At 47.4% G+C, this 70,524-nt stretch overlaps 2 protein-coding genes across 3 annotated transcripts in view; both read left to right on the top strand.

The window, feature by feature from the left end:
• MMP13 (matrix metallopeptidase 13) overlaps positions 1-12,146 on the top strand; it is a 13,609-nt gene extending 1,463 nt beyond the window's left edge. The window contains exons 1-10 of the mRNA XM_045486605.1: positions 1-121; positions 209-450; positions 1,378-1,526; positions 1,687-1,812; positions 3,730-3,891; positions 5,644-5,761; positions 6,779-6,912; positions 7,827-7,986; positions 10,050-10,153; positions 10,818-12,146. The exon at positions 1-121 is cut by the window's left edge and continues 1,463 nt beyond it. Coding sequence (XP_045342561.1) covers positions 5-121; positions 209-450; positions 1,378-1,526; positions 1,687-1,812; positions 3,730-3,891; positions 5,644-5,761; positions 6,779-6,912; positions 7,827-7,986; positions 10,050-10,153; positions 10,818-10,918 — 1,413 coding nt within the window. The 5' untranslated portion in view covers positions 1-4 and the 3' untranslated portion in view covers positions 10,919-12,146. The remainder of the gene's footprint in view (positions 122-208; positions 451-1,377; positions 1,527-1,686; positions 1,813-3,729; positions 3,892-5,643; positions 5,762-6,778; positions 6,913-7,826; positions 7,987-10,049; positions 10,154-10,817) is intronic.
• A 13,062-nt stretch (positions 12,147-25,208) lies between these two features.
• On the top strand, positions 25,209-70,067 carry MMP12 (matrix metallopeptidase 12). 2 transcript variants are annotated; one of them, XM_045486604.1, is made up of 10 exons: positions 25,209-25,390; positions 58,485-58,732; positions 59,346-59,494; positions 59,582-59,707; positions 61,986-62,147; positions 62,665-62,788; positions 67,021-67,154; positions 67,516-67,675; positions 68,412-68,515; positions 69,423-70,067. In XM_045486604.1, the coding sequence occupies exons 2-10, from the start codon at positions 58,515-58,517 to the stop codon at positions 69,521-69,523; spliced, it is 1,278 nt and encodes a 425-aa protein (XP_045342560.1). In that variant the 5' UTR covers positions 25,209-25,390; positions 58,485-58,514; the 3' UTR covers positions 69,524-70,067. The 2 variants fall into 2 exon arrangements, with proteins under 2 accessions (XP_045342560.1, XP_045342558.1); XM_045486602.1 differs by lacking the exon at positions 25,209-25,390 and adding an exon at positions 57,188-57,331 and having other exon boundaries at positions 69,423-70,066.
• The last annotated feature ends 457 nt before the right edge of the window (positions 70,068-70,524 follow it).

Below are 70,524 nucleotides of genomic sequence, written 5' to 3'. Positions count from 1 at the left end.
CAGGATGCACCGGGCCTTCCTCGCCGCCCTCCTCCTCTGGAGCTGGGCTCGCTGTCGGTCCCTGCCCCTTCCCAGCGAGGGTGACGACGACCTGTCCGAGGAAGACTTCCAGTTGGCAGAGGTACAGTGTCCGGCCGGTCCCAGCGGTGCGCCCCGTCTCCCCGGCGCCCCTCCCTTTTCCAGCAGGTGCTTCTGTTCTCTCTTCCAGCGCTACCTGAAATCCTACTACTACCCGATGAATCCCGCCGGAATCCTGAAGAAAGCGGCCACGAGCTCCGTGGCCGACAGGCTCCGAGAAATGCAAGCCTTTTTTGGCTTAGAGGTCACCGGCAAGCTCGATGACAGCACCTTAGACATCATGAAGAAACCGAGATGTGGGGTCCCCGATGTGGGCGAGTACAACGTGTTCCCCCGAACGCTCAAGTGGTCCAAGACGAACTTGACCTACAGGTACGTCAGAGGTTATCTTGCTTTAAGATTTGCTACTTTAGAAAACAGTATGAAATGCCTAATTTTCAGCACAGGCTGTAGAGGGCAGAGCATGTTTGGTCCCGTTTTTTAAAGATAGGCTTTAAATATTTAACTAGAAGTTACAGAATTCCACTGATGACGTTAATACTATTGGTGAGAACGTCCCCTAACATCTATTATTGTTTCGTTAACCCAGCATTACTGTATGTTAAAAACCTCAAAGTACTTTTTTTTTTAGAAAAGAGATCAAATTAGAAGTAAAAGTAGGTTTAATAAAATTTGCAAATGTACTACATCAGGCATATTTACTAATAGTGCTTAAAAGTGGAGAGTCCTGCTGTCTCTAGGAACTTCACAGAGCTATTGCATTTTTGGGGTATAGCGATACAATTGCAAACTTGTATCATTCAGTATAAGTTTTATTAAGTATATGAATACTTTGGGACGCCTGGGGGCTCAATCAGTTGAGCGTCCGACTTCAACTCAGGTTATGATCTCACAGTTCGTGAGCTCGAGTCCCGCCTCGGGCTCTGTGCTGACAGCTGGGAGCCTGGAGCCTGCTGAGATTCTGTCTCCCTCTCTCTCTGCCCCTCCCCTGCTCATGCTCTGTCTCTCTCTCTTAAAAATAAGTAAACATTAAAAAAAAAATTTTAATTAAATATGTGAATACTTTAAATGCAAGATTCCAAGTGGTCAGATATTTGGAGATAGTCAAATGTCTGACTGAATTCATTTTGTTACCTTTGTATGGGCTCATAATTGCTAAGTTCTTTGAAATGATGGGCCTCTACCAGAACTTTCAGAGAAGGCATGGCATGAGAGTCAAAAAGCAGTATTCCAAGAAAATATGTTCTCAAATACCCTTTGCCTTCCAGAAATGTAATCGAAACTTTCTCTGTTAAATAGGATTGTGAATTATACCCCTGATCTGACTCATTCTGAAGTCGAAAAGGCATTCAAAAAAGCCCTCAAAGTTTGGTCTGATGTGACACCACTGAACTTCACCAGACTCCATGACGGCACTGCCGACATCATGATCTCTTTTGGAACTAAAGGTGATGACATTGTGGAGACATTTTCACACGCTGCTCCTTACTTGTCTCCATTCTTTTTTCCCTCCTTTCGGTCATTCATCACTTTTTACAGAATCCACCCAGCATTGTGCCGGGCACTAGTGGGTATAATTAGATTCCGAACTCTTGCTTTTGTGTGTAGAGCATGGCGACTTCTACCCATTTGATGGACCCTCTGGTCTGCTGGCTCATGCTTTTCCTCCTGGGCCAAATTATGGAGGCGACGCCCATTTTGATGATGACGAAACATGGACGAGTACTTCCAAAGGTAATATTTCTGATGAAGATAGGTCACGATTACGATTGGATGAGACAGTGACCCATTGACAAGAAATTACGGAGCGCACCGTAAATTATATTTGATAGTTGCTTCTCTTTTTCAAAACAATTACGAATGTGTCTTATGTTTATTAGTCTCTATAAGCGACATTTCTACAAACCTGTGTGAAATATTAGAAGTGAGCGGTTTGGTTTAGTGGCCTGAGGGATACTAGTAACTTGAAATTAGGACCAACATGTCTTTCTGTCAGCCAAGGTGGTGTTACTACAGATTACCTTTCAGCATGTTAAGGAGGTACAGTTTGTTGCAAACACGTACCTAAAAACTCTTAGGGCTGGATAGGCAAGTCATAGATGAGTTGGATGTGAGTCGAAATCGTTTTTTTTTTCCTTGACAGAAATAGCACAAGTGAAGTCAACTTTCTGTCTTCTGTTATATGCGTTACTTGTTTGAGACATGTGTTTGTCACTGATTTTACAAACACCCTTACAACAGATCGAGATATGTCTTACTCGAAACGGCATGAAACAGATACATATACAGAGCACGTAAGAGGAAAGTGAAACCCATTGTTGAATGAATTCAGTCGGTCGTTGAATCTTCAAAACTGAAAAGAATTCAAAATATTAATTTAGGAAGAAAAGCCAGATTGTTCCAACTAGGACTTAAGTATGGAGCTGTATTGACTGTTGGTTGTGATAATTAGAGGTAGTCCTCATAGAGGCTAAAGTTCTTCACTTAAATCAGATGGATTGTTTTTCCAAAGAGTAAAACTGGGCCTTGCCCGACCAATGCCTGAGCTCCAATGCCTCCAAGCTATCTTTGGAAGGCAAGGTGAGACTTTGCATATTTGTGTTCTGAATTATTACACAGGTAAGAAGGATTTTAGGCAGAAAGAATGACATCTAGTGCTGTTAAGATAGAACCACACTGAACCCGAGTTTTGGGTTCCTGCATAAATCCTGGGTTTGAAATATTTAGCTGAAATGAAGGAAAATATTCACACACAAACCACGATTAATGTTTCATGGGAAGGCCAGGAATGGCTCTACCGCTGGTCGTTTCAGTGAAGAATTTCTTGTCACTCGGATCACGTGAGCTTTCATTGCTCCTACGGTCTGCACGTGTTACTGAGTTGGTTGTACCTTTTCTTCGAGTACAGGCTCTGATGGCAAGTGGTGTTCAAGGTCAAACTGAAACCACCGACTCCAGCTTCCGTGTGTTTTTTCCAACCTTTTATATATATTTTCCAGTTTAAAATACTAGTACGAAGAGGCTCAGGTATTGGCAGAAAGAATGACTAGAGGAAGTCACGTAGAAACCATGACACAGTGGCCTGCTAAAATAGGGGACAGCGGACCGATCGTCTCCAGGGCCTGTATTTCTTAAATTGTAGCGTCTACAGACATTCTGGAAAGGATCGTTTGGTTGGGATTTGTTCCCAAGTAGATTCCCAGAGACGCTATTTAGTGCATCCGCCATACTTGGCCGTCATCCCTTGCCATGGTGCCTCTTGTTCTGATGATGTTCTAGAAACACCCTTGATCTGTACCGCCCTATGTGACTTCCTGTGACTCCTCCTTTAAGGCCACCACTGTCCCCTTTCCTCACCTGGCCTGAGAGAACAATGATTTTTAGTGTCTTCGCAGTAAATCCTCACCGATGACTACTTATTCGAGAGCAATCTGTTGATACTCTAATTATGTAGGCGGCGATAATCAAAGAAAACACTCAAATCTTTATAAGGATTAAATCCATATTTTGAATCTTCCTTCAACCAACTGAATATTAATGTTAAAAAGACGGTAAAATTACCAAGAAAGAGAAATACATGAAGAAAATAGCATTCTGTCCACTGGTCATCAGACGACCTGGTTTTCTCATCGTTTCCTTGTTTCCTTACAGGTTACAACTTGTTTCTTGTCGCTGCCCACGAGTTTGGCCACTCCTTAGGTCTCGACCACTCCAAGGACCCAGGAGCGCTCATGTTTCCCATCTACACCTACACTGGCCAAAGCCACTTCATGCTTCCTGATGACGACGTACAAGGGATCCAGTCTCTCTATGGTAACTCTTAATTTATCAGTTTAGAAACAGAATAGGTATAGGCACTTATTTTCAAAATCACTAGTGAATTTCTCATGACCAATATTACTGTCCTGGTTCTGTTTTTTTTTTTTTTAACGTTTATTCATTTCTGGGAGAGAAAGGGGGTGCAGAGGACGCGCAGGGGAGGGACAGAGAGAGAGGGAGACACAGAATCTGAAGCAGGCTCCGGGCTCTGAGCTGTCAGCACGGAGCCAGAACCCACAAACCGTGAGATCATGGCCGGAGCCAGAGTCGGATGCTTAACTGACTGAGCTACCCAGGCACCTCCTGGTTGTTATTAGAACCTGGAAAAACATACCCTTTTTTTCTTTTTTTTTCTGAATCAGACTACCTGTTCAAGTAGAAAGTGTTCTAGTCTCCAAAGATTTTGCAGATTCTTACTTGTATTTTGTATTTTGATACCCTTAAGACACCTCTGACATAAGGAAGGAAAATATTTAATTAATTCCCCATTTGGCCAATGAAGCAACTAAGCCCCGGAGCTTAAGTAGAGAATCTGCAGGACAGGGGCCAAGAGTGACAGTGAGGTCTTGACCAGCTTCCGTAAATCTTGGGCGTTCCTTCAGCCCCTTCAGTTTGCCACCATAGAAACCATTCAAGTGGCCTGTGGTGACTTAACCAACATCTACAGCGACTGTCGTAAGAATCTCCTCTTTCTTCCTTCCAAATTTTCAGCCACGTTTACCAAGTAATTAAACCTCTCCCGAAACAAGCACACTTCCCTACTGTAAAGAGGGCTAAAGCGGGGCACCTGGGTGGCTCGGTCGGTTGAGCATCCGACTTCGGCTCAGGTCATGATCTCACGGTCTGTGGGTTCGAGCCCCGCGTCGGGCTCTGTGCTGACAGCTCAGAGCCTGGAGCCTGCTTCCGATTCTGTGTCTCCCTCTCTCTCTGCCCCTCCCCTGTTCATGCTCTGTCTCTCTCTGTCTCAAAAATAAATAAACGTTAAAAAAAAAATTAAAAAAAAAAAAAAAAAAGAGGGCTAAAGCCGCAGTGGAGGGTCGTCGGTGTAAACGCTTCTGAGCACAGAGCTCGGGACACTTCCTGTTTCCCCCTGTGCGCTCAAGTCTGCAGGGGCAGCCAGCGTGGGCGTGGGCCAGCCTTTCTCCTTACTTCTCCAGGGTTGGGAGTGAGGCGCTTGATGGGGCAAAGGATGAACTCAGTGGGGAGAAGGCAGCTCAGAGTTGTCACTGTGCCCGGCACGCGCGTCAGCCGGGGGGTGCGGGGGCCACACGCTCGTGGCACGCGAGTGTGGCCGGGGAGCCTGGCTGGGCATGCAGAGCGGTGCTGGGGTGCACTGGGGAGGCAGCCAGCGCGTTCGGGACGCTGTCAGCAGGTGACAGCTGGGGCGAGGCTCCCTCGGGGATGACGAGCCACCAGGAGTGGCTCGAATGTGTCTCTCGGCAGCAGCCCGTCTGCCGCTGGGGCAAAGGCCGCGGAGGGTGCCCTCCCGCAGCCCACCCATCCCTCACACCAGCCTCAAACCTGAACTTGTACTTGAGAAGGGTGTCCAGGGGTCTGGAAGGACGAGAGCAGGGGGAGCCGCAAGAGTGGGGGCAGGGAGCAGGGTCACATCGTGTGTGCATCATGACGCAGAGGCTGAGGACCTGTCGCCCTCCCTGGAGGGGACCCGCCTGCTGTGTGTTAGCGGGGTTGGGTCATCCGAGAGGCCATCCTCGTCAGCTTCTGCCCTTTGTGTCACGACTGCAGGCCCGGGAGATGAGGACCCCAACCCGAAACATCCCAAAACGCCCGACAAATGTGACCCGTCCCTGACCCTCGACGCCATCACCAGTCTCCGAGGAGAGACCATGATCTTTAAAGACAGGTGCTTGTGATTCTAGTTTGCACAACTTGCGGGTCACAGACGTTCATCAGCTAGACCCGTGCATTGCCACACACCCAGGCAGATTTCCACACGTGAAGTTGACAGCGAAAATACGACATCTTTGGGCAGTTTGGTTTTCTTCTTTTTCGGTTTTTGGTGTTTTTTTTTACGTGTTTCGGATGAAATGAACGACTGATAGATACACACCTTACTTTTCAAGGGGGATTCTTGGCCTAACGCAGCCTCTCTTTATGACTTTGGTTACCTTCGTTCCTGAAAAGATAACCAAGTAAATGTAGAAAGCCAGGTTGTTTATCTTAAAAACACGCATTTTGAAATCAATCCCTGTATTAGTAAGTGGTTACAGTGTCCACGTGAATTCCTTTTGGTTTGGGAAGACTTTTTTTTCTGGTAACGTATGTGGGAATTTGGGAGAGCGAGTTATTTAAGACCTAGACCTCCCTGTGGGGAGCGAACAATGAATTTTTAACTTCACCTGAGAACATTGTTCTCATATGCTGATTTGTTAACTTGTTCATTTATTCATCCATCAATTAACCGATCCCTTATCCAATAAGGGGTCCAATAGCCTTCCTACCTCCCCTAGTAGAGCTCTGGTTACACTGTGGCCCAGGCATTTTCTCAGGCATCTGTGTCTAGGCCACAAAATCTTGGAAGACATAGTTTTTGTAACCCCGGGTTTCTTTCCAGAGCCTAACACCGCGCCTGGCGCATTCGCTCACCACTTGCACCATTTGCCAAACTGAGCAAAGCGTGGCCGTAACTCACGAAGGCCGCGGGGCCTTCGAGGGTCTGTGAGATTTCAAACCTTCCTACTTTAGACAGCAGCTTTTCCAGCTGGCACGGAAGGGAAACGTCCACAAGCGAGGGGGATGATCGCCCCAACTTCCCTGTGTGGATGTGGAGACGGGGGGGGGGGGTCACGGCTCGCAGGACCAGAAATATCTACACTTCAAGACTGTGACAGCAAACTGTGCGCTTCTCCTTTTCCGTTAGATTCTTCTGGCGCCTGCACCCCCAGCAGGTGGACGCAGAGCTGTTTTTAACAAAATCCTTTTGGCCGGAACTTCCCAACCGCATCGACGCCGCCTACGAGCACCCCTCCCGTGACCTTATCTTCATCTTTAGAGGTAAGCCTTTCCCCAGTGAGGCAGGGAGGAGCCTGATGACCCTCCTCCAAAGTACCCCAAAGAAGAACCCACGGTAACAAAATAGGAAGCCGAACGTGCCTGGAACCTTTCTACCAAGCGTCCCCAAATGCGACAAGTGAAAAGTCTGCGGTATTACTTATCGTTACAAATCTACTGTTTGTTTTATAGCAATCATGCCAGTTTTTTCTTATTTCCTCTTAGAAATTATTTGCTGAGCGAACCTGATCAGAAAAATGGGAAAAAATATTTTCCATAATTCCCACTTCTGAAAAGTCAATTTATTTCATTTCCTTACTTGTTTTAGTAGTTCTTCGCCATAGGTAGTGTATATTTTTGAATATTTATTGTCATAGCGTATGTACATTTTAATATTTTACTTGTTCCCTTGACATAAAATCACAGTTTTCCAAACTGCTACTCTGTCTTCGTGATCATCATCTGTAAAGGCTATAAGCATTCTACTAACATTGTTTCTGTTGCTTGACCATTATAATTAGCGCTCTAATAAAGTCACTTTTAAGAGAAGGAAGTAACAACTTTCTATCTGGTATAATATTTGAGCTTTCAATCTAATGTACTGTTCCCACCATTATTCACGAAGAAATCTCAATGTTCTTTTCACCCAACTCCAGATTAACATTCAAAGGTAATAAATAACCAATTAATGATGGGGTTTCATTGCTAATTATACTCAGAGTTAGGACATTAGTATCTTAGATCCTGTTTTTGTTTGACAAATGCTCTTATTTCTATGCTTCATAAACATGGTGACCACAAATGCGAATTTATTTGTAAATGTAGAAAATGAGTCTTTCTTTGTTAACGTACGTAGCTACATAATGTGTCCTAATAGATTCCCTTGCATAATAAAACCATTCTTTCACTTATTCTAGGCAGAAAATTTTGGGCTCTTAATGGTTATGACATTCTGGAAGGTTACCCCAAAAAAATATCCGAACTGGGATTTCCAAAAGATGTTAAAAAGATAAGTGCTGCTGTCCACTTTGAGGACACAGGGAAGACGCTCTTCTTCTCGGGAAACCAGGTCTGGAGGTATGGCCGTCATGTTTCCTGATTTGCCTGGGGGCAGATCCTTTGGCAGGGATTTAATCGTCTCCGTGCTCTTGAAAACACACATGTATACGCACAGTGCCCACCTCCTCGGAGCCGTTCTTTTCTCTCTTGGCCACTTGTTGTACCTCAGCCCTGCTGAAGCCATCTTTTACTTGGACCTCTTTGTTCTCACTGGTCTTTCTCCTGGCTCCTCTTCCTTGTCAGCTTGTAATTCACAGGCAGCTCCACCTTCTGTGGCCGGAGAAGACACAGGAGCGGGTGGAGGAGAAGACCGAGAGAGAGAAGGCCGCCCCTTCCTCGTGTCTGCTCACCCAGACACAAGGGGAGGTTGGCCAGGAAGCTGCTAGGCCTACGATTGTTGAAGTCAGCCCCTTTTTGAAGGACAGGTGGAGTTAGAATATTTAGAACATACGTAGATATCAAGGCAGCTTTGATACTGGCAACACTGAAGATTCTAGAGCCAGATAGACAGATATATAGATATAGATATAGATATAGATAGATAAGTAGATAGATGAAAATATATATATTTCATATATATATATATGATTTTAGGATGTCTTTGGTTGGCTAAGGCATGCCTCTCTCTCTCTCTCTCTCTCCATATATATATATATATATGGAGAGAGAGAGAGAGAGAGAGAGAGAATATTCATATCTCACAGCGATCCCATGCTTAAAATGTTTAAATCAGTAGCTCTACTTTATCTGGACTCACATGTGATGCGTACACACACACACACACACACGCATTCCCTGTATATGTCCTCTTTGCCGTTTGACTTCTGTATTTCTGACAGTGACATTCACTACTCTCTAAAGTTCTCCTAGTGCTGCCGTCCCGGTCCCCATGCCCGACACAAGGTCTGCGGTTCAGTGAGGGCGTATCACTCACCAGATCACAAACGCACCGTGCTCTCATCCCCCCTTTTGGCTGGAGGGTCTTTCCCTGCATGTCTCCCTTTTGAAACTCTACCCACTGTTTCGAATTAACCAGAAATACCGTTTAACCTCAAAGTCTTTCTGGAACCCTTGAGGCTCTCTCCCTCCTCGTGTACTCTCATGGCACTTTCTGCATCCTCGTCACGATGCCTAGCTTCTGTTGCTTAGTGTTGCGGTGTGCCCAGGTCCTAGCCGTCTCCATAGGTCAGCGGCTCTGGTCTCTCACCAATCGGAACATCCCTCAAGGACAAGAGACTCATCAGCAATAGTAACAGTAGTACATGATGGACGGTCGCTCTAGGTTGACTTCAGGATGTGTGTGGCTGGTGGGGGTGCCCGTGCAGGGGTGGCGGATGCTGAACCGTAGTTATGGGGGGCAGCGCTGTGCTCCCCTCCCTAGCGTCAGTGCCATCATGTGTCCCTGTGACTTTTTAGTTACCGAAAGTACACGTCCAATATCCTTGCGTCCCTTACTGCAACTTAGTGAATTGTCTCACCCACGGTTGGAGATCAGGACACACTTTTTCAGGGCACGAGCATGGATTTATTTCGCTTTAAGAATCCCTTCCTGGGGCGCCTGGGTGGCGCAGTCGGTTAAGCGTCCGACTTCAGCCAGGTCACGATCTCGCGGCCCGTGAGTTCGAGCCCCGCGTCGGGCTCTGGGCTGATGGCTCAGAGCCTGGAGCCTGTTTCCGATTCCGTGTCTCCCTCTCTCTCTGCCCCTCCCCCGTTCATGCTCTGTCTCTCTCTGTCCCAAAAATAAAAATAAACGTTGAAAAAAAAAGAAGAAAAAAAAAAAAAAAGAATCCCTTCCTAATAACCCACTTTTATAACAGATATGCCGTTTGGGAGATGGAGACGAGCTGGTAACTGTCTTTACAAAGATGGCCTTTGCCCAGTCAGCAAATACTCAGGAAACACTCACCGCGCACTCCGTATCGTAATTACTCATTTGAAAAGGCTCCCGGATATTTTAAACGCGCCTAACATGTTAATACTTTTGTCAGTTTTGAAAGGCGTCCTGATATCCTTTGAGTCATTTTTAAGAGAATTTCTAAGCAATACGACCTACTGAAGAGTTCCTTTTCCTCGCCACATAGCTATGATGACAGCAACCACGCCATGGATCAGGGCTCCCCCAGGCTGATCGAAGAGCACTTTCCAGGGATTGGTGATAAAGTGGACGCCGTCTACGAGAAAAACGGTAACGAGTTCCGTCACACGGACCTTAACGGGGGGCTTCTGTACCCCTCCTGATCATTTCCCCTACACAGAAGTTTTACCCAGGACTTAGATGTGCTAGTAAATGTGTGGCAGGTAAGGAATTACTGTGACTACTCACACAGGCAGCAAGCAAAACATAACACGCTTAGTTAGAATAAATGAAAACGGTGCTTAAATTACTGCGAATTCTCCAAATAAAGGGTGCCGAACTTGAAACATTATCTTGAATTGTGCTTAACCGTGCCAAGAGGCAAAGATTATTGCCATAATTTAAATCAGGGGCAGAGTGGGGTGTCGTTTATAAGGAAAACGACCCCAATCACTATATTGTTGCTTTTGCTTTAATCTTGAAAAGGGGTATTTTTCCCCACTTAAATAACTAATATCGACACGTGAAGCATCCACACTGGAGCTCATGGCAAGGTGACGATTTCAAGGTGACCACTCAGGAGACCCGGGAAACCTTGTACATTTTTTCCTCCCTGAAACTGTCAGCAACGTAGTAAAGCATTAGAAGGGTTTAAACATAAACGTTGCCATGTTAAAACAAATGGGACCCCACAGGTTGCACTTTTAACGTGAGCTGGCATAAACCCTTATTGTTTCCAGACGGGGAAATTTTCTTTTTGGTCTTTTTCTTACAGGTTACATCTATTTTTTCAACGGGCCCATCCAGTTTGAATACAGCATCTGGAGTAACCGTATTGTTCGCGTCCTGCCAGCAAATTCCCTGTTGTGGTGTTAAATACTGTTGTTATTTAAATCCTGGAGAGCATTTGAGATCACACTTCCAGTGATACTGGGTGTGGGGGGACGACGGGGTGTCAGGGGAAAGCTTCGTTCCGTGAACAAGCATCAGTAACTTATCTTTGAATGGGTGGGATGTGTATAGCTAGACGTGGCTGGAACCACAGTGAATCTTAAAGCGATGGAACGGATCCTCTGTAAGGATCGCCTCATTGTTGCGCACCGCAGAAGTCGTACTCAACGGTGCTTCCCGCAGCAGAAATGGGACATATGGGGTGTCAGAGACAGTTAGCATCATTTTTTAAAATATATTTATAAGGAAACTTTGCAAAAGTATAGAAGTAAATCATAGTTACGTAATTAATGAATCATCTTTATGAAAAAGCATCAAAGAGTAGGAAAGTGGAATTTGCCAGGAGCGTAAGGCACCAAGAAAAGACAAAAACCAGAGGGAACTATCTGCCATAAAGATTCTGTAGGGCAACTTTCCAAAGAAGCCATTTTGGGTTTGCACTGGCAACATCTGAATGTACATGGCCCCATTCATGACACTAGGACGTATCAAAGTCACTCAAGAGGAGAGACAGAGGCCAAGGCTAAGGATAATACATGTGCCTGTGGTTCTGTTTAATTTTCCCTTTGACCGTGATTCCAGAGCTACTGTCAAAGAAGGCGTTTTTTGCCTGTTATAGAAGATAAAGAGAGACAGTTTCTCTTTGTATCGAAACATTTCAGGTCTCTCAAAAATATCAGAGCATTAAAATTCTTATCACGATGATCTAAGGCCATGGTATCACTCTTTCATAACTCATCTGATTAAGACTCAAAGTCGTATTTTAGCCCTATTTCGCCCAGATAATTGTTTTAATTGTCCAGTTTACCTTGGATACACAGGCTATGTTCCGAAGATAGAGACTCGAACATATCTTATAAACTGGAAGTATGCTAAAACGGACACATCCAAAATAAAAGCATTCTGCATTCACCACGACCGCAGTCTTCTTGAGGGTGTGAACTAGCTTTCTCTCTCCTTCGTTCCCATTCCTGTGATCCCTCAGCACGTTGCCCTGCCCGGCACAGAGTTCACACTGAATATAGGAATGACCACCGAGGGAGGAACATCTTGTTCACAGAAGTTCAGGCAAAGAAAATAAAGTGTATTATATTTGCAGAATGTGTTAGGAAGCGTCTATGTTGTTTCTAATAAAAAACATGTTTTGAACAGAGAGCAGTGTATTTTGCCTTTCGGTGTAATTTTAGACTTTACTCACACAAAGAGGGTCCTTTTAAATCATTCCTGTTTCTTGCCCATCTCTCGGTGAATGTAGTTCGCTCATTGTTTTTGTTTTGTGTGTTTGTAGGGAGACTCAATGCAGAATTTAGAATGAACTGTCCCAGGCTGTGTTAACAAGATCCCTGGCGGGGTTGGTGGGCGGGCAGCTCCCTGCGTGGAGCACAGGTTCCTCAGACTCTCCCTGCTGAGAGCACTGTTGGGAATGAAGTGTGAGGCTCCCTGGATCTGGAGCGAGGAAGACAGAGTTCTGCCACTTACTCTGCCATGACCCCTGGCGGGGGACCCTAAACAAGTTCTTGAACCTCTTGGGGCCTGACTGTCGTGATGTCTACCACGAGACCGGTGCCACTTGGTGAGGTTGTGGGAATACGGGGGGCAGGGGCCTCTCAGGAGGAGGGCAAACACAGCCGTCCCCAAACATTCGGTAAGGGTCCACTACAGGTCAGGCAGCCGAGACGTTGAGACTGACAAGGAAAACTTGCTCCCCACCCCCTGAAGAACTTATATCCTACTGTGGAGGCAAAACGATCAAAACTCAGTAAGTTAAATGATTTTAGGACAGCATGACCGGTGGCTGAGGGTGCAGAAGCAATGCTGGCTCTTTCCTCCCAGGGCGCCCCTCCGAGTCGGACTCCATTTTGTCTTCCTTGACTGCGCCATAGGGTTCCTGATTTCTAAGGCTTGCTATCGGAGTAGAACATGCCCGTCATCCATCTGTTCATCCACCTGTGTATCCATCTGTCCATCCATCCATCTGTCCATCCGTCTGTCTGTCCATCCATCCATCTGTCCATCCATCCGTCCATCCTCCCCTCTCTCCCTCCCTCCCTCTCCCTTTCCCTCCTTCCATCCACCCAGTAAATCTTACTTGAGCACCTCTGCTGTGTCAGGAACTTCAGTAGATGCTGTGGATACGATGCAGAGTAGAACCTTATTATCTTCTTGGGGCTCACAGTCTGGTTGCTGAGATGGGCATTAATCAAATAAGCATGAAATACAACCATGATACACGCTGTAAAGGAAAGACACACAGTCCTCAGAGACTCTCCAGGAAGAGGGATTTTACCTACTGTATGGATGGGGCAAGGGGCACAGGAGGGAAGCTCGGGGAAGTCCTCCCCGTGGAAGAGACGCCCAAGAGCATCCGGCACGAGCATCTCTGGGGTGGCGAAGAGACTCAGGGAAAGGGCTCCAGGTCAGCCCTCCAGACTAGAAAGGACTTGTTGGAGCCCGGTAGAGAGTCACGGGGGTGTTTATGATGAGTTGCGCAGCCCGCAATGGGTAAACTATGCCAAGGAGCCCCTGGATTCCACCCTGTTCCTCCTACTTTTCCCGAAGCTACGGAGGAATCTGCACGTTTCTCTGTGACAAACATACAAGCAAGCAAACCGAAAGTTTATGGAGTGCTAAGGCCTGTTAGTTGAAAAAACAATACAGGGAGGTCATTCTAAGGATCAGCATATGACTATGTAGTTCTTAGTAATTTAGCCAGTTGATGGAAATCCTGACTTGTTGAGCACGTGGGTGCATTTTCAACATTATTCTGGAAGAAGGTGGGCACCTGTCTCTGTAAGAAGCTTCGAGGTCTCTCCTGGTGGCCTCTCTCTAGTCCTGGGCCAGTGGATTGCCCTGGTGTGGTTCAAGGCCACTCACTGCCCCCGGACTCGGTCTTCAGCAGATGACTCCGCGCTGGGGGACACTCCAGCTCCTCTCTGAATATGAAAGGCTGCTTTAGAGAGTTCTTCTCTGATGTGTTCCTCAGGCCAGCAGATCAGCATCACCTGGGAACTTGCTAGAAAAGCACCTTCTGCACCACCCTAGACCTGCCGCACGAGGGACCCTGCCTGGGATTCGGAAATCTATGTGTGAGTAAGCCCTGGGGTTCCACGGGCCCTCAGGAAGTGCTTAAGGAAGCACTCTGAGCAGCGCTTCTGAGAGATTGCATGACTGTTGCTGGGGCTCCCAGCTTCCTGGAAAGATCTTGAGATCAGTGTTCTACCCCTCTTCCAGAAGATTCATGGTGCGCGCTGGCGTATGAAAGGCTATAAGTGGTCCCGTGGAGAATAAACTGTTTAAGTTTGTGGAACAAGATTTCCCAAACATATCTGAACATGGAAGGTCATTTTCTTTCTTTCCCTTTCATTCTTAAAGAGAATCTTTAACTTGATTTCAGAAAAAAACTTCCTCATTTGCTCGTATGTTTTCTCTTCCCTAGATTAGATAGAGCGCTAGATGATAGATAGATAGATAGACAGATGATAGATAGATGGGTAGATACATAGACATAAATCGATACAGACCTACTGTCAGGATTATTTCCCAACTCCTGTCTCTGCTCCAGTCTCAGTTCCAAATTCCCAATTTGATTGGTGTTACTTGGATCAGTGTCCTTCCGTCGTGGCCAGATCATCAAATCCAAATACCAAATGTCTCTTTGGAGCCTACCGATGGGGTAAGCGTGGTATTCAAGAGAAGCTCGTTATGAGTTGGGCGGTTGGTCCTTGGAGGATCTGCTGTAGAATATGTTGGCTAAAGCACAGAGAGCCGGCTTGCGCACACAGATATCCGTGAACGCCGTGAGGAACCGAAGCGACTTTTTCTTGAGAAGCAATATCACGTCCACAAACGTTGGAGGCCGAGTAAGAGCTACCGTCCAACATCACTCAAGTGGCCTTGTGGCTAGTGAGACTCTGTGTAGCGCATAATCGGGGGACAAGTTTGCAGAACCTCTTGACGTGAATCCGTAGGCCAGACGGTTTTGAAACCGGAAAACAACCTGATTTTAGGGACTCATCACGAGGCGGTGGGATTTACAATAGTTCCACTAGGTGGCACTGACAGTTCTCTTTCAAAGACTGTAATTGGATTAAGTCACCAAAATAGTGCTGTGTTGATTAGTGTGGGGATGAGAAGCACGGCCAGATCACCGATGGTTTAATTCCTGACACAATGCCATCGATTTTGGATAAGGCTTGTGCCCCTGTCACGGACCCCCTCAGCTACAAGGCTTCCTTCAAGGAGATGGGAGTCAGAGTGGGGTGTCCTGCCAAGCCACTGAGACTGTGGCCAACGCCTGGAGCCGGGACTTGTGAGTCACCACAGGCCTTGGAGGGTAGACTGGAAAGCGAACCACAAAAATACACAACGTTCGCAGAACAGGGAGCTGCCCGCTAAAGAGGAAACAAAGCAGCCGGCAGCAAAGAGGAAGAAGTCCCCAAACCGCTGGGCCGACCACCTGGGACAATCACTTCTCGGAGGAAGAGAATGCTTGAGGTTTCCAAAGTTTCCTTCTCCCACATGACTTAGTTTTTCTCATTTTTTTGCACTTTTCATACCTGATGTTCCGGAGTGTGCCAAATGCTGATCTAGAATTCCTCACTGCTCATAGAGCACTTCGATTCCACCTGCTGGGCAGAATTATGCCCTAAGACTACATACTCAGAGAAGGAAAATGTCCGTATGTTTAAAATTCATTATAACCCACTCTGGAACCAATCTTTTCATGATGTCACCACACGTCAACGGAACAAGAAACATCGTTAAGTACGCGGTATCCAGCCAGTTGCTGAGCGTCTGAAGTCTTGGTTGTAACGGAGCTGGGTTCACACGGATCCGCCTGCTAAATGTTAATAGTTGTTCAGGAATGAAGATATTACGGTTCCTGTTTGTCGAGCTCCACGTTGAGTTCAAGACATCATCCAAGCTTCCCTAGCTATGTCCCTACCTCCTATGCCAAAAAGACTTAAAAAATCAGTAATGAAAGTGTGTTTTCATTTATTTGTTTTTTAGTTATTATTATTATTTTTAAAATAGTTATTTATTTAGGGGAAAGCACAAGTGAGGAGGGGCAGAGACGGGGACCGAGGATCCAAAGCCGGCTCTGTACTGACAGCAGAGGGTCCAGTGTGGGGCTCAAACTCATGAACCACGAGATCATGACCTGAGCCAAAACCAAGAGTCGGACGCTTCACCGACCGAGCCACCCAGGCACCCCTGTGGCCCTTCCAGTGGTATCTGAAAAGGACTTGCTTTCTGTGGTTAAAGGCATGGACCTCCTGGGTCGTATGATCTAGCCCGCCTGTGCCTCGGCTGGCTGGGTCCCCAGTGGCTTGTGCTGGCAAAGCAACGAGAGGGAAAAAGATTCTGAGAGCTCTAAGTACCTCTGAGCACATGGGGTACTGTGTGTATGCTTATGTTGGCTCTGTTTCTGGAAAGTCCTGGTCTGGACCATTTCAAGCTGAGCTGCGGGCCTGGACACCGAACAGAATCTTCGCCTCTAGCCACGCTCACTTTTTGGAGTCCGCTCATCAGGCTTTATCCCTTAATAGGTAAGATCCCTGCTAAGTAGCTTGTCCCCAGTTTCATAGGGAACTTATAAACTGATGTATGGCTTGAGTAACAGCAAGATAAAATGAAGGCCAAGGAAGCAGGGCCACGCGGAAGTGAAATGCTGGGCCATATTTTACAGCAGCAGCAATGGAAGCAGGCTACTTGGGCGACACGCGGACTCGGGACTTTCTGTAGGATTAGCTGGAGAGGGAACTCATAAGTCAGCTATTTTCCTAGAATTGCGTTATGCACTGTGTACACGTGTCTTGTTTCCGTTTGATGTTTTACAGTTAAGTTTAAAACATTTCCTGAAACCTTCCAATGCGGCCAATTTGGGGGTGGGGGGGATATGACAATATCGTGTCCTCTGTTTGCCGAAGATGAAAAAAATTAGAGGAACCAGCTAGATCATCTGATTCAAGTCTGTCATTTTACAAATGAGAAACTGAGGCCCGGAGGGAAAGAATGGTCTCTCCAAGATCATACAGTTGTCTTGGAGGCTTTCCATAGAAATCATCACCGCCCTTTCTCCGTTCGGCTTGTCAATTCCCCCGCCTTCCGTGGGCCAGCATGCTATGTGTGGAGACAGCCACGACTCGTCAAAGCTCACGAAACACACTTCTTTCTTCCGAAAGGAGACCAGTAATGCGATGTTTCAAGGGGAGCTGTATCTATATGACCTTGGGTAATTGTCCGGGCCAGATTCTCAGCCTTTGTGGCTCATCATTTCCCCACAGCCGAGGTCATTTGACCTTGACTGACCTTGGTCAGGAGCGATTGAGGGAGAGCCAGTTCAGCCTCCTGGGACCCAGCAAAATATTTCCTCTGCCAGGACAACTTTGGCTTTGCATCCAATTTTGACAACTCGGTTTTTGTGTTCTTCTTGAGTTGGGGTCCCTACTTTGGCTGCACACCGTACCCCTCTTCACTCCCCATACCATAGTCCCCACTTTTCAATACTCTGTGCCCAGCGCATTCTGTTCGTGATTTGCCAGACTTGGGTAACTCAAGTTCTGGTCCTTGCCTCCACCCTGAGGTTGGGTCCCCCAATTTATTAATGAGGGGTTGGCCTTTTCCTTCGGTGAAGACATAAATACTGAGACAAATACATACACCTGTCTCAGCTTTGTTTGGTCTGTCCTGAACGTCTTAAATTTTTCGTCCCCCTCTTGCTCTCTGAGGTCAACTCAGCTTCTTCACAAAGAAAATAGCTGTCAGCTGCAAAGACCTGCCCCTGCTCGATGCTCGGGCACGCAACCTGGAGCCTTACTCTGGACAGCGTCAGCACAAAGCTGATCACAACCTTTGCTCCTCCCAGCTATGCAGTGTCGGCTCCTAGAACTATCCAGAACTATCCAGGTTCTCTGATGCCCTCACGACCACCTTAAACCTTACCTGTCTCTGACATCTATGAGAGCCTCTCTTTCTAGCAGATTCTTTTCTCTCCCTCTCTGTGGCTTTGTTTTGCACTTCAGGAAACCTCAACCCATAGGTACGGACGCCCAACCCTATGGACCATCCCCACCCACTATATGCAGCAGCCCCTCGGCCAGCACTCGGGACAAACACATCATTGAGGGGCCCACCCTGGTTGAACGGGCCAGTGCAGGAGCCCATCCAGGCCATGGCAGCGGGGAATTCAGGGGACCCATGATCTAGAGCAATTCTGTGCAACAAGAAATAAAACACAATTCACATACATAATTTTAAATTTTGTAGTAGCCATATTAAGCAAATTAAAAACACACAGATAAAATGAGATTTCACGATACATTTTATTTAATTCAATATATCCAAAATATCAGTATTTCAAATACAGTTAAAATTTTTAAAAATTAATGATGAGATATTTACATTGTGTTTTTCGTAGGAAGGCTTCGGAATCCAGTGTGTATTTTTACACTTACAGCGCATCTCAGTCCTGATTAACCGCATGTCCAGTGCTCGGTAGCCTAGTGGCTGTGAAAGAGACACGGCAGGAAGCGTGTGGACGCGGGAAGGCCACGTGGCCGGCACCGTGGAAGACTGTGGCCTCTCACTGTCCATCCTTTCAGTTTCTCTCCTCTATTAGCTGCCTGCTGTCTTCCAAGTTAGATTTGTGATTCCGCATCCAATCCCAACTGATGAGAGCCCTCAGCTCCTTTGTCCAGTTTGTCACCCCAGCCTACCAACCCTTTGCTCTTCCCGAGGTCCCGAAGGGGCTGTTGGAGGGACCTGCACAGCCATGGGAGTATGAAGTCCCCACCTCTGGAGGATGAGTGGGTGATGGGAACACTGTAGTAGGGAGGCCAGAGCCGGTGCTGTAACGGGTACAGGTACCATCTATGAAACGGTGTGCACGCAGGCAGTGCCTAACCCACCCGGGATCCTGGTGCACAGCCCACAGGGAGACTCGGCCTCTCGGGTCTCAGCTATAGAGCACATCCCGTCGTAAATGAGGTTGTACTCACAGTACCGGACGTTGATACTTTTCCAGCTGCCACAGCTGTTGAAGTGTTTCACGTGTGTTCGTTTACTTACTGTCACAGAAGTTCCGTTTCCCTTCCTACTTTAGAAGTGAGCGACCAAGCACAGAGAGGTTAAGGGCCTTGTTCTTAGTCCTACAGCTGTTGGGGGAGGCCTGGGACTTAAATCCCGGATATTCAGACTGAAATAATGCCTGGTCTGGCCCTCCGTGGACCCCCAGGCACGTAGCAAGGACAAGCACCAGGCTGCTACTTGAACACCGGGGAAGACCGGGTGGGGGTGGGGGGGGGGCGTGGGTGGCGGAGTCACAGCCCCCGCTAAACCAGAGACGCGGACGTGGAGCTCATGGTCAGAGCAGGAACTGAAGTCACACTTTGGGATTTGCAGCCGCAGTTTGTCAGCACTTCCTGTTCCCACAACGTACGGGCCACTTCTCTTCGGTCTGGTTGAATGAGTGTTGGTGGATCTGCTCTGCTTCTTGAGGATCTGAAATCCTATTTTCAAACTGCCAAGAAGGAGCACTATGGAATTAACAACAAAAACACCCATCATCCACTTCTCTACAGTCAGAAGTCCTGCCTCCCTTTGGTTCTGGGCAAAGTGAGGTTGTTCCTCCGGTGGTGGAGACCGACTGGTGAACAATCGTGCAGTCTATACGGAGAGCGGATGTCCGCACAGAAACGCACTATGCAGACAAAAGGCAAGAGTATCCAATAAGGATTTATTATTATTTGGCCATTATTTGTCTGTGAAATATGTCTTAAGGCTTATTGGAGGAAATAGTTTTTTTGTTTTTTTGTTTTAACTAGATGTGTTATTTAGGCTAGTTTCAAATCTGACCTGTTATTTCCTAGATCTATCCTAGGGGAAAGACCCAGTGGCTTCTAACTGCACAGAGATGAGCCGGTCATGAAGGATTTCTCCCGAGGAGGGGTAAGGACTCGATGGGGTGACGGAGACGCCGACTCTGGGGTACGGCCCACCTGAGACTCAAACCCTGTTGAGCCCTCAGGACGGGCACACACGGGGGCTGTTAGCATCTGGTCCTTTACTAAACCCGTATCTTCCTGCACCCACACAGCTCAGCCATGCCCCGTGACCCGTCCGCTGAAGCACAAGGCGGTCACGTTTTCCAACCACGTGCCTGTCTTTATTCGTGCACCGGGAACTCAATCAACTGAGCACTCATGCCATAGCCCAGAACACCAAATCCGGAGTCTAATCCCATTGTCATAAAACCATGTGGAGTAGATGTAGTCATTCCATAATCCGCACATTCACACGGCCTCGCCCTCAGTTACGGCACGGGGAGCCTGTCCGGCGCTGCCGGGGGGATGTGCTGGCCCATCTCTGTGCCCATCTCCAGCCTTCGATTCCTTAATCCCACCTCCCTGGGAAGAGAAAGAAGAAGGTGTTTCCCTTGGCGGTACAATCACTGATGAGTCTTTACGTGCTGAAGAAGAGCTAAGGCTTTGGTGCCGGGGGCAGAAACACACCCAGCAGGAGCCTGGGTTTTACACCCGCTGAATGCCTGTTAGTGAACACGAAATCACAGCAATCCGAGTTGAGTCACGCTCGGCAAGGCCCTCGCTAGATGCCCTCCAGACTACCTGCCACCCACATTTCTTAGAGTAAAATTCAACTTCGTTCCTCTTCTGCGGTAACTCTGTGTACATAGCCGACTTCTGCTTTACTGAGGCTGTTGGTGTATTTCTCAGACAGGAGCTGCAATTAGGTTTGGATGTAAACCTGAGCCAAGCCACCCAAGCAAAGAGTTCAAGTAAAAAGTGACAGAAACATAATTAGTCAATCATGTGAAGTGATGTGCAGGTTGGAGTCACAAAATATCAGGTTATTTTTAAAAAGAGGGTTTGGACAGCCGTGCACAGTAGATGAATAAAGCCCCTGACCACAGGAACACAGTTGGCACTCAAGGGGTGAGGAGGGTGGAAAGTAATGTGTCCCTGGAATTGATTGGGCCAGTGAGTCTTTACCCAGCTGCTCCCTGGGGCCCTGGAGCTGTCATGTAATGTCCAGGCAGTCACCAAATTCAGACTAGACACAGGTGCTTATGGTTTTATGTGGCACTGAGCAGTTTCAGTCCTTAACTGCAGCAGAGGACAGCAACTTCAGTGTGTCTTCCCATGGGCGGTGGTCCCCATGGGTGGTAGTCCCCATGGGCGATGGTCCCCATGGCTGCTGGTCCCCATGGGTGGTGGTCCCCATGGCTGCTGGTCCCCATGGGTGGTAGTCCCCATGGGCGGTGGTCCCCATGGCTGCTGGTCCCCATGGGTGGTGGTCCCCATGGCTGCTGGTCCCCATGGTGCTGGTCCCCATGGGCGGTGGTCTCCATGGGTGGTGGTCCCCATGGCTGCTGGCCCCCATGGTGTTGGTCCCCATGGCTGCTGGTCCCCATGGTGCTGGTCCCATGGGCGGTGGTCCCCATGGGCGGTGGTCCCCATGGCTGCTGGTCCCCATGGTCACTGGTCCCCATGTCTGCTGGTCCCCATGGGTGGTGGTCCCCATGTCTGCTGGTCCCCATGGGTGGTGGTCCCCATGGGTGGTAGTCCTCATAGGCGGTGGTCCCCATGGCTGCTGGCCCCCATGGTCACTGGTCCCCATGTCTGCTGGTCCCCATGGGTGGTGGTCCCCATGGCTGCTGGCCCCCATGGTCACTGGTCCCCATGTCTGCTGGTCCCCATGGGCGGTGGTCCCCATGGCTGCTGGTCCCCATGGGCGGTGGTCCCCATGGGCGGTGGTCTCCATGGGCGGTGGTCCCCATGGCTGCTGGTCCCCATGGTCACTGGTCCCCATGTCTGCCGGTCCACATGGGCGGTGGTCCCCATGGCTGCTGGTCCCCATGGTCACTGGTCCCCATGTCTGCTGGTCCCCATGGGTGGTGGTCCCCATGGCTGCTGGCCCCCATGGTCACTGGTCCCCATGTCTGCTGGTCCCCATGGGCGGTGGTCCCCATGGCTGCTGGTCCCCATGGGCGGTGGTCCCCATGGGCGGTGGTCTCCATGGGCGGTGGTCCCCATGGCTGCTGGTCCCCATGGTCACTGGTCTCCATGTCTGCTGGTCCCCATGGGTGGTGGTCCCCATGGCTGCTGGTCCCCATGGGCGATGGTCCCCATGGCTGCTGGTCCCCATGGGTGGTGGTCCCCATGGCTGCTGGTCCCCATGGTCACTGGTCCCCATGTCTGCTGGTCCCCATGGGTGGTGGTCCCCATGGTCACTGGTCCCCATGGCTGCTGGTCCCCATGGGCGGTGGTCCCCATGGCTGCTGGTCCTCATGGTCACTGGTCCCCATGTCTGCTGGTCCCCATGGGCGGTGGTCCCCATGTCTGCTGGTCCCCATGGGCGGTGGTCCCCATGGCTGCTGGTCCCCATGGTCACTGGTCCCCATGTCTGCTGGTCCCCATGGGCGGTGGTCCCCATGGCTGCTGGTCCCCATGGTCACTGGTCCCCATGTCTGCTGGTCCCCATGGGTGGTGGTCCCCATGGCTGCTGGCCCCCATGGTCACTGGTCCCCATGTCTGCTGGTCCCCATGGGCGGTGGTTCCCATGGTCACTGGTCTCCATGTCTGCTGGTCCCCATGGGTGGTGGTCCCCATGGCTGCTGGTCCCCATGGGCGATGGTCCCCATGGCTGCTGGTCCCCATGGGTGGTGGTCCCCATGGCTGCTGGTCCCCATGGTCACTGGTCCCCATGTCTGCTGGTCCCCATGGGTGGTGGTCCCCATGGTCACTGGTCCCCATGGCTGCTGGTCCCCATGGGTGGTGGTCCCCATGGCTGCTCGTCCCCATGGTCACTGGTCCCCATGTCTGCTGGTCCCCATGGGTGGTGGTCCCCATGTCTGCTGGTCCCCATGGGCGGTGGTCCCCATGGCTGCTGGTCCCCATGGTCACTGGTCCCCATGTCTGCTGGTCCCCATGGGTGGTGGTCCCCATGGCTGCTGGTCCCCATGGGTGGTGGTCCCCATGGGCGGTGGTCTCCATGGGGGGTGTTCCCCATGGCTGCTGGTCCCCATGGTCACTGGTCCCCATGTCTGCCGGTCCACATGGGCGGTGGTCCCCATGGCTGCTGGTCCCCATGGTCACTGGTCCCCATGGGCGGTGGTCCCCATGGCTGCTGGTCCCCATGGTCACTGTTCCCCATGTCTGTTGGTCCCCATGGGCGGTGGTCCCCATGGCTGCTGGTCCCCATGTCTCCCGGTCCCCATGGTCACTGGTCCCCATGTCTGCTGGTCCCCATGGTCACTGGTCCCCATGGCTGCTGGTCCCCATGGCTGCTGGTCCCCATGGTCACTGGTCCCCATGGCTGCTGGTCCCCATGGGCGGTGGTCCCCATGGCTGCTGGTCCCCATGGTCACTGGTCCCCATGGCTGCTGGTCCCCATGGGCGGTGGTCCCCATGGCTGCTGGTCCCCATGGTCACTGGTCCCCATGTCTGCCGGTCCCCATGGGTGGTGGTCCCCATAGCTGCTGGTCCCCATGGTCACTGGTCCCCATGTCTGTTGGTCCCCATGGCTGCTGTTTCCCATGGGCGGTGGTCCCCATGGCTGCTGGTCCCCATGGTCACTGGTCCCCATGGGTGCTGGTCCTCATGGCTGCTGGTCCCCATGGCCACCATCCCAAGGATGATGGTGAGTTGGGGACTGGATAACATCATTTTCAGGCCAGGGCCAGTCGAATCTAGCAGTCATTCTACTTGTGCGAGAATCAGACTGACTGCAAAGCCTCCCAGGCTCCTGGCTCAAACTCGGAAAGACCTTCGTATATTTTGTGTGTATATATAGGCTCAGTGGCCTGGAGGAGGGGCTTGCTCCCAGGACCCGGGGGGTCCCGGGGGTGGAGGGCATGAGGGTCCTGGAGACTAGAAGGCCTCTGTTCTTTGCAGCTCTTTATCCTGCTGGAGACAGCTGTGCCCAAATGACACCTGGGAAATGCATCTGCCCAAAGTCGGACAGATTCAATGGCACAGAAGTGGAGAGTGTTGTCGGGGGCGTGTTGTGTGTGTGTGCACTCGGCAGGGGAGGTGCTGGGAGCGTCCAGACCACAGCGTGGGCCACAGGAGGGGTGCGTACATCCTACATCCTCCGCAAGCTAAGGGCTTGGCTCCATGCACAGGGGAGGTCAGCGTCCATCCCGGGAAGTTAATGTTACACTCTCTCACTCTGATGAGTTAGCTTCTTCCTCCCACAGTTAACCCAAGTTTTCCTCAGGTTATCAGACCCTGACCGATAGGAAGGAAGAGAAACACAGCGAGCCCACCCACTGCATTTAGGGCTCATTTACTTTACAGAAGAGCACCTGGTGTATTGCCCACAGTGAGAAATATTCTGCCCTTTCTGTCTCCAGTCCTGCAAAACCTATTTCTGGAAAGCCCGCTGACTCTCGAGTGGGCATCTCGTGGTAACAATGAATTAGGACGAGTTTTGTTACTGCATGATGGCTGAGCCAAGACAAACTGGACCGAGACGATACAGCCCTGGAACAGGCTGAAGCTTGTACCTCATTTGTAGTGTTAAAAGTGACTAATTTGGGAAAAAAGAAAACCAATGTACAGCATAAGCCAATTTTATTACAGAGATATGCTTTAAAGCAAATGCTTCACGAATAACCCAGACACTCGTGCTCCATGCTGCATCTCTTGTGGCAGTCCACATACCTGACCCACCAGCCCGGAGCACGCGTTTTACCATCAAGGTCCCCTTCCAGGAGGGTGGAATATCATCCAGGAGATTCGGAATGACGAGGAGGGTCTTGGGCAATGTGGGGGTTAGGGGTACCCTAATCAAAATCTGCATCTCACTTTTGACTCCCCCTCCCCAAAACTTAACTACTGATACCCTACCATTGCCCGGAAGCCTTAGGATAGATCACATATGCAGTCAGTTAACAATCACGCGGTGCAGTCAATTAACAATAACAACACGGTGCAGTCAATTAACCACAGCAACGCATTGCAGTCAATTAACGAAAACGCATTTTGTATGTTATACGTACCATATACTGTATGCTCCTAACGAAGTCCGCTAGAGAAGAGGAAACGTGGTTAAGACAACCCTAAAGAAGGAAAACGCGTTCACAGTCCCGCGGGTGTATTTCCTGGAAGGCGGTACAGCCGGGCTGGGCGGGGCTGGGCCAGACACTGCGCATGAGCAGAGGCGCCCGCACGGCCTGCCCGCACGTGTAGTGGTCGCCTGGCGGCGGCAGCCCCGGAGACCCCGACCGGGGAGCCCCGGAGGACCCCCAGTCGGGGAGGACCCGGCCCCCAGCGTCTCCAGGCCTGACCTCCCCTGGCAACCGGCCCCTGCAGCCCAGGCCCCTCCTCCCCGGTGCGAAGGGTCAGCGCACAGGACCCCCGCCCTCCCGGACTGGTAAGGTCTTGTGCAGACGGAGTGGGGAGGGGGCGCGGTTGGGAACTAAGGCCTTGTGGCTTCTGCCGTCAGCACTTACACAAAGAAAAGCGTAGAAGTGGAGCCGTGCCGTTCAAACCCAGTCCTTCCAGGACCGCCTGTGTAGCCCTGTCTGGCGACCCTCTGGGTCGCCCCTCTTGTTCCAGGGGCCAGCACTCCTGGAGGAGCGCGCCGGGGCATTCAGCAGTCTTGCTGGCACACCGGCCTTCGCGCCGCAGGACGGTGCCTGACCCTCCAGTCTGCTCCTCGGACCCCACGCGCCTCGTAGTATTTATCCCTCGTTTGTCCTCTGCCCTTCTGCTCTTGGCACAAAGCACGCTCATGTCTGCCTCAGGGTCCTTGCACCTGCCGTCGCTCCGTGGAGCCCAGTCCCCTGGTTCTTCGCACTGCGGGCGGGTCCCGGACGGGCCACCCTGTCCCCTGCCCACCTGGTCTGTCACATCGCAGCCCCAGCACCCGTGCAGGGCCGTGCGCCCTAATGGTCCACCAGTGGATTGTGCGTTAGGAAACCTGGGCCACCGTCCTGCTGATCAGCTGTGAGCCCTGAGAAAACGCACTTTGCCTGTTAGGGCAGCAGTCTTACCTGGGAGGCATGGAGGGTGATTCCCCCACCGCTCTGTACACCGTCCGGGAGGCCCCCTAAGGCACGTGTGGAGGGCGGGGCATTGGTAAGAGGGGGCCTTGGTGGGAAGGCTCTGGGACCCTCCCCCCCAGCGCCACCTCGGCAAGGCCCACACAGTCCTGAGAGACGCAGGAGGGAGGGGGCCGGCGTTTGTCGGGCGGCGAAGGGACGATTCCACCCACTGCTTCCAGCCTCCGTTGCCCCACCAGGGAGTCACAGGCCAGGAAGAGTCCAGTTCTCCTGGCCTGAACCCCTCGGCCACCCCGGCCCGAACCGACGCTCAGTTCCACAGCTGGGTGACCCCGGGGAGCGGGGAGCAGAGCCGCTCTGTACGAAGGAAGGCTGCGTTTTGCTTCTGGAAGGCGGAAGGATGTTTGCAGGCAAACACAGAACATCCAACCGGAGCGCCGTCCTCTGCCCGCGACTGCTGGCAGGGGGGTGTCTTCGCGTCCGCCCCACGGAGGCGGGTAGCACGCACCCCCCCTCCAGGGCAGGGTCCGTTCACCAAGTCTGTTTGACCTTTCGACCTTCACAAGATTCCCGTTTCTGGGGAACACTTGGCACACGGCGAGCTGCGAACCGGCCGAGGGTCCGTCCTGGGTCCCGCGTGTCGTCTGACTTTGGCGGTGGCTGTGTTACTAAGCCCCCTTACCCTGGAGAAAACGGCAGCTGACACAGGTTATAGGCGCGCTGGCCAAGACGTGAGGGAGGACAGGCTACCGACGGCGGCAAGGAAGCAGACGGTCGCGGAAAGGAAGTCTGGAAAGCAAAATGACCCTCAGGTGAGTGCCCTCGGTGGCTGGTCCGGTGGACCCCATGTCCGTGGACTAAGGGACGTCCCGGGTTGTGAAAAACACCTGGGCTGTGCGTGGGGCCCTTCTGTAGACAGCCAGTCTCCGTGCACAGAGAAGACTGGGTTGTTTTGACTCTCGCACATAGAACAGACGGAAATGTTAAGCAAAAGCAACACGTTGTAGACGGATCTGGGGTTCACATGAAGATAAGGCCCTCGGGGGCTGTCTGTCCCCTTGCGGGTCGAGGGTGGTGGAGTCCCGGTCCCAGCCTCGATGCCACCTGGCCGGGCTGGAGGGACTCGGAACTGTGACTCCTTCCCGGGGGGTGACACTGCCGGGCTGGACATGCCCACCTCAGGGACACCGCGCGTGTCACTCGCGTTGCTAGGAGGCGGGCCTGGGGAGGGGCCAGAGGCATCCGGGCAGAACCAGTCGGAAACGGGCAGAATCCGGGTCCTTTGGGAATCCAGGCGACCCTGCCCTGTGCGCTGGCCTTCACGACTCACAGCCGCGGTCTCGCTCCTTGCTGCATCCCCGCGGGGGACAAACCTTCTAAAAATGTCACAGAGAATGGAAAAGAGCGTTCTTCGAGCCACGGTAGGGACAGGTGCCTGGGTTACACGGTTTTCACAAAGAAGAGAGGCTCCCGGGAGGGCACATTTGGCACAGGGTTCCGTATGGCTCTTACATAAAGACTTACAAACCACCCTCACGAGGGACATTCCAGAAAGTTACACACTTTATGTTACGTTTTCAATACGCGCAAGTGTGTTCAAGGGTAATCTTAGGGGAGCCAGGGAGGTTTTTGGTTTTTCTCACCTTTGTGTTTAGAATGCTGCTTTTTGGTTACTTATTTTTTTTTAACAAATAATAATAATAATATTTTTTAAATAATAAAAAAGCAGATCTGCAATGTATGCTCGGGGCAAAAACAGAGCCCGTGCTGTGAGGTTTCACGGAATCATTTTGACCTTGATAAATGTTAAATGTTAACGTAAAAAATTGGAAAATGTCAAATGTTAACGTAGGGCTTCCGTGGGAGCCCAGGAGCAGGGCCACAGACATCAAAAGTAGAAAATTTCCGGGGCGCCTGGGTGGCTCAGTCACTTAAGCGTCCGACTTCGGCTCAGGTCACGATCTCACGGTTTGTGAGTTCGAGCCCCACATCGGGCTCTGTGCTTGGAGCCTGCTTCGGATTCTGTGTCTCCTTCTCTCTGTGCCCCTCCCCAACTTGTGCTCTGTCTCGCTATGTCTCTCAAAAACTAAATGTACAAAAAAATTTGTTTTTAAAAAGTAGAAAATTTCCTTGATCAGGGTTTCCTTCGTGACAGGTTGACCCACATCTAAAACAGGGGACGATCCGAGGGAAGGGAGAGGTTCCACGGAAGACCGTGGTTCCCTCCACAGTCTGACTCATCCCTCTCTCGTCCCGACCCCGCGCTCCGCTTCGACCATGGGAAAATGAAATCTTCACTCCTTCCTTTTCGTTTCCTGCAACACTTGCTAGTGGCTTTCGAAAGGCAGCATGTGTCTCACACGGGGTCCTTACCGGGAATGCAGATTGTAGGTGACACCCCAGGGGCTCGCGTCCGGTGGACGCCCACGGGCCTCACAGCAAGAGGCAACAACTCCTGCGGTGTGAGATGGGGCTTCCTGCCCGGAGGGTGCTTTCCTGGCCGGGCTTCCTTCCTCTGCCCTTCTTTCCTCCGATGACATCGTAATCTCCGATGTCAGGACATGCTTATAGTCCTGAAGGTAGACCTCACATGTGCACACGTATGCCGGAGGGGTCCCGATCGGCCACAAGTCGGTGGAAACTGTTCCTTCGTCCTCGTCGCGTGAATGTCAGGGCTGGGTGTGAATGAGACGGAAGTGCCTTCTAGGTTGAAAGAATCTTTCAGAAAAACGGAGAAGGTTTTCCAAGTTTATATAGATTATTCAAAACACACTGGGAAAAAAAACCCCAGAAAACAGAATTTTAAAACCTTTTGTTTTCTCAGGCATCGTCTTGCTCAGTTAATTCTACTTAGAACATGATCTAAAGAGGTGAAACTATTGCTTCCTTCTACTTTAAAATGAGGGCCTATCCATTGCTTTCTTTTATTAATAATTCACAGAAAAGCACAATTTCAAATCGCTCCAAGTTAGTCAGGAGTGCAAACCCCAGAGGCCAAAGTCAGGCACTAGTCATAGCTTTTGTTCGGGGAGGAGAGGGGAGGGTCCGGGCACTTCCTCCTTCTTGAACGATGTGTCACTCCCTTGCCTAAAACCCACCGGTGGTTCCAGTCAGCTGTCGGGACTAGAGGCACACTCGCCCTCGTGGCTTGCAAACGGGGTCTGACCCCGCACACCTGCCGCCGTCTCTGGCTCTGTGCGCTCCATCCCCTGACGTCCCTCCCCCTTCCCAGCACCCTCCATGCTTCTCTGATTCTTGCTTGAGTTTCCTGAAGACTCCACACCTGTCCCCTACTTGCCATTCGTCCTGTCCCAGCTGACTCCCTCTTCAACCTTCAGATCTCACTTTATTCTTTTTTTTGTTAAAAGTTTTTAAATGTTTATTTCTGAGAGAAAGAGGGCAAGTGAGCAAGCATGAGCAGGGGAGGGGCAGAGAGAGAGGGAGACACAGAATCCGAAGCAGGTTCCAGGCTCCGAGGTGTCAGCACAGCCCGACGCGGGGCTGGAACCCATGAACCATGCGATCGTGACCTGAGCCGAAGTCGGACGCTCAACCGACTGAGCCCCCCAGGTGCCCCCGGATCTCACTTTCAATGTCCCTTAACCTGGGAAGCCTCGGCTGACCTTAGGTCCAGGCTAAGGGTGTGACTCCTTTTTTCATTATAATTGCCTGTTTTCTGGTGGGTTTTTTTTGCATTTTTTTAAATTTAATTTTTTAAATTTACATCCAAATTAGTTAGCATATAGTGCAACCATGATTTCAGGAGTAGATTCCTTAATGCCCCTTCCCCATTTAGCCCATCCCCCCTCCCACACCCCCTCCAGTAAGCCTCTGTTCTCCATATTTATGAGTCTCTTATGCTTTGTCCCCCTCCCTGTTTTTATATTATTTTTGTTTCCCTTCCCTTATGTTCTTCTGTTCTGTGTCTCAAAGTCCTCCTATGAGTGAAGTCATATGATATTTGTCTTTCTCTGACTAATTTCACTGAGCATAACACCCTCCAGTTCCATCCATGTAGTTGCAAATGGCAAGATTTCATTCTTTTTGATTGCTTGAGTAATACTCCATTGTGTATATACCACACCTTCTTTATCCAGTCATCCATCGATGGACATTTGGGCTCTTTCTGTACTTTGGCTACTGTTGATAGTGCTGCTATAAACATGGGGGTGCCCGTGCCCCTTCGAAACAGCACACCTGTATCCCTTGGATAAATGCCTAGTAGTGCAACTGCTGGGGTGTAGGTAGTTCTGTTTTAAGCTTTTTGAGGAACCTCCATACTGTTTTCCAGAGTGGCCGTGCCAGCTTGCATTCCCATATAATTGCCTGTTTTCTATTCCGTATTCTCGGCTAAGATCGTAAACTTGGATTATGGCAGGGAGGTGAGAGCCGTGTATATGCTCACACACACCACACGTGTGCACACACATATGTGCACAAATTGAACAGGGAAGAGGTAAACTGATCTGTGTCACTTCTCATGATCCGGTGCCCTGTCCTTAGGTCTCTCCGAGTGCTGGGTGCAGGAAAGCCTGGGGTACCCCAGAGAGGGAGTTAGTTCATGGGGAGGTTGCTGTGGGCTGGAGGAGACGGGCGCACAGCCAGTGCCACCGTCTGGGCCCCAAACCGGGCCCCATGCTGTCGGGAGTCTTGAATATGGAAACACTGAAATAGAGAAGCTTTCTTTCTACGTGAGATCCCTAGAAGGTGTTTTGAAAGTCTCTTACCCCCTGAGTGAGCCGCATCTTGAACAGGAACGCTCACATGGACGCGGCCCCCGCGTTGGGAGAGGCACGGCCGGGGTGTGGCTGTGTGTGTGCGTGTGATGGGGAGACCCCTCGTCTCTGATGCGTGCTTCTCTGCAGATGGCCCCCAGATACCTTCTCTCCTTTGCTCCTCTGTTGGTGTCACGTAGTCTGGAAATCTTGAGTCAGGAAAGTGAGGCACTGGGGGGGTGGGGCCCGAAGTGCTCGGCCGCGTGAGCCCCCATCGCAGGTCTGGACAGGGCCCGCGGCTCCCAGGGTCCCGGCCAGAGCCCAGCTTCCATCCTGCCCCAGCAGACGTGCGCCACATTCGTGCCAACAGGCCGCTGGCACCTGTGGGGCCACGGCCCGTGAGCCCACCTCTGCCGCGGGCTGTCGGGCGGGGATCAGAGCGGATTTATAACCTCTCAGTATTTAGACGAGGAGTAGGTGGGCGTCCACTGGATCCTCCCTGGTGCTCCCCCCGCGGGATTTCACTTCATAGCCCAGGACTCTGTGCTAGTTGGCTCCTTGGAGGTCACTGGGTATCATTACTCCGTGTCACCTGCTGTTCAGGGAGTCACTCACCTTTGGACATGTGCTTCTGTAGATTCCACTCCCACCTGAGCTGCTCATGTCCAAGGTCCCTCCGAGGGGACCCTGCCGGTTGGCCGGGCACCCCGCGTCCGGAGCCCCGCTGGGGCAGACCTCCAGTGCCCGTGTCTCCAGACCATCTGCCAGCCCACGAGTGTCGTGGCACCTCTGTGGCCACAAGGGCAGGTCAGTTGTCCACAGCAGCGTGGCGGCCTTGGCTGAGAAAACCATGCTGGGCGCTGGCTGCACAGGGGCTGCGAGCTGGGCATTCAGAGCGCCCAGCCCGTACCTGCGGCCTCCCTTCGCCCGCTGAAGGCCCACTTGCTTTAAGTCATGTATGTAGTTATTCTTATCCCCACCTAAACCACGCCAGCTAAGCAAAGGTGTAAGAGTCTAAATTAGATCATTCGGAGTCTTCTGCAAAAGAGGAAGGAAAAATAAGAACTCTTCAAACTTCAGTACCCGCTGTAGAGTGTTTCAGATTATTTAGGAAGATGTGGTCAGCTATTTCACTGTAAATTCACTCTGTTATCAGCAATGGCTCATGTGTCCGGGAATGGCTTCACTTCCTCTCCAATGGTCACCGTAAAATTAAGACAGGGGGATAAAAGCCATGTCTATATATAGACAACAGATTAATTCCTTTGCATGACACAATAGTTTGGGGTGTTTGTAGTGACTATTTTTGTAGAATTCATACATAATGTGAGTTACAGAGCTTCTATAATCCGCTCCTTAAGCTGCCCACAAACTCATCTGCCCAGTTTTCAGCCCAGCAGTTTGGTCACAAAGACCTAACCATCCTTCGTAAAGCCGTGGGGCTCGTATCACTGTGAGTCCTGTGCCGTGCGTAAGAGTAAGCCCGTAAGTGGACCTCGGTCTTTCTTCATGCTCGTCACTGGCTCCTTACTGCCCCCCACCTCCATGGGGGCAGCGGGATCGGGTCATGGGCCCCCCAGGACCCTCCAGGACCCTCCAGGGTCGTGGTTCCTGGCTCCCTGCAGCCACTTTGGATGTCACCCGCCTCTCCACGGGCGACCTGTCCCCAAGTCTTTGCCTTATCTTGGGAAAAGAGGCAGAAACAGCTGAGAAGAGATGAAGCTTGGGTCTCCTGTCACTAGAGAATTTAAGTTTTCAGAACCGAGAATTTCAACATGGGATTCTCAACTCTGGTCATTCCCTGGGGCCAACCGCCGTGTTTTAGATGCCCACACTCTAGCACAAACCTGGAGGTTCTGAGGCCAAAGTCAGGGGCGAGGACGGGCGAGTGCTCGTGTTCTCAGATTCTAGTGGTCGTGTTCCGGCTCAGGCAGGGTTGAAGCCAGTGATTCGGATGAGACGCTTACATTTGCTTTTGTTCTGCGCTCCAGCCAGGAGCGCAAACCGTGTTTCCCTAGGTCGCAGGTGTACACGTTGCTGCCGTTCCTGTCTTGTGGGGGAAGGACCTGGGGCTCGGAGAGGACCGGACTCCGTCCACCAGAGACAGGCAAGGAAGAGTGTGTGGAGTCAGCAGACAGACTCATTCAGCAAAGGCCGCCTGACTTCAGATACGAGTTCCCTCTGAACCCGCTTGTGGCTCAGGACGGCTTCTGCTGCCCAGGTGTCGCGTGTGCTTTGGGGGGCATCAGTTATCAGTATGTCTTTTGTGCACCAGTGCTGCGATGTGAGGGCGCTGAGCCAGAGGCGGGCGTAGTGATGAGCGTCCCAACCGCACCCTTCCTTCTCCCGGGCCCCCACACCTGTGCCCCTTCCTGCCAGTGCTTGGAGTGGAGCCAGACAGAGATCAGCTCCTTGGCGGCCCCCTGAACAGTGTCTAGTCTTTTTCTCCCACGGGAGGCGCTGGGAGCTGGCACTTTTCTGCTTACCCGCCGTGCCGATCCGGGGAGGGGGGTCCTCTGGGGAGTACCTGCCAATTTTGCCCTCACTGGGATGCAGGCTGCCTTCCGGATTTCTCACGCACGGACCTGGCCCGGGTGGTGGTGTTGGATCCGTGTCTGCAGGTGGGGAGGGCGAGTGTGGGGGTGCCCCCGCTGCCGTCCGGCTGATATTGCCGCACAAGCGGTTTACGTCCTCGTTGTGGTGCTGCTTTGTGTCCATTTCCCAAAATTCACCAAAATACACATGTTACCGTATGAAAATCATACATCAGTAAATGAGACGAAAATAAGTTTGTAAAAATTTGATGTCACAAAAAATTTGTAAACCAGCAGTATGTTGTAAACTGCTTCTAGAAACCATCCTTCAGCACCAAACAATTTATATATCTGTCATTCAATTCCACTTAGAAAATAGCCTTGCATAGACAAAATTTTCTGATATATAGGCTATGCTTGCTTTTGCTGTTCTTTTTTTTTTTCTCTTTATTCTCAAAATTGATTCCAGCCACACTCTCTTTTTCAGGACGGTGAGGAAGTCACGTAGGGATCACCATTTCTAAATAAAAAGTGGGTTGCATCCTACACGTACCACTGCTCAGTGCCTAAACAAACGTCTGATACGTAGTGGACGTTCGTTAACATTTCTTTGAGTGAATGGATATAGTTTTCTTCTTTGATAATCCACTGTCAAAAGAGTGAAGAGAACCAGACCTTACAGTCAGATCCTTGATTTTGCCAATTAGGGGCGGTACGGTCTCAGATGGTCTCAGCCTCGTCTACCCCCTCGTGTCAACAGGGATGATAATAATCCAGCGACTCGTAAAGTGAGCTTCGAAAGAGCTAAAGAAAAAAGACAGCTTTCCATCGTCTGAGTGTTGTCACCTGGACAAGAATTCCCATTGGTTCTTCCCACCCGACAATCTTATCTGGCTGATTACGGAGCATTTGTGTCGATTCCAATCCACATTCGGGATGCTTGAAATGCCGACTAGACTGGTGTTTTCGACACTTTGTCCTTCTCCCCCCAACCTAATTGCATCACTCATTTCTACTGTCCATGGTTTGCTAGAGCCTGGCAGTGCCTAACATGAACTAGATACAAACAGGAACCTTCAATAAATCTCCTGTAATCAGGTGTTTATGGCCCTTGCTTTCCATGTTTGCCAAGCTCTCTCCCTGGCCAACTGGGTGCCCGTGAGGCACATGAGAGCGGAGCCCTGGTGGAGGAGTGCCCTGCCATCTGTTTGAATCGTACTTTGCTTGTGGCTTAGTTTCCTCATGCTTCTCCAGTGCTCGTACCTCTGGGCGGTGGCTTCGGGTTCCAGCCTCCGCTCTGCAGTCTCGACTTCCTCCTCGTGGGTCTCCGTCCCGCCACCATCCACTGTCCAGTCATGGACCTCGCCTCTGCCACCCGCGATCCACTGTCACAAAAGGCAAACTCCAGTTCATATTCTGCAAACCCAGGCAGTGGGCGTGTTGTTAGATACTCTGAGTTTGTGGTAGTTGCCTCACGCCCTTGTTTTCTTTATTTTTCTAAAAACTAATCTATTATATATTTATATATGATATGTATTATGATGCGTATATTTAACGTATATTGTAATAATTTGTTGCATTCATTGTTTCTATAATTTTATGTCTACCCTAAATAGTCTATTTATGGTAGAAAGAAAATATCACAGATATCACTGAAGCTCCCCACGTCCCAGGGATCCAGAGTTTTCTGTTTGAACTAGAAGTTGACTCACTGCTCTAGGGTAATGGCATGCCTGACTGAAAATTACTTGGTAACATTTAAGCTCCCAAAGAGTATGGTTTGGAGATCAGCCTAGGATGCTCCTGTTCTCTCTTCCTTTGAGGCTGGCCTAGCAGAAGGCTCGCTCTCTGGCTCCTCAATCCTGGGAGGGCTGATACAGCTCAGATTTTGCATGACACCCAGCTCCAAGACGCGTTGGGCCGCTCTCAGCAGACCTGGAGACCGACACTGTCACATTAGAAAGGCTGGCACATGACTCAGGGCCATCGGACCCTAAACTTTTGTGACAAGACTGATTTCCTTCTTCATCCTTCCCTCTTTTGGAAAGAAAGATTGTGTTTGTTTTCTAGCATAATACTGTGTCAGTTCTGCCTTGAGAAAAAGTCAAAATTCGCCTGGGAGCATTGGACGCGGCCTGTCACGTTTCCACAGGCTCCGTGACATTGCCTCTGGCTTCATATTTTCAGTTTTCCTTCCAAAGCTCTGCCTTCCTGCACAGTTTCAGACTGGAGACTGGACTGAATTTTCCAGACCTTCATGATGCCCCTTCTTATAGCCATGCCAGGTGGAGAGGAGCACTCGTCCCACGATGCTGCAAGGGGTAGTTAATGGGCCGTCTCTTCTTGGGAATGCATGAGCAACAGGTGACTCATCCTGTCCCTCTGTTATAGACCCAGTTACTTGCATGAGACCTGCCACGCGGCAAATGCCGTGTCCCTGAAAATACATCTCAGACTTCTCCCTGTCCTCTCTGCTCTTTGTCACTGCTTTGTTTTTCTTCCTGATATGTAAACGTCAAATACACTATACACTGTATTTTTTTAAATTTGAAAAATTCTATTTATTATTCAGCTGTAAGGCATGTTTAGCTTTTATAGATATTACCACTTTTGTTCCCAGAATGGTTGTACCCGTTGACACAGCTCCCAGGCAAGTAGGAGATTCTGACCATTCCAAACCATATCCAACCTTTGGAGCTATGAGGTTATTTTCTTTTTCTTCTTTTGAAAAATTTTTTTAAGTGTACTCTTTAATCCCCATCCCCTATTTTTCCATACGCCTCCCCTCCCACTACCCCTGGTAGTGTGTTCTCTCTCTCTTTTTAAATGTTTATTTATTTGAGAGAGAGAGAGCAGAGGAGGGGCAGAGAGAGAGTGAGAGAGAGCGTCAGTGCAGAGCCCAATGCGGGACGCAGTCCCAGAAACCGTGAGCTCATGAGCTGAGCCGAAAGCAAGAGTTGAATGCTTAGCCAACTGAGGCACCCAGGCACCCCACCATCAGTGTGTTCTCTATAGTTAAGAGTCTATTTTTTGGTTTCTCTCTCTCTTTTTTCCCCGTTGCTCATTTGTTTTGTTCCTTAAATTCCACATATGAATGAAATCACATGGTATTTGTCTTTATCTGACTGATTTATTTACTTAGCATTATAGTCTCTAGCTCCTTTCATGTTGTTGCAAATGGCAAGATTACATTTTTGATGGCTTAGTAATATTCCAGTGTGTGTGTGTGTGTGTGTGTGTGTGTGTACATACATACCACATCTCCTTTATCCATTCATCAGTCGGTGGACACTGGGCTATTTGCATAATTTGGCTGTTGTTGACAACACTACTATAAACATGGAACGGCATGGAACCCTTTGAATCTGTATTTTTGTATCCTTTGGGTAAATTCCTAGTAGTGCAATTGCTGGGTCGCAGGGTAGTTCTCTTTTTAACTTTTTGAGGAACCTCCATACTGTTTTCCAGAGTGACTGCACCAGTTCACATTCCCACCAACAATGCAAAAGGGTTCCTCTTTCTCCACATCCTCGTCAACGTCTGTTGTTGCCGGAGTTGTTAATGTGAGCCATTCTGACAGGGGTGAGGTGGTATCTCATCGTGGTTTTGATGTGTATTTCTCTGATGATGAGTGATGTGGAGCATCTTTTCATGTGTCTGTTAGGCATCTGGATGTCTCCTTTGGAGAAGTGTCTATTCATGTCTTCTGCCCATTGTTGTAATTGGATTCTTTGTTTTTTGGGTATTGAGTTGTATCAGTTCTTTATATATTTTGATACTGACCCTTCATCAGCTATGTCATTTGCAAATATCTTCTCATAGTCCATAGGTTGTCTTTTAGTTTTATTGATTGTTTCCTTCACTGTGCAGAAGCTTTTTATCTTGATAGGAGGTCTCAATAGTTCATGTTTGCTTTCATTTCCCTTGCCTCCGGAGACTTATATAGAAAAATGTTGCTACAGCTGATGTTAGAGAAATTACTGCCTGTGTTCTCTTCTAAGATTTTTATGGCCTCAGGTCTCACTTTTAGGTCTTTAATCCATTTTCAGTTTATTTTCGGGTATGGTGTAAGAAAGGGGTCCAGTGTCATTCTTCTGCACGTTGCTGTCCAGTTTTCCCAGCACCATTTGTTGAAGAGACTGTCTTTTTCCCATTGGTTATTCTTTCTTATTCGTCAAAGATTAATTGACCATATAGTTATGGGTCCATTTCTGTGTTTCTTTTCCATTCCATTGATCTATGTGTCCGTTTTTTTTGTTGTTGTTGTTGTCAGTACTGTAGTGTTTTAATCACTACCACTGCATAATATAACTTGAAATCTGGAACTGTGATGCCTCTAGTTTTTCTTTTTCAGGATTGCTTTGGCTATTTGAGGACTTTTATGATTGCATACAAATTTCATTGTTCTACCTCTGTGAACAGTGCTGGTGGTGCTTTGATGGGGAGTGCTCCAAATCTCTAGCTGGCTTTGGGCAGTGTGTTGAGACATTTTCATCTTAACCATCCTGGTAGCTTGGGTACTTTCACTGTGATCTTAATTTGCATCTCCCGACTGCTAGGTTTTCACATGCTTATTGACCACTTAGATAGTCTCTATTTTGTGAAGTGTCCTAGGTTTTTGCCTATTTTTTAAAAAACTGAATTGTCTTACCAATTTCTTATTGATCGGTAGGAGTTTTTTATGTACTTTGTATATGAATTCTTTGTCATTTATATAACACATGTATACATTTATTATATGTACAAACACACAGATAGATTTATAAGCAACACAGGAAATCTAAAAGCCAAAAGAGAAAAGGTGGACAGATACCATCACACATCCCCCCAAAATTTTTGGTGTTCAGGATGATAAAAGACACCAAGACATCATGTTATAGATGATACTATATAGATAGTATGTATAATTGACTATATATAACTGACTGTATATATCAATATACCATATGTATAATTGAACCAGCCCAATCCATTCCTGAGTTCAGAGAAATGAGATGAGTTATATGATCACCCATACACATTTAGAAGAATGTCCATACCACCTTTATTCCCCATATCCCCAAACTGGACATAATGACATATCTAGAATAGATTAAAAAACTGATGACATGGGGGCGCCTGGGTGGCGCAGTCGGTTAAGCGTCCGACTTCAGCCAGGTCACGATCTCGCGGTCCGTGGGTTCGAGCCCCGCGTCGGGCTCTGGGCTGATGGCTCGGAGCCTGGAGCCTGTTTCCGATTCTGTGTCTCCCTCTCTCTCTGCCCCTCCCCCGTTCATGCTCTGTCTCTCTCTGTCCCAAAAATAAATAAACGTTGAAAAAAAAAAAAAAAAACTGATGACATGTTCATGAAATGGGATACCACACAACATAAAGAATAAATTTCAGCTCTGCGCGACAACATGAGTGAGAGAAGTCAGACACGAGATAGTACATATTAGGATTCTATTGATATTGAGGCGAAACAAATATTTACTGATACCAATCAGGTAGTAGTTACATTGCGGGGGGTCTTTCCCGTGGAGGGAGGGAGAACAGGAAGCCTGGGAGGCTGGGACCGTTCTCTCGCTGTGGGAGGCGGTTACAGAGGTATATGCTTATGTGAATGTTAAGTGAGCCGTGTGCTTGACCGTATATGGTATGAGGTAAGGATTGGTGTGTGTTCTGTTTACTGCTATATCCTCAGTGTCTGGGAAGCACCTGTCACACAGCCCGTGCTCGGTGCGGAACCAACATTGCACAGTGAACGTGCATTCACCCAGTGTCCACACTGAAACAGCACCCCTGGTAACCACAACCCAGATGTTGATGTTTTATCTACTTTCCTTCAAACATGTTGCTCGTTAGCTGAGTCATGTTTAGAAAGGGTTAACCTGTAGAAAGAGCCCACGTAGAGATGTATGTGGAACCGAGAACCACAGCGGTGTTATTCGGCTGGACAGCTGTATGGTCCCAGAGCTTCGGGGAAACCAGGCTTGTTTCCAGTGGACATGTCTAGACAGCTGTGAGTAGTGAATCATATGCACACTTACAGGAACCTGAAGAAACTCTGGCCTGTGTCCAAAATGGGGATTTTAGCAAGAGTTTAGGAATTAATCTATAACAAGACGAAAGTTAAGAAGAGGCAAGCGTACAAGGGAACTTGGTGTAGGACAAAGGTGGCATTTTAATTCTATTGGGGACTTGATGGTTAATTGGAAAAGCAATCCTGGAACAATTGGCTATGAGAAGACAAAACGTGAGGTTCCTATTCATGCTACATATAGAATTAAATTCAGCTTTGGTTAAAGATCCGTATGTAAGAGCTGTATACAAGCAAATGTAAAAGATGTTAGAAGAAAGTTTACGAGAATATGCCGGTCACTTTAAGAGTGGAGAAGACGCACTCAAACAATGTAGGAAAACTAAAAGCCAAAAGAGAAAAGATGGGCAGGTATTATCACATAAAAAACCTTCTCCACTGTTTGGAATGCCGTAAGATATTATAAATAGACTCAAAATGATAACCAGGAGAAAATATTGGCTGTGAATATAGTCATTTCCTTTATAATTATAAAAGACCTTTTACAGGTTTGTAAGATGAAAGAAATTAACTCAGTAAAAAAAAAAAAGAAAGAAAGAAAGAAAGGTGAAAACTAACGACCTGAGCAGGAAATGCAAAGGAAAGCATGAGTGTAAAAATGTTGAACCTCTCCAGTAGCCCTCAAATCAAGCCAGGAATAAGATGCCGTTATTTTACTGCTAAGATGGGCGAACACGGGTCCGCTTTCTCATTTCTTTGGTTCTTTGGGTGTATTTTGGATGTTGCCTTCTTAAGTGCTTTTCAAAGTATAATGTGAAATTTATTATTTCCTTTGGAAGGTGGGGGCTACTGGGTGAGAAGGTCAAATGCATAGTGTAGGTTGGACACCTGACCGAGAAGAAGACAGCTGCTTAGACACGGGAAGGCAGTTTCAGAGCGGCACCCCACACCCAGCTCCCAGGGACGGCCGGCTCTCCTGGCTCCTACTTTTCAACACTTTGCCTCCCACACAGGCCCAAGAACCCATAGGCATTCTCATCTCTTGACATTTTCTGGGAACAAAGCCTTTGTTTTAAAAAATGACAAAACTTGTAACTCGGGCAGAAGACACGATGTCCTTTTAGTGTCCTATCAGGGCATCGTGTGACGGGTCCGCCCATGGGTTATTTAATCAGGTAGGAGAATGCAATTTTATTGGACTGTTATTCACTATTGATTAAAATCTAGGCTTAGAGAAGCAACGTGTTAATTTATAATTTTTGCCTCTCAGCACTATCAGTGGTTTCTGTCCAGTAGGAAAGATAACCCCGATGGTGGTGGTTTTATTGTCCTGTAGGACAATAAACCACGTCATCATTGTCCTCTGGCTAGGACAAAAGAGGACTAAAGCAGAAAAAAAGCATCTATCGAATCACCAAAAAAGAATCTAAGATTGTTTCAAATTGAAGTAAAAATAAATGATAAAAGCTTTGATTCACATTAAGGAATGAGCCTTTAAGAGGGAGTATAATTTGTGAACTAATAGGGTGATCCTCTGCTAAGTATTTAGGGGTTCACCTAGATGGAAAGGAAGCTTTCCCCCCACCCCCAGGAAATCACCCAGGACCGCCACACCCACCACTGGGGACACCCCCATCTCAGGTGAGTATTTCATACCCTTCCTGGGTCATGTGGAAGAAGTCCGCAAAAGAAGGGAGGGGCCAGATCAGAGAGATGTCTTTGTCATACTTTGAATGACCAAGAAATTTGACCTTGGAAAACTGGGCTACAGCTCCATCTTTCTCTCATGCATTCTCTATGCAGCTACCAGAAAGACATTTCTGATGAAAATTCAACCCTTTCCTGCCTCTGCTTAAATTCTTCATTTCCTCCTAGTGCCCTTAGGATTGAATTGGAGCCGTTGCATCATCGAGGCTCCTGATTTCCTCTGCAGTCCCATCCCTAGAGATACCTTCCCTCCCCAACACACATGCATGCACACATACACCCACACACATGCACACACATACACACGCACGCATGCATGCACACACTTAACATGCAAGCATGCATACACATGCTTGCACATACATAAGCATACACTCCCCTCAGCTCCAGCCATTCTCTCTGGCTTTGCACACTCTCTTCCCAGTTCACTTGCCTCAGCCCCCCTGCTTTCCATCTATATGCTCGCCTGGTTTAAGACTCCCCTTACACTTCCTCTGGGAAGCCCTTCCTGCCCCTCCTGTGTGTTTCCCAGGCTCCACAACAACATACTCACTGCTTGATCCCCACAGGGCCTCCAGGGCATTTACCCCAGGACAGCCTCCCTCATTACACCGTGAGCCCCTTGAGAGCAAGAACTGTGTCCCCAGAACCTAACACCAGGCCTAGCATACACTCAGCAAATATTTATGAAATTAGTGGTTGAAAGAATATTACCTTTTTAAAAAAAACAGTATGGGGCACCTGGGTGGCTCAGTCGGTTAAGCGTCTGACTTTGGCTCAGGTCACGATCTCGCGGTCTGTGGGTTTGAGCCCCGCATCGGGCTCTGTGCTGATGGCTCAGAGCCTGGAGCCTGCTTCGGATTCTGTGTCTCCCTCTCTCTCTGCCCCTCCCCTGCTCATGCTCTGTCTCTCTCTGTCTCAAAAATAAATAAAACATTTTTAAAAAATTAAAAAATATATACTTTGGAATTTTGAAATAAAACTTGTATTCTAGAAAATTTGGAAAGCACAACAATGCCCAAGGCAAGAAGTTCAAATCAGCTGTAATCCCCCCTACTCCGAGATAGCCCCTTTTAGTTGATGCATTAATCTTGAGAAAGGGGACACCACGTAAAAAGGAGACCGTGGGAACTTTCTGGCAACACCGTGTCTCACACAGAGAATGGAATTAAAAGACCAGTTAGAAGAGGGTCCAGACTCCAGGTATAAAATGACAAGCGTGTGGACCAGATGGGACGAAGGGAGGCCTGAGATGCACATGGTTACCAGGATGTTTGGTGGCCAGGCCTGGAAATTGATTCAGGGCGGTGGTGAGCCAGTGGGAGGACCGTCTGCTGACCTGAGGTTAATACGCAGCTAAATAAATGGAAGATTTTGAGATTGGGTGAACGGAGGTGTCCTGCCCTCATCTCCTCCCTCATCAAATATTTATCAGGCATGTCTTCTGCACCCGGCGCTGGTCTGCTCACTGGGAAAGCGGAAGAACTGCCACCACACGGCCACACGGCTTTGTTTGCCCTTCGCCTTCACCCCTGCACTGGCCACGGTGACCACATTTTAAGCAACTTCTTGAGAAGTTGATGAGAGAACAGACATGCTGATCGTGGACTGGCGGTTGTGGGCTTTCTGGAGGAGCAGCCAGGAGTCATCACCGTGTAACACAGAACAGCTCAGTCCGTTGGCCCCGGTAGGAAATGGTTTTCCTCCAGGTCATGTAGCTGTGTCTTCCTTTTCCTCACACGTCCCCTTGCTTCCACCCCGCATGTGGGGGCACTGCTTGGGTTTCGATCTGGACCTGTGTCCCCTGAACCGCAGCCCCTCGTCCTCAGGGTAACAGGTGCATCAGTGAACACATCAGCAAAGCCCCCAGCCTTGTCCAGAGTCAGCTCTGGTGGTGGGAATGTGGTGCCTCTGGGAGAGCTCTCAGATTTAGGCCTGGAGAGCCACCGAGGAACGCTAAAATGTCCTTGAAAGGGGCGCCACGGTGGCTCAGTAGGTGAGGCCTCAGACTCTTGGTTTTGGCTCAGGTCATCATCTCGTGATTTCATGAGTTCAAGCCCCATGTGGGGAGGGCTCTGCGCTGACAGTGTGGAGCCTGTTGGGCATTTTCTCTGTCCCTCTCTCTCTGTCCCTCTCTCTCTGTCCCCTCCCTGTAGATGCTCTCTCTGTCTCTCTCGAAGGAATAAACTTAAAAAAAAAGTCCATGAAAGAATGTTCAAAGCACAGACATATTCCTTCAATCCCCCCGAGCATATGCGGTGATGATGGGAGGAATGTGTGTTCAGGGCTGTGACACAAGTGGTGAGATGGCATCTTCCTGGCCAGAGACATAGGAGACAGTTGTTTGAGATAGAGGCATAAAAACCCCTGATTGTGCAATGGCTACTTTGTCGTTGGTGCCAGATGTGAACGGGCCAGATTCCTTTGTGAGGAAAATTGGGAATCCGTCTCACTAATAAAAAAGTCACTTAATAGTCAATAGCTAGAAAATTTAAGAAACTTCAGAAGAAAAAAGCACTAAATAAGTTAAATGGCCCCATTAGGGTTACATGAGTGGTACTTTGAGATCAATCATTTGAGATTTAGGATTTGGATACTTTTCTCTGTACATATATTACATAGCAATACAAATTTTATCTAAAAGCAAAATTGCTCTGGATACAGCATCTTCTAAAAAAAATAACAAGAACACAACAAACCGGGAGAATCCGTCTCTGTTTCTCTGATGAGGAGAACGGTTGCAGACTTAGGACAGAACCTTCGAGGCAGCTTTCCAGGCTTCAGACTCTGGGCTCGGTCAATGGGGACGCACCACATCCTAATTCCACTTCACTGGCTGGTTGACCGCTGGCACATTATTAAAACTCTCCGAGCTTTGTGGAACCCATCCGCAAAATGGGAATAACATCACTCTCTCGGGGTCATTACGGGCTTGAACAGGATGACGTGTTTACAGTGTCCGGTCGAGGCTTTGCCGCACAGAACCCCCTCATGAATGTTGGGTCCTCACTCGCTCCAACAGTGTCCCTCTTTCCCACCTTCGTGGGCTTTCCTCCGTCTGAGCTCCCAGGGAAGCCAAAGGGAGATGCTAAGGGGCAAATATGCCAAGGACTGGGAGGCAGGAGAGGCCCCGGGAGGAGCCGAGGTCAGCCAGGTGCTGGCACTCATGAATAACAAGGAAAATGTGAAGGGATCCCTGTCACTGTCGAAACCCGGCCAGATGCTGCCGCCTCGGTGCCAACGATAACAAGAGAAGCTGAAATTAGAGTATTTGCTCACCGCACAGATTTTCCCCACAGAAAACTAGGAGGAGTAGGTCAAAAAACGGCAATATGATCTATCAAAATAGTGGGTTTTCCCAGGGTATGAGTATAGCAGGGAATCTGGGGTTACTTTTCGGTACCAGACTTACAGGAACGTTTGGTTGACTCATTAAAATCCACTCAGTGGCAACTTTCGTGTGTGCCATCTTCTGACATGGGGTTTTGGGGAATTGGGATATCCTGTCGTCAGCAGCCTGTGACATGAACTTGCTTTCTTAAAATGGTTTCCCCTGAGTTGTCCACTCTCCCTCACGTGGTGCCTAAGGTAACTCGATCAAGGTTCATCTAGCAATAGAATCTGCACAGCCATTAGCTCTAAAACTTTCCCGGGTTCCTTGCTCCCTTCCTTCCCTGGGGACCCTCCTGGCCTTCGTCGTCTCTCCTCTTCTGTGCCTTCTTCACGTCAGGTTTACCCCGGCTGTAGGCTGCAGATTAGTGTGCTTGAATGGTGGGTGACCTGAGGGATCCCTTCCTCGTCACACATCACCAGTTCAGTGGTCCCCCACTGATACCTCGTCTCCTTGGGGTGAGGAGGTCGCTGTTTTCTTGAATACTATGCCACCTTAGACCCCGGTAGGTGGCATTTTTCTCTTTGTGTATTTCTTATGTGGGGGCCAAGGGCAGGCTGCCCCAAAATGTGTCACTTTGGCATATCAGTTATTTGAAATAAGTTACTTAAGAGATAGCCTGTGCAGGAAGGACACCGAGACCCTCCTCTGCCGCCCTGGACACAGGAATACATCTCCAAGTGAAAGTTGCTGTCCTTGTACCAGGACGTAAAGACACATCCTCATCACCAGAGATGGGACGTTTAGAGCCAAGCAGGCTGTGTGAACAACCCTTGTTACTTTTTACTGATGTGCTCCCCCAGTCCAAAGTCTGTTGAGGATTCCTTACTAATTAAAAATCCCACAGTTCATTTTTCCTTTCTCGGTCAATGCCTCACAGACTTATGGTTTCTTTGTCTCGAAACTACGACAGCTGTCTGCATCGGTCTCTTCTCTGGGTCTCAATTTCATTATTGGGCCTCCACGTACACGTTATACAACTGGTTTTTTCTATTGTTAATTTGTCTCATGTAAATTTAATTCTTAGTCCAGCTGGAAGACCTTGAAGGTCAGAGGAAGAAGTTTCCCTTCCCTTCACTTCATTGTAAAGTAATGATCGATCCCACCAAACTGTGACTTAGAGGACATTTGTTATTGAAAATTACATAGTGCTTAAATGCAAACGATACTCCAATGGTGATACCACATGTGGATACCAGGGTTCCATCCGTGGCTCAGTAGAACATCTGACCTGGTCTGTCCCTGATGCCCTATGGCCTTGGGCCAGCCTCTACCTTTGAAGAGACACCCGAGGAAGGGGAAACATACAGAAGAGGTGACACATGGAGTCTAGTACTTTGACCTTAGCCTCTCCAGTCCATTTGTTGATTGTGACTACAGAAACAGGGGCTGGTACTCAGGAAGGCTCTTGGTCTCTCACCCATCAGTGTGTGATACCAGTGCTCTTCCTGTCCTATGGAGATGGGAACAGGGGGGGGTGAAGGCAGCTCTTGGCTGGAGTTTGGGATTACGTTTTGCCATTAGAACTCCAGCCAACAGGCAAAGCATCAAAGGTGTGGGGAATTCAGATTGTGTGCATCTGTGGGGGAGAAAAATTTTCCTTTGCCATTTAAGATTCTTCCAACTGGACTAAGAATCAGATTGACAAGAGACAGATTCACAGGAGAAAACAAAATTTAATTTCGTTTGTGTGGGGAACCCACACAGACATGAGATTCTAAAGGCAGTCAGGCACAGTGAGGTATAAACATCATCCTGGAAAAGCAGAAGGCAGTAGAGGTGGGGCCTTCAAAGGGGAGGAATGAATTCACAGGAGGATGAAAAAAAGGACATGTTTACTAACAGAATTTGCTGGGTGATCAGAAAGAGTGGGACGCAGAGAAGGCTTTGAACAAATAGACCTCGCCGGGCTCCTCCCTGTCCACTGTCACTCGTTCATATTGTAACGTGGTTATGTGTGGTGACTGTTCTTTTCCTGGAACAGGTCCTCCTCTCTATTCTTTTAGGCAGTGAGGGGGAAGGTCAACGTTTCTTTCTGATCGTTTCAGCTCAAAATAATCTGCATGTCAAAGTGACCACTGTCGGGGGGACCTGTCCTTGTCCCCTACACATCATTGAATGATCTGGGTTTAAGGAGTCATTATGCCCATTGTCGCTATCAGAATGAGAACCGAAACAACATCAACAGTGACAGGTGGCATGACAGTCTGTGAGAATAAAGGGACCCGCAAGTGATAAGAGCTTACTAATCAGGTTGCATGGAAGGCAGCAATCGCCTGCTAGAAGCTTCTAAGCTCACACATGTCAGGATGTGCAGGAACATTTGTCCAATGGCCTGTGAGGTCCCTTGCTCCTTCTACAGAGAAGGGGGTGGGCATCGCCTTCTCAGCTGTCTGCTTGTTCTGTGCTACGAGCCCATCATCTGCTACAGGCCACCATCACAAGGAAGAGGTCTGGAGATTTAGGGGATGATTAGGACCACGGTAGAATCATCTTTGCTGTGCATGATTTTTCTCAATTTCAAGAATTCTTCACCAGGGACCAAGGCCACTAAAATTATAAGTAATTTTAAAAAGTTGAGTACATTTTCCTAAGAGGTTTTATCACTTTGCTGAGGTTTTTTTTTTAGTGATTGAATTTTATTTTATTTTATTTTATTTTATTTATTTATTTTTTAATATGATTTATTGTCAAATTGGTTTCCATACAACACCCATTGCTCATCCCAGCAGGTGCCCTCCTCCATGCCCATCACCTACTTTCCCCTCCATCCCACCCCCCATCAACCCTCAGCTTATTCTCAGTATCCAAGGGTGTCTTATGGTTTGCCTCCCTCCCTCTCTGTAACTTTTTTCCCCCTTCCCCTCCCCCATGGTCTTCTGTTAAGTTTCTCAAGATCCACATATGAGTGAAAACATATGATATCTGTCTTTCTCTGCCTTAGTTCACTTAGCCTAATACCCTCCAGTTCTATCCATGTTGCTAGAAATGGCCCGATTTCATTCTTTCTCATTGCCAAGTAGTATTCCATTGTATATACAAACCCACATCAGAGGTTTTTGAAGACACTCATAATCTCCAAGTGTTCTGAGCCACTGCTCCGTGAAAGTCACTAGACAGCCATATGGAGAAGAACAGAAATTACTTCCCAAATCTGTGACCCAGAGGGAAGGCAAGTGCTCCAGTACTGTGGATTTAGGATCCCCTTCCCTTCTGTGGAGGGAAGAGCTGGAAACAGAGCACACATGTGCCAGTGAGAAAAGCCTTGAAGAGTGCAGTGCACCTAAACTTCGGAGTATAGTAATGGGATGTTTTAAGGGCGGTCTGAATCTATCCTGGAGGCCTTGGAGGTGTTTCTGTGTGGCAGTCATTAGTGAGAAAAGCAAGAATCAGAGAAATGTAATATAATTCCATTTCATAGAACAAATCATGACAAACTTCCTTCTCCCTTAGATGTGTGTGTGTTCTGTTAAAAGGCAAACCACAGGCCCACAGTGGCAATGGCATTGCTTACACTAACACCTCACTCAGTAAACTCAGACTTAATACCTAACTTAACTACAGTTTGAAGTGTGCCCGGAGTGTGACCTTAACCAGCCAGCCTGGAATGTCCTGGTCAACACAAGGAGGTAATCTGCCCCTCGACCCCTAGGAAGGCAACCTCGCCTAAAACAACACATCCTTTGCTAATAATTTCCTTTTTCCTACTCCTGAAAACATTTTCCTCTTCTGTAGCTTGACAGAGTTCTTCTGTAGAGCTCCCCTCTACATGCTGGATGGGACGCTGCCTGATTCATGAATGGCTTTTTAACGATACAATATGATCAAGAAGGAAAAATACAGAATATATATAGAAGGAAAAATATAGAAGTCTGTATCTGGATTGTGAATGAAGAGGAACCAGAGAGCAGGAAGAGGTGAGTTATTCAGTGGAGAGAGAAGAAACAAGGGGCACACGTGTGAAACACACTAACAAACAAGTCCCCTGCCCTGAAAAAAGAAGGTGTCCGTAATATAAGTTGCATGCACGGTATGAAGTCTTCTGAATGGACTTAGCTGCATGTGCATTTACGCACGGAGACATGCAAAGCACAGCGACTACAGTAGCAGTGATCTCACGCATGGAACGTTGACTGATGTTCTATTCTTCATGTTTCACAAAGTTGAGCCCCGTTCTTTTCCTTATATCTTTTGTAGTTCAAATATTTTATGACTCGCATGCGTTATTATATAATCAGAGAAAAACATTTAAATTTCCTTGTGATAAAATGAAAAATATTGGCTTATTTTTATTTCAGGTGGCAGTTCTCATTCTCGGTGTATAATTCCAGTAGCCATTAAATTAATTATGTTCAGGGGGTGCCCGACTCTTGATTTCGGCTCAGGTCGTGATCTCACAGTCCGTGGGATCGAGTCCCGGGTCAGGCTCTGCCCTGTCAGCACAGAAATTCTCTACTTGGGATTCTCTCTGCCTCTCTCTCTGCCCCTGCCCCGTGCTTTCTCTCTCTCAAGATAAATAACTTAAAAAAAGTATTATGTAAAGAACTTGGACATAGAAAGCACATAAATCCTGATCTCTGTGCCACGTAACTTGTTTGGGCAGATTCAACAAGGATGTGGCACGTCGTTGGCACCAACGGACTAGATTAAAAGTTGAGATGAAACCCACTAAGTCCACATTAGTGGTGTAGGGGAGGCAGAACTTCACCTCTGTTCACCTTAGGCATTCAGCTGGAGCTCTTGAACAGTAAGAGAGACTTCCCAAGAGAAAAGCAGCAGCTGTGGACTGCACACAGCAAAAACCTAGAAGAGAAGTAACTCGGAACGCTGGCTTAGAATTCCAGCGTACATCCACGTTCAACAAAGAACAGTATGTTTGCAGAGAAATGACAAGACAGAGAAAAACAGTTTTAGTGTTCCCAGGGTGGCAAGCTGTGGGAAGGTAAATGTGGGGGGAAGTTAATGGAGTGAGGTTTGTGTGTGCGGGCTCCTGACTCCGGTAAAAGGAGGATTTGGATCTTGCCCTTAGGCAAAAAAGGGGGAACTTTTTCTGCCTTTGCCGTTGCTTAATCGTCTTCAGCCCAAAACAGTTTTCATGCCAAAGAGACATATTTTGGGGTGACATAATCTGGTTTCCTTCAGTGGAATTAGGCTCCGGGAAAGAAGTCAGAAGGAGGATCATCTGCTCGGTCCCAAATGTGGAAACGAGAAACAGAACGTGCTAGAGGCTTGAGCAGGGCTTGAAGCAAAGGAGTGGGCTTCGCGGGTGGTGTGTGACCAGAACATACCTGTGGACAGGCACCGGAAGGCCAGCTTCCCTGGGGCTGATGAACAGAAGGATTGGTCTTTCCAGAAGCAGACAAGAATGTGATTAGATGCATAAGGGACCTTCTTGAACTTCCTTGACGGATGCCTAAATCATGGTTGTTTAGACATTATTGTCACTCACTGTGAGTTATTTTCCATTTGTAAAATGAATTCTCAGCATGATTCATGCTTCCTTGCAGGACTTATTAATCATCTGATCGAGTTGGTGTTGGAAAGGAGGAAGTTCCTTGCTGTCTCCACAGAGTAGATCTTTTTAGGGCCCCCTTGGGTTGGAAATCCCAAGAGCTTTGTTATTCATAGTGAAACTAAGATATGAAACTTGACTTCATGAATTTCCTTGGTGCTAAGGAAGGGCCTGTCTTTCTCTGTGTTTGTCTAAGGTACGTTAGGTAGCCGTCATGCACAGAGAGTATTCCACACGGAATTTTGTAAAGCCATGCCCAGGTGGCTTCATTCGGTTCCTCCTCGTGTGTGTGTGTCCCTGTCCTTCTTTTTGCCTTCCCTTCCCTGGGTGCCCTCCTTCCCTTCCTCTGTGTGGGCCCAGGTCATTGTCCAGCAGGATCCCATACGGTGCACTTTTGGTCACGACCCTGGCATATCCCAACGTTGGATAATAAGAGGGCTTCCAATGGAAGAGTCCTCACTCAGAAACCGTCTCCCTCACAGGCTAGTTGTGCTGATTCCGAATCTTCCAGTAGAGACTGGTTATGACTGCACATTTTTCCAGCGGAGAGTCTTAGGTCGATATTTTGAAGTTCTTTATGTCTTTTAGAGTGCTTTATGGCAATGAAAAGGTCCATGATACTGTAGCTCTTTCAGGGGACCTCGAACAATATCTGGTGGAAAAGTTTGTGGAAAGGCAGCTGAGAGCAAGAGGGGCTTCCGAGGGCTCTAACTTGTTTGGGTGGAAACGGCTCAGGAATTGAGGTGGGCAGCCATCTCAATATTTCATTAAGTTTGCCTGGGATCATCCCTGATTTAAGGACACGCATAGACTAGAGACTCCTGCTGCGGAAATGTGAGCCCGTGCCTCCTCTGGGTCCAGGCTAGGGGACCCAGAGGACCTGGGCTATGTTGATGCCTCCATGTTTCTATTTGAATTCCTCTAAACTCAGATGCCTAGGTATTGACTGTTTAGTAACACTACCCTTTTGTGTTCTTTGAGGGCTAAGACAGGGTCTACAACAATCGCTAGTTTATAAAATATATACACTTTCTGGAAAAGATAGACAAAACATTCAAAAAATCATGCTTAAAGTATGCTGATAGCAGCAACGATGATGATGGCGATGATAGGCCACACCCACTCTGCAGAAAGGATCGTGTTAAGTAGCTGGTACATGGAGCCTGCATGAACCTCAGTCCAGCTGTGCCAGGTACGATGCGTTTTTAAATTTTTAACTTCAAGTCTGAGCTTCCACATCATTGGACTGGCAGGAAATTCAGTCAGTCATGCTGGCATTCCGCGCCCTCCGTATCGATTCGCCCAGCCCACGTGCTCTTGACTTCTGCTGCCTGTGGCTCCTGTGACCACAAGACCCGGACCCCTGAGGGGAGCCAGAGCCTCAGGCCCGGGGTTTCACTTCGTTGCTGCACCTTGCAATGATAGCTTCTGTGGTCCCACCTCATCCCACTGAGCGGGGCCCAGTTCATCATGGTGCCCGGAACCCATAGGCTCCCCAACCACCTCCGGCACTGGCTCGGTGAAGAAAACGTCCCTCTCTTCCCAAACAGTAACCATTTCGGGGGATTTCGATTCTTGGGAAAAAGTCAGAATAATATGTTCAACGTCACAAAGGTGGAGGCAAATACCACAGAGTCGGCTAGCGGCTTGAGTGGAGCTTGAAGGAAAGGAGAGAAACGTAGGAAAACATCACGTAGTTTAAAAATTACCTTGTCCCACTCTCGAAGGGAACTGTGCGTATTCTCTCTAATCTCTTCCCCTCTCTCTCTCCACTGGTTTGTTTTCCCTCTGCGTTGATCTGGCAAATACAGCCAGTCCGTCTTTTCTGCGGATGCAGATACTTTTCAGTGATGCTTCGACAGTTTTGCCTTCTGTGGCCTAAAGAGTCTCTCTGAGATCCAGGCCTCTGGGCTTGATGCGCTCCTCCAGAGACCGCCTAGATCAGCCGTGAGGTGTCGTGTCAGGCCAGGCAGAAGTGGTGTCAGAGGTCTGGTACCGACCCAGGAGTGTGGAGTTTGTGCCATATAGGACATACATCCTCAGCGGAGCAGTGCACTCCTCAGTGGGTGAAATTGGTCCCTGGGAGCAAAAAAATCTTATTTTTTATGTATAAAGGACAGACATCCATGTGGCATATGAACAGATACAGTTTAAAAAAATTTTTTTAACATATATTTATTTTTGAGAGACAGAGAGTGAGTGGGGGAAGGGCAGAGAGAAAGAGGGAGACACAGAATCTGAAGCAGGGTCCAGCCTCCGAGCGGTCAGCACAGAGCCTGACACGGGACTCGAGCCCACAAACCGTGAGATCATGACCTGAGCCGAAGTCAGACGCTCAACCGACTGAGCCACCCAGGCGCCCCTGAACAGATACAGTTTATCTCTGGTGTGAACATTTCATGGGGAAAGGTCTCAACTGTCTGTTTATGGGGGGCCCTGCGTGGGTGGCACAAGACGTTACGGACAGACCGTTCAGGTGCCAGGAGCAGTGCCTGGCGGTTCCACGCATCGTCTTATTTCATCCTCCCAACAGTCGTTTACGGATCTGGGAGCTGCACGTTAATGACTTGCCCAAAGCCACACAGCGCGTAGGTCGCGTAGCCGAGGTCTGAGGCCAAGTCTCTTTCCCAAGCTTTGAACCTCCTGTGATGCCAGTGGGGAGATGTCTGCGTCCTTCTCTCCACCCCTGGGTATTTACCGTGTTGTTGGAGAGCAAGAACAGGAAAACAGACAGCTAACAGCACGTGTGTTTACGTTCTCACACTGTGTCTACTCTGTGATGTGCGCGTCAGACATTGGCTTCCTGCTGCAGTTTGTGCCTTGGCTTATGGTCGCTTGAGGGGGAGCCACTTGCAGGGGGAAGGAAAGGGACCACGGAAAGAAACCATGGCGACCTTCACCTTCCGTGTTTCCTCCCTCTGCGCCCCTTCTGTGGGCTGCACCCCGTGGGGCTGGCCCCACTCTGAACCCAACACGCTCTGGGTTTCTCACCAACACGCCACAACCTTCCGCTTGGGGTTGGTGAACTCAGGGGTACGATGCGGGGCCGAGCAGCCATTTGAAGGCAGCAGATTTCTGACCAGTCGCTCTGACATTCTCTGCCTTAGGGCTTAGTAGCAGCTCCAGGTCGGGTCAAGTTCTGGGTCATTCTGGAAGAAGGTGGAGGGGACTCTTCAAGCTGTCTCCCCCACCAACATCCACTCTTCTCCAGGCTGTTTTCGATTCAGTGCTGGATGTGCGTGGATAGTCTTGTGGGTGAAAATTGGTCTTTAGGTGAACTCTTCTCCCAAGTGGAAAAAGTTAGCAGGTCTAACCCAACCCTAACATGACCGACATTCAGGGACAAGAGGGAAAGGGAAGAGGCGAAGAATGAACATTTTTGAGGTGCTGTCATAGGAAGATAAATGCTTTTCACGAATTATGTCATTTGTTCTTTACACAACCTGAATATCGTCCCCGCTTTACCCATGAAGGAAACGAAGCAGGGACACGGAGAAGTTAGGTTTAAGTGCACACAACTGGTTGACTCTTCACGTCGCGCTTCTCGGGGGTGCTCTGGGCCAGTTCTTGGGGGGCTCTGGCAGCTAGCCACCTTGGCAGTGGCCACTGCCCAGGCCAGGGCAGGGGGGAGGGGTGCAGAGGTGATTCTCCAGGGATGGACGGGGCCTGCCACCTCGCTGGGCATCCAGATCCCCTGCGGCGTCTCAGGCTGTCTGCTTCCTCCGGGCCCCACAGCAGCCAAGGGGAGAGCGTGGCTTCAACGGAAAGGACTGAGGGCATCACAGGGACACGAGTAGTGGTTTGCGGTAGTAAGATAACCCCGGGAAGACAGAAATCTGCAGAAAAACCCGTGAGGTGTGACAGAACCATGGCTGTTGTAACAACAAGTCAGGACAGTCAGGAGACCTCCCTGATGCATCCCCAGGCAATTCACTTCCTTTCTCTGGACTCCCAGTTTTTCATCCATAAAAGGAGAGGATTAACTAGCTGAAATTTTCTCCCCGCAATTGGTGAAAGGGTCAGCTGGGGGATTTTTTTCTATATTTGGGGAACGTGTCTCCTCCCTGGTCCTCACCGGTGACCACACTGCCCTTTGCCTCTAGATCCTTAGGGACGACGCCCCGAATAGTTGGAAGGTGATTATATCAGGGACATGCCTCAGAATGTCCTGGTGTCTGGCTCAGGAGGGAAACAGTGTAACAGGGAAGCTTTGTGCTATTGGATCTGCTTTTCAGTGTCTGACTATTTTTTTTTTTTAACGTTTTATTTATTTTTGAGACAGAGAGAGACAGAGCATGAACGGGGGAGGGGCAGAGAGAGAGGGAGACACAGAATCGGAAGCAGGCTCCAGGCTCTGAGCCATCAGCCCAGAGCCCGACGCGGGGCTCGAACTCACAGACAGCGAGATCGTGACCTGGCTGAAGTCGGACGCTTAACCGACTGCGCCACCCAGGCGCCCCTGGATCTGCTTTTCAATAAGAAGGTCTTTCCAGCAAGTTGTCCCCGTTATGAGGGTCTCCGACCGGGGGTACTTTCTGTACTTGCGTCGACACACTGCTCTTTACAGGGAGCGTTGCCCTTGATTCTGACCCCCCTCAGTGTATCCCCTGGAAGTCATGTGCCTGCTGGGACCCTCAGCTCCCAGGCTGGGCCTGGATCACAATCTTTTTGCGACCCTGACGTGGGAGGGAGGTCTGGACATGCACGTGATTTCCCTTCTCGTCCCCAATACCACCCTCTTTTAAGTGTCTCCCCTACGCGTGCAGTAAAGGAAGCAAGACTTCCTGAAGTCTCACTGAAACCGTAAGGTGTGTCAGGCATTAGACTAAGTACTTTTCCCTGTAATTTAAGGTAATCCTGGTAACAACTCTGCAGGTAGCTGCTATTTTTATTCCAGTTTCACAAACGAAGACATTAAGTCCTAAAGAGATCAGTGATTGTGAAAGATCGTGACATGAGCTCAGATTCTCAAGCTTGTTGACTTGACCCCAGAACCTAAGGTCGCACCCCCTGTAACATTCAATGGCTGCCCAAATGGCCCTTATCGCTCATACTTAACCCATTTGGGGCATTTGATAAGCCAAGACCAGAAACTATTACAATTTGAGTATAGGGTTTTGTTTTTTTTTTAATGTTTGTTTACTTTTGAGAGAGACAGATTGGGAGCAAGTGGGGGAGGGGCAGGGAGAGAGGGAGAGAGAGACAGAGTCCCAAGCAGGCTCCACGCTGTCAGCGCAGAGCCTGATGTGGCGCTCAAACCCGCAAACCGTGAGATTATGACCTGAGCTAAAGTCGGACACTTAACCTACCGAGCCACGAGCTACCCCAGTTTTTGTTTTGTTTTGTTTTTTTGCTTTTAAAGACAGCTTCCAGTGAGGACATTTTTCACTTCCTTTGTAGTTGGGCGGCTTTTACCTTGTATTTTACATCCTACGCTTTCTAGACTTCCTGAAAGTCTTCCCCGTACCCGACCCCTTCCTGCTTAGGAATATGACGGGTTCTCGTGTGCTTTCAAGTGAGGTTTAGGGGCACACCTGCTGTGTAACAACGGCTCCCACAAAGACGGTTCACTACTGTTGTTCTACCGGCCCTATTCTCCAACGAGATTGCTCCATACCTATTTCTTGAGCACCTACTAACCTCAAGGTGGTTTTAGGCACCAGAAATACAGGGCTGAACAACGCAGCCAGACCCTGCGCTCATGGGGCAACGCTCTGCGGCCAGAGAACCAGCCCCTCCCATGTTTTCTCTAAATCCCATGTTCTGCCGCTTCCTAGCCAGACCATCATGCTTCTCCAATGATTCTTAAGTTCAGTATCTGACAGAACTGCCTTCCACTACTTCTGCTTGATCCTCGTTTTCGTGGGGCATACAGCCTCACCTGGGTGCACCCTAAAGGTGCATGATGCTCTCCTTTTGGGCCGAGAGAAAGGACACGAATATTCGTCTATACCACTATAGACGGGTAATACGACTATCCGCTGGTATTTATAATACACCGTCTTGTGTAATCATCACAAAAGCATAAGGAGGTGAAGGTTATCAGCCTCATTTCAGACGAAACAGCTGAAGATCCTAGAGGTCAAATCAGACAGCCTGAAAGGGCAGAGTTGGAGGTGGGATGCTGGCTGTAGGGCAGACACATCCCTTGTTTTCCCGGAGCATCAGCCTCAGGGAACAGCAATGGCTGAACCCTAACCCAGTGTCATGCGACCCCTCCACCAGCAGACCGTTCACACAGAATCGGGGGACAGCCCCACCGCTCACGCTTCTAACCATCGTGGTTTATTCCTGGATTCTTAGATGGAATCTAATGCTCGTCTTCGAGCATTCCCTACCGACTGAGAGGCAGATGCTGTGCGAACAGAGCAACCACATCAAGGGAAAAGGGGGGAGCTGAGCGGAGAGGGAGGTCGATTCCGGGAGCAAACGTTTCCCTCTACACAGTTGACCTTAAGCTGCTGACTCCAGCCAGTTAGGGAGGCATGGGGATCCGCCTCTGGGATCTGTCTCCACAGCCTGCACACAGAACAAAACATCAAAGCATCGTGATGTTACAGACTTTTCCTTGTTCAACACTATGTCTCCATACATCACAGTTCTCTAGGGAGCTAGACTCAGCTTGGAGAGGATTCTTCCAAGTCAGAAAAAAGGCCTTTATGCATCCAACTTTTTACATGTTTTTTAAAAAGCTTATTTTGCCTATAATAAATATAAGGAACTTATTATAGCAAAAATTCAGGGGCGCCTGGGTGGCGCAGTCGGTTAAGCGTCCGACTTCAGCCAGGTCACGATCTCGCGGTCCGTGAGTTCGAGCCCCGCGTCAGGCTCTGGGCTGATGGCCCAGAGCCTGGAGCCTGTTTCCGATTCTGTGTCTCCCTCTCTCTCTGCCCCTCCCCCGTTCATGCTCTGTCTCTCTCTGTCCCAAAAATAAATAAACGTTGAAAAAAATATATATATATAAAAAAAAAAAAATTCAGACACTGAGCTTTCTAGACATAAGTTTCTAAGTTACTGTGACATTGTAGTGCTTAGTGGTCCTCATATAATGCCTTATTTCATAGGGCCTCTTTATTTTGAGGAAACATACTCTGAATTGCCTGAGTCACGAGTTCGGTGCTAATTGACCCATTGTTGGTCCTAGAAAAATATCTGTGCTTGTGTTTGCGGGTTTTTGAGATAAGTCAAGGGATGATATCAACTGTGAGTCACCCAGGATTTCATATTCACAGAACAGGGCCTAAGGGCTATATAAGCAGGGACGTTTGAGGAACTTTGCATGGAGGAGGAACCGGGTTAGTTGGGGAGAACCCTTCAGAAGTGGAGAATGAAGTTTCCTCTGTTGGTGCTGGTCCTACAGGCCACTGCCTCTGGAGCCGTTCCTCTGACTAACTCCACAGGCTCTGAGGACAATGATGTGCTCTTCGCTGAAGTAAGTACTGACCCCACAGCATTTACGCAGCCTGACTTTTGTCTTCAAAATTGATCGCGTTGACCAGTTTTCTCTTGACACGGACTAGTTGCAAACTGGTTTAGGCGGCTCTTTGCTTTGAACGCTGTATTTTTCTTTGCCAAAGACGAATGTAGGAGAAGTACTGGTTTTGAAAGTTTTATAAAATTGGGGGATGACTTTGTTTCTTTTGCTAAAGTGCTGTGGCCAAAGAGTTTTAGTTAAAAAATAATTGGAGTCGTACATCTGGTCCGTGTTTTACAATCGTCGTTTAATGTCATTTAACAATCTGAGGTTTAAACAGTGGCTTCATTATTTAACCACTTCAGCCCGCCATGATCTTTCAAGACGACTTGTTACCTTCAGTCATCCCAGCTGTTTCTTCATGAGCTTTTTTTAAAAAACAGGATTTTTGGGGGTGCCTGAGTGGCTCAGTCGGTTAAGCAGCCGACTTCGGCCCAGGTCATGATTTCCCGGTCCGTGAGTTCGAGCCCCGCGTCGGGCTCTGTGCTGACGGCTCAGAGCCTGGAGCCTGTTTCAGATTCTGTGTCTCCCTCTCTCTGACCCTCCCCCATTCATGCTCTGTCTCTCTCTGTCTCAAAAATAAATAAACGTTAAAAAAAATTAAAAATAAAAACCAGGATTTTTTTTCCATTTGTCTCTTTCCTCTAATTATGAGTTTGGATGCTCTCCCCGTTTTCCAAGACTCTTTTCACTTTGAATTTGTCGTGGTTGTCCATTGTGTTGAGCTTTGGATTTGTAAGCAGGAAAATTTTATCCCAACTTAAACTAATAATTTGTGCATCCTGACAATGAAGGTCTTGCTCTTTACTTGATGCTGGGATGTGCTAGATGCTGAAATATATTTAAAAAAAATAGAAGCCCGTTCAGAGAGGTAGGGAGACATCAAGGTGTTTTCAGTGGGCTTCCAGCAATCAATATCGCTAATGGTTTATGACTCACCTTGACGGCACAGAAAATAAAGATTTTTTTCTCATTATAATTAATTGTCTGATACCTGGTTCAGAAGCATCAGTGTACCGTTGAGTCATATATACAGAGGTGCCTCAGAAACCTTTCCGTGTAGTAGAACGTCTAACTAAAGTAGACCGTCTAACGAAGTACATCTTTCCAGAGGTACCTGGGAACCTTTTACGGTTTTGTCATGGATGGAGTTCCAGTGACAAAAATGAAAGTCAGTCCGAATTTGATGAAGAATAAACTTCAGGAAATGCAGCAGTTCTTGGGGCTGAAAGTGACCGGGAGACTGGACGCCTCTACTCTGGACATGATGCACATGCCCCGATGTGGGGTGCCTGATGTCCACGAGTTCAGGACACTGGCAGGGAGGCCAGTGTGGAGGAAACGCTTTCTCACCTACAGGTAACGTCATGGCGGTTTTCTCCTTTCCCTGAGGTCTGACTTCCAGAAGCCCGAACCATTTTGATATAGCCCCAAGTCTGAGAGTAGGTGAGAAGCCTCTCTCGATTGTCAACGCCATCCCTGTGTTAAAATTCGTTCTTTCTGGAAGGGGGGATTGTTCACTCAAAGAGGGACTGTTTGGCTTGTCCACCCAGAGCAGAGTAGAAAGCCTTCAAATAAAAGGAGAATTAAGCTATATCTATGATAAACAAGAGACAGGAGAGCATTTTATAGGATAGTCAAGATGGATAAATCCAGACGTCTGGGAGTGGGGACAAAAGGCATAGGCTTCTATGAACGTAAGTCCTTCACAGAGAAAACCCATAAATCATAAATGAGAAGAAATCCAGTTAGATTCTGTTTCAGGAGGACGCTGTCCAAGGATACATGTTTTAGTAGTTAATGATGTGGGGTTTGGTTATCCAGAGTATCGATTTACGAGGTGATTCTTTCTCCAGTGATGCAGACAGAAGTGAGGTGTCACGTGTCACAATAAGAACTAACACATGGTTCCCATATATTTCTCTCCCTCCCTCTCTCTCTCCCTCTCCCTCTCCCTCCCTCTCTCATACAGAATCAACAGTTACACTCCTGACATGAAGCCTGCGGATGTTGACTATGCCATCCAAAAAGCTTTTCAAGTATGGAGTGATGTGACTCCCCTGAGATTCAGGAGAATTCACTCAGGAGAGGCTGACATTATGATCGGATTTGCATCTGGAGGTAAAGGAGGTGAACTTTTTTCATCTGTGTCATTGGCACGACCTGTTGTCTGTAAAGAAGGACTAATTGTCTTTACTCTTTCAAAAGCTCACGGAGACTTCAGTCCTTTCGACGGCAGAGGGGGAATCATAGCCCATGCTTTCGGACCCGGACCCGGTATTGGGGGAGACGCACATTTCGACGAGGCTGAAACCTGGACTGCGAACTACAGAGGTAGGCAAAAATAAAAGCTCACCCAGAGTGTGAACTCAGGAAGCTGGGAAGCCATAGTTTGGAAAGGTAAAAGCATTTAGGCGGTCAGTTCTTGACGGCACGGTCCGTGAAGTGGAGCAAAAGCAGATGCCAACCCTGGGCATGCAGCCGTCCTCACGTACGTGATCATCCGCACATGTCATCATATGCTGACGTTTCCTTAGGTTTCTAGTGGCGCAGAAAGATGAAGTTCTACAATAGAAAGTTTGGAAATGCCTGTCGCAAAACACAAGGTTATATGGTCACATAGCCTCCTGAGCTTCCGGGATAGAAATTTCAGGATGCCCAGCTGACCCTTGAACAAAGCAATACCTTGTGTGTATTTACGGAGGAGGCTGTAACTCACCATCCCTCTCAGGCAGTTGGGGAAGAGGAACAACTACTCTCCCCCTGTTTGAAGGGATCACTACCCATTGGAAAATTCAAACCATCCTATCACAAGCCTTCCTAATCTCTCTGTGGGAAATTCTATGCTGTATGATTGACTCACGAGGGAAGTGATTGGAAAGAAGGTCTTCAAGAATGAGCTCCTCTCAGCATCCCCCTCTCTCTGGCCGATACTACATGCATTGGATGGCAATGTTTTTACAGACCAGAAAGGCTGTTTGTTTTAGTATGATGCATGCCCCAAGGCGTATTAAGTTCTTTATCGAGGAGTTTTGCACTGAGACAAAAAGCACACAACGGGGTGGGAAACAGAGGACAGACAGACACCCAGGATTTTGAGATAAGGACCGGTGGTGGTCTTGTGTGCAACACATTACAGGGACGGAGACTAGGATAAATTTGGGATTTAGGTCAAAATGTAATGGGTTTTGTTTACTTTTCCCGGTTTTAGGCAGAATGCAGAGAATGACAGTCTTTGGTTCTTTCTCATTATTGGAGAGAAGTGAGTTAGTGGCTCAGCCCCCAGTGTTAGAGGGAATGCTTAGGGGGTCTGTGTTCCTGAAGACCCCCCCAGAGATGCTCACTCTTGGGTACTGGCCACCCCCTGCAGCTAAATGGCGTGTGACTCTGGGAAAATCTGTTTTTCTGAGCTTCAGTTGTGCCGTAGAAAAAGAAAGATAAAAATGAAGGCGTGGGAGTAGAACAGAGATTTAAAAAAAAATCATAACAGTCCGGGGCTAGTCAAATCTTCTGAAAACTGAGAAATGTGAGAGAAAGGACATACCCCTTCTCTCTTCCCTACAAATGTGCATCTCTCTAGAACATATAGAAAAAATGAACAGGTGAGACTGTAACTTGGTGACGTCACTGTGTCTACGTTGTAAGCATAGACTTTGCCTTCATTTTGAGTCATGTATAGTAAAAAAAGGAGCTTTTGAGCCAAGACATTTAGATTTGATTCTTGGTTCAAGACCTTAATTTGGTCCATTAATCTTGCTGACACTGTGTCCTCGTCCGTAAATAGACCGAGTGCTGGCTTCCTTTCAAGTTTCGCAAGGAACAGACAGGGTATGATACATTCCTGGGTGGCTCAGAGGACCTGGAACTTAATTTGGCCTTTTATTTGGGTTTAGTAAATGATGGTTAGTAAAGACATTTCCATATTCACTGAAGTCTGATCAAGCGTACCTGCGGAATGGAAAGGGAATGTTGTAGAAGTGGTGAGAACCAGTAAACACAGCGACAAGACAACATTCTAGAAGTGTTCACGACAGAACACATGTCATGTGAGCTGCTGCTGTGATCCTTTTTGCCCCCAAGGGGAAATTTGATGATGTGGAGAGACATTTTTGGTTGTCAGGGTGGAGGGAGTGTGCTACTTGAATTTAAGTGGCAAACCCGAGGGCGCCTGGGTGGCTCAGTCGGTTAAGCGTCCGACTTTGGCTCAGGTCATGATCTCGCGGTTTGTGGGTTCGAGCTCCACAAGGGGCTCTCTGCTGTCAGCACAGAACCTGCGTCAGATATTCTGTCCCCCTCTCTCTGCTCTTCCCTTGCTCACGCTCTCTATCTCTCTCTCAAAAATGAATAAATGTTGAAAAACAAGAAAGAATTTTAAGTGGCAAACCCAGAGGTTTCTAGACATCTGTGATACACAGGACAGCGCTAACAACAAGGGATTATCTGGCCTATAAAGTCAATAGTGCTGACATCAAAAAAACCTTATGTAAGAGAGAAAGGAAATAAGTATTCACAAATGCGTCCCCTTTCATTGTGTCAGATTTCAGTTGTGTCCTTGTCCTCTGCATGCAAATATATTTCACTGCTCTTTCCCCCCCCTCTGATTTCCTCTTAGGCACAAACTTGTTCCTAGTTGCTGTTCATGAGCTTGGCCATTCCTTGGGTCTTGGCCATTCCAGTGATCCAAAAGCCATAATGTTCCCTACTTACAGTTACGTTGACCCCAACACCTTTCGCCTCTCTTCTGATGACGTACGTGGCATTCAGTCTCTCTATGGTGAGTTGAATTTCTTTACCATTTTGCTTCACAAAGATACTCACTCTCATGAATAGTCTCATAATATCTGCATCTGAAAAAAACTTTAACATGGGTCTTTTCTCTTGAGCCCCCTGAAAACCCTGTGAGGTAGGTCACCCAGATATTATCTTCATTTTACAGAAAAGCACAGAGACCCGGTGTGCTAATGCCAGTGACAGGGGCAGATTCTGAGTCTTCTGGCCTCAAGCGTGTTCTTTCTGTCCAACATACCATTGTCTTTGATGAAGGCACACAGAGAAATAATCTGACCGGAACAGGAAAACTGGAGTGATCAGATTTTTCTCCTTCCATGATGTTGCAACCACATGGGAGAAAGATCTTTATTATATGCTTCCTATGAATATTATAGGAAGCCTAAGTTGCTTTTTATGCATTTCTCATCCCGAAAAGTGAATGTTGTAAAAGAATGATTCTTCCCTTTAGCAGCTAAAATGCAGATTTTTTTCCCTAATGCTTCTTGAAATGTATTTTACAGGAGGTCCAGAAAGGCGCCAACCCCCATCACGTCCTGACAGTACGGAATCGGCCACCTGCAACCCCAGTCTGAGTCTTGACGCTGCCACTACTGTGGGAAATAAAATCATTTTCTTTAAAGACAGGTAGAAGAATCCCCCTTACATCTAGCCAATATGGGAGGCTCTGTCCTTGGATTTATAATTTTTTGGGGGGTCAGAGAATCGTGGAAAATGATGGAGAATGACGTAGATGAAAATGAGGAGGGCTTGGAGTGAATTCTGTAGGAAGTAGACAGCCTGAAGGTTTTGAAGGAAGAGAATGGTGTGATTGCATTTGTGTTTAATGATAAGATTAGTAAGTAAAAAAAAAAAAAAAAAAAAAAAGGATTTACAGTACGAATCTGGGGTGAGGAAAGACAAGACAGGAAGAAGTGGAACGAGGCTATTTTAATGACAGGTGAAAATGGTTAAGTCTGGGACTACAGGTGTGACAGTACCTATTAAAAGTCTTGATTCTTGATTGCAGAGAAAGTAATTCCAGGATAACTTAATGGTTTCTGCCTTACAGCACAGATTGAAGCAGGTATTGGAGGTATGAGGAGTGGAGAAAATTAGTATTTGATGGATGGGACAAATATTCCCCATTTTTTAAATGGAAGAGTAATTGACATACAACACCGTATTAGTTTCAGGTGCTCAACACAGTAATTTGATACTTGTGTATATTACCAAAGGTCACCAGAGTAAGTCTAGTTACCATCTGTCACCACTTAAAGTTCTTACAACATTATTGACTGTATTCCTTATGCTGTACATTACCTGTCTGTGTCTTACTTATTTCATCACCGAAGTTTGTGCCTCTGAATCCCCTCCAGTCTACCCCTGACTGACTCCCCTCTGGCAACCATCAGTTTGTATCTGTGAGTCTGCTTCTCTTCTGTTTTGTTTGTTCATTTGTTTTTGTTGTTTTGTAGACTCCACATCTAAGTGAAATCACATGATGTTTCTTTCTCTGCCTGACTCCCTTCACTTAGCCTGATATGCTCTAGGCCCCCCCTGTTGTCGCTGATGGCAAGATTGCACTCTTTTCTTATGGCCGGTATTCCATTGTATACATACCACGTCTTCTTTATCCATTCATCTATCAGTGGACTTTTAAGTCGCTTCTGTATCTTGGCTATTGTGAATCATGCCGCAATGACCATCAGGGTACGTATGTCTTTTCTAATGAGCGTTTTGTGTGCTTTGCATAAATACTTAGAAGTGGAGCTGGTAGGTCATATGGCATTTTTTTATAACTAACTTTGTAAAGAGGCTCCATACTATTTTCCAGAGTAGCTGCACCAATTTGCATTCCCACCAACGGTGCTTGAGGGCTTCCTTTTCTCCACATCTTCACCACCACATGTTATTTCTTGTCTTTTTGATGACAGTCATTTCGACAGGAGTAAGGTCATAGCTCGTTGTGGTTTTATTTGCATTTCCTGATAGTGGTGTTGAGCATCTATTCATGTCTCAGTTGGCTATCTGTAAGTCTTCTCTGGAAAATATCTGTGCCAGGCCTCTATTTTTTTTTTTTTTATCAGATTGATTTTTTTTTTAATATCAAGTTGTATGAGTTCTTTATATATTTTGGATGTTAACATTTTATTGGATATATCTCCGGCAAGAGTCTCCCGTGAAATAGTTTGCCTTTTCATTTTGTTGATGGTTTCCTTCACTGTACAAAAGGTTTTTAGTTTGATGCAGTCCCACTTGTCTATTTTTGCTTTTGTTGTCCTTGTCTGAGGGGACAGATTAAAAAAAAAAAAGAAGTCTCTAAAGCTAGTGTCAAAGAGCTCACTGCCTATGTTTTCTTCTAGAAGTGTTATGGTTTCAGGTTCTACAGAAAAATCCATTTTGAGTTTTTTTCTGTATGTGGTGTAAGAAAGTGGTCTGGTTTCATTCTTCTGCATGTAGCTGTCCAGTTTTCCTGACACCATTTGTTGAAGAGACTGTCCTTTCCCTGTTATATGTTCTCAGCTCCTTTGTCATAAATTAACTGACCATATAAGTGTGGGTTTACTTCTGCGCTCTATATTCTGTTTATTGATCTCTGTGACTGTTGTTGTCCTAATACCATACTGGTTTGGTTAATTTTGCTGTGTAGAAATCTGGAGCATTTTACCTCCGGCTTTGTTCTTTCTCAAGTTTGCTTTGGCTACTTAGGATCTTTTGTGGTTCCATACAGATTTTAAGAGTCTTTGTTCTAGTTCTGTGAAAAGTGATGTAACTATTTTGATAGAGATCTCACTGAATCTGTAAATTGCTTTGGATAGTATGGATATTTTAGTAATATTTCCTCTTGCAATCCACGAGCATGGAATAGATTTCCATTTATTTGTGTCATCGTCAATTCTTTCATTAGCATCTTAAAAGTTTTCAGAGTACAGGTCTTTCACTTCCTTGGCAACATTTATTCTGAAGTACTTTATTTTTTTGATACAATTATAAATTGGAATGTACTATTGATTTCTTCTGATAGTTTATTATTAATGTACAGAAACACAACAGATTTCTGTGTATTGGTTTTTTATCCTGAATCTTTACTAGGTTCACTTATTAGTTGTACTGGTTTTTTGGTGGTGTCTGTAGGGTTTTGTACAGGTAGTATTATGTCATCTGCAAATAGTGACAGTTTTACTTCTTCCTTTCCAATTTGGATGTCCCCCTTTTTTTTCTTGCCTAATTTCTGTGACTAGGATTTCCAATAAGAGTGAAATTCATGGTCTTGTTCCTGATGGTAAAGGAAAGCTTTCTGTTTTCACCATTTAGTATAATGCTAGCTCTGGGTTTGCCATGCATGGCCTTTATTATGTTGACATATATTTATAACCATTTTGTTGAGAGTTTTTCTCGTGAATCACTGTTAAATTTTGTCCAATTATTTTTCTGCAGCTATTGAAACGATCATATGCTTTTTAGCCTTCGTTTTGTTCATGTGATGTATTGCAATGATTTGTGGATATTGAACCATCCTTGCATCCTTGGAATAAATTCCACTTGATGGGGGTATATGATGCTTTTGATGTGTTGTTGAATTTGGCTTGCTAATATTTTGTTGAGAATTTTTGTATCTATGTTCATCAGGAATATCGGCCTGTAATTTTCTTTTTTTGTAGTGTGTTTGTTTGATTTTGGTATCAGAGTAATGCTGGCCTTGTAGAATGAGTTTGGGAGCATTCCTTCCCCTTCACTTTTTTTTTTTTTGGAATAATTTGAGAAGGGTAGGTATTAAGTCTTCTTTCATTGTTTGGCAGGATTCACCTGTGAAACTGCCTGATCCTGGATTTTTGTTTGTTGAGAGCTTTTGATTACTCAGTTTCATTTCTGGTAGCGTCTGTTCAAATTTTCTATTTCTTTCTGATTCAGTCTTGGAAGATTGTATGTTTCTGAGAAATTATATCCATTTCTTCTGGTTGTCCAGTTTGTTCACACATAATTGTTCATAGTAGTCTTTTGTGATTGTTTGTATTTCTTTGGAATCCATTGTAACTTCCCTTTCATTTCTGAATGTATTTATGTGAGCCCTCTTTTTTTTTTTTTTTTTTTTTCCGGTGAGTCTGGATAACGGCTTATCAATTTTGTTTATCTTTTGAAAGGCCAAAATCTTACTTTCATTGATCTTGTAAATTTTTTCTCAGTCTTTATTTCATGTATTTCCACTCTGATCTTTATTATTTCCTTCCTTTAACTAGCTTTGGGCTCTCTTTGTTCTTTTTCTAGTTCCTTTAGATGTCAAGTTAGATTGTTTATTTGGGATTTCTCTTGTTTTTTTTTTGAGGTGCGCCTATATCGCTATAAACTTGCCTCTTAGAACTGCTTTTGCTGCTTCCCTAAGAGTTGAGACTGTTATGTTTTCATTTTCATTCGTCTCAAGGCAATTTTTAATTCCTTTTTTGATTTCTTCATTCTTTATTGGTTGTTCAGTAGCATCTTACTCAGTCTCCACATATTTGTGGGTTTTTTTTTTTTCCAATTTTCTTCTTGTAAATGATTTCCAGTTTCGTTATTCTCCATTCTTGAGATCCGAAAACTGGACATTTAGGTTGAATAACTTCATTTAGATTACAAAACTGGTGAATGAATTGTGGGTACAGATGAAAACCTAGATCCCTTGAAGTATCAAAGCTTCCATATGGTGGTTTGCCCATTCAGATCGTTGTTATAATGAAAGACTTGATTAAGGTCCTTTCCTCGTGCTCCTAGAGAGACATTCATGGAACAGAATGTAAGAATATTGAAAAACAGCATTGTTTTAGGTCATTCCCACTGAACATTTCATGGCTCTTGAGTCTACAGTGATTTTTTAACATGTTTTAAATGTTTTTCATCAGATACTTTGGGTGGAGGAATCCTGAGAGTCCAAAGAGCAATATTAGTTTAATTTCTTCTTTCTGGCCAACCTTACCATCTGGCATTCAAGCTGCTTATGAAATTGGAGACAGAAATCAAGTCTTTCTTTTTAAAGGTAACTCTCATGTTTAGTTTGCTATTGAGTGTACTTCAAGGAAGAGAATACATGAAGGAAATACTACTAATTTTTATAAACATAGAAAAAAGTACCCGAGATTTAATTAATGGTGAGTCTGAACTATGAGCCCAAAATAGCTTAAATACTTAGATAATGTGTAAAAATTTCAGGAAAAGTTTGTCAAATATTGATCGTAATACTTGTGAAAAATATACAGAACCACTGGAGACAAATCACGTTCAAGAACAAAGAGCAGTATGTTTTAGAACTATAGATAAAGAATGACACTGTAGTGAGGCAGTGTTTCTGTGACTCTTTTTATATGACTCCAGTGTATTCTTTTTCTTTATCTTCACAGATGATAAGTATTGGCTAATTAGCAACTTAAGACCACAACGACTCTATCCCAAGAATGTACGTTCTTTGGGCTTTCCTAACTTTGTGAAAAAAATTGATGCAGCTGTTTTTAATCCACTTCTCTATAAGACCTACTTCTTTGTAGGTAACCAGTATTGGAGGTGAGCTTTAATGATTGGTTATTTGACTCCTACAATTTGTGGAATGGGCAGGGAGTGGGGTTTTCCAGTAGGTAGTTTTTCTATTTAAATTCCTAAGGATCCTTGACCTTCCTAGAAGAGAGTTCAAGAGAACATACGTCTGGAATAGTTCATTACCATCCTGGGTCAGTTCTCGGGACTTCTGGATTCTGATTTGTAAGATGGCACATGATGTGTTTTTCTAAAAGGAACACTTTAAATAAAATGTTGCATTATTAATCATAGTGCAGACACATTGGGAAATAGTGGTATAATGTACGAGACCCAGAATTTACACAGTCTCTTTAGGGAGTGTGGGTATTTTCAGATTCCTTTTTATAACCTTGGACCCAGGAAGACAAAATGAGGAGACCATCTTCTGAGTGACAGCAAATCCTGCAAGGTCTTCCCTAACAGGAGATTAGACAGTCTGGCTCTGTAATGCAAGACCAGGTCCTGGTGCAAGCCTTGCGCAGGAGCGAGGGAAGTTCTTGACCAGAAATTGGGACTCCTAGGGTCCGAGTCCTGTGGGGACTAGGAATAAATCAGTGAACTGCTTAGGTCTTTGATCTTCTTATCAGTGCAGTTTAAGCCTGTTCAGAAAAAGCCTTTCAAGAGAGAATAGGTGGGTTTTGTGGTTCATGTCATAAAATATCAAGGTCTACATCATGAAATCCATTTTTCAGTGGAGGTCCTACTGATTGTTTTTTTTGCTCAGGTACGACGAGAGGAGACAACTCATGGACCCCGGTTATCCCAAATTCATTACCAAAGACTTTCCGGGCATTGGGCCTCAAATCGATGCAGTCTACTATAATAACAGTAAGTAGATTATGGGAATCCCTTTTTAAAACACGGAAGATTATAAAGGCTCCAAGGTCAGAGGATGTGGAATCAAATCAGAAAAGAAAAGAACCCTGAATCTCTCCACAGGGCCACAGACAGAAAATTCATAGTCTGCTTAGTTGAGAATCGGTAGGCTTGAAGAATGAGGGAGCTAGAACCAACAGTTTATTTCTAGGGTGGTCTAGCAGGTGGGAGCATATGGTTGTTGCCGCGTCTATGTGTGTGTCTGAGTCTCTGGAGTTGCTGTTCCCATCAAGCTTTGCAGTTGTGCAAGTAAGCACATGGCAAGTCTCGGGCAAGCTGGACTCACACACTTATTTGTGCCTTGCATTTTTTTCCCTTCCTGGCAGCCCCCTCCACCCTTTGTGGGTTTTCATGGAGCAGGGCTAAGGGTGGGATAAAAAAAAAACGCTGAGCTTGTTTGCGTTTGTGTTGAGGAATATCCTCAGGCAAGGTCAGCCTAAGCAAATTGCTGGCTGGGCCAAGGCGTTTGGCTTCTATGCCAATGCCCCTGCCTGTCTTCCTTCTCCATCAAGGCCTCTGTGTGCCCTGCCTGGGCCCAGTGTCTTCCCTCTCACTCTGAGTTCTCCACCTGGAGTGTGACTTTTCAAAAACTCACCTCTTAATAGTCAGTTTCTAAGACCAAGCAATCTTCTCAGTAAAATTACGGAAGATACTTAATGGTGAAATGAAGATAAACACATATCCAGGGACAGGATACCCAGTGCCAGGACCCAACGTTTCTATTCTCAAATGTCTAATATAAACCATCTATAAGTCTGGTCTGATATAGATATTCTGTAAAAACACAGATGTGTGTTACCTTCTTTTTTAAAAAAATGCAAGTGGGGATTTAAGCTATTCAATGTGTTTTCGTTTCCAGGACACTACTATTTCTTCCAAGGATCTCATGTATCGGAATATGATGTCCTGTCCCATCGTGTCACCAAAAGGCTGAAACACGATATCAAGTTGGGTTGTTAGGAAGGGTGTCATTAGTAATGTTTGTCAATTCACTTCAGTTAAATAAGAAATTATTGTTTACTTGCTCTGTGGCCAGCGTACCAGTGCATGCTGGTGCGTTTCATAAAATAAGGTAAAGTCTGTAGGCCAGAGATAAACGATCCTACACGTAAATGGTCATACAAATTGCATAAGATTTTTCGATTCTGAAAACCCTCACTGTCAATTTTTACTTGATTCAACTATTCAGCTTCAAAACAGACACCTTCAAGGGGCCATAGACTATCTTGGTCCCTGACCATCCCACAACTGAGACATTATCATGATTTCTTTGCCTTAACTAATATTAAGAAATAATTTGTTTCTGTGGCCATTAAAGGTTTCAACAAGTACATTTTTTTAATTCTTTTGGAGTAAAAACAGAATATACCAGGAAATGACAATTAATGTAAGTAATATATAAGTAAATTATATAATTATGGTGATAATGTTATTTTATTCTGTTGTCAGTGTTGACTTTTCTAAATCGTATCTGAAGTATACATATATATATATATTTTTTTTTTTTCTTTTGCTCAAATAAAAACTTTGAAAGAAAGTATTTGGTTCCTGGGAATTTTTTCATGAAAAACTGTATTTTGAAAATAGTTTTGGACCTACTCCTAAATAAAGAGTCTCTACATGACTCAGGTGTGAATGGGAATATGGCAAATGGGAGAGGTCCTATTTGCCGTGGCCACTTATCTAAGGCTACCTAAATCCCTGGTCTCAAGGCAGGAAAGCATTCTCTGGACTGCGTGTGACCCCGAGGGGCACGCCCAGTGAACGACCATGCGCCTGGAGAGAGAAGATGTAATGGGAACTTCCTGGTCTCCTGTGATTCCCACTGTGGCTCGAGTCTCCCCATGTGGGCCTTGTAATTACTGTGTCACCTTGACAAGGCATTAAATCTAAGCTTCCCCAAATTTAGTAAAAAGTACCAGAAAGTGTTACCTTCTTTCAAGGTTTTTATTCATTGAGAA

Source organism: Leopardus geoffroyi, chromosome D1 (genome assembly GCF_018350155.1).
Source record: "Leopardus geoffroyi isolate Oge1 chromosome D1, O.geoffroyi_Oge1_pat1.0, whole genome shotgun sequence".
Lineage (NCBI taxonomy): Eukaryota > Metazoa > Chordata > Mammalia > Carnivora > Felidae > Leopardus > Leopardus geoffroyi.
This window is presented reverse-complemented; position numbering and strand designations above follow the sequence as displayed.

What these genes read in the sequence shown, in the direction of transcription:
- MMP12 (XM_045486602.1), top strand. Translation starts at nt 57,227, where the DNA reads ATGAAGTTTCCTCTGTTGGTGCTGGTCCTACAGGCCACTGCCTCTGGA. An exon ending in TGGCATTCAGTCTCTCTATG is followed by an intron (nt 62,148 to 62,664) that starts GTGAGTTGAATT and finishes TGTATTTTACAG; the next exon opens with GAGGTCCAGAAAGGCGCCAA. An exon ending in TCAAGTCTTTCTTTTTAAAG is followed by an intron (nt 67,155 to 67,515) that starts GTAACTCTCATG and finishes TTATCTTCACAG; the next exon opens with ATGATAAGTATTGGCTAATT.